At 33.0% G+C, this 72089-nt stretch overlaps 2 protein-coding genes across 2 annotated transcripts; both read left to right on the top strand.

Moving 5' to 3' along the window:
* The first annotated feature begins 19958 nt into the window (after nucleotides 1-19958).
* On the top strand, nucleotides 19959-27304 carry LOC137810834 (probable sulfate transporter 3.3). Its single transcript, XM_068612299.1, has 13 exons — nucleotides 19959-20798; nucleotides 21008-21056; nucleotides 21144-21351; nucleotides 21438-21609; nucleotides 21746-21811; nucleotides 24874-24987; nucleotides 25089-25205; nucleotides 25388-25514; nucleotides 25608-25894; nucleotides 26094-26284; nucleotides 26379-26458; nucleotides 26742-26818; nucleotides 26916-27304. Exons 1-13 carry the CDS (start codon nucleotides 20505-20507, stop codon nucleotides 27075-27077), a joined length of 1944 nt encoding a protein of 647 aa, XP_068468400.1. The 5' UTR covers nucleotides 19959-20504; the 3' UTR covers nucleotides 27078-27304.
* Nucleotides 27305-43946: 16642 nt separating this feature from the next.
* On the top strand, nucleotides 43947-71114 carry LOC137809638 (probable sulfate transporter 3.3). Its single transcript, XM_068610739.1, has 14 exons — nucleotides 43947-44229; nucleotides 64985-65374; nucleotides 65466-65514; nucleotides 65615-65822; nucleotides 65963-66134; nucleotides 66225-66290; nucleotides 67928-68041; nucleotides 68431-68547; nucleotides 68833-68959; nucleotides 69063-69349; nucleotides 69840-70030; nucleotides 70132-70208; nucleotides 70308-70384; nucleotides 70480-71114. The coding sequence occupies exons 2-14, from the start codon at nucleotides 65051-65053 to the stop codon at nucleotides 70669-70671; spliced, it is 2001 nt and encodes a 666-aa protein (XP_068466840.1). The 5' UTR covers nucleotides 43947-44229; nucleotides 64985-65050; the 3' UTR covers nucleotides 70672-71114.
* The last annotated feature ends 975 nt before the right edge of the window (nucleotides 71115-72089 follow it).

Here is a 72089-nt window from a genome sequence, read left to right as displayed (position 1 = left end):
TCCACTTAGTGAAGTATTCGATGGCGACGATCAAATACTTCATCTGCTTGATCGCCAGTGGGAAGGGGCCCAGGATGTCGATTCCCCATGTATGGAAAGGCCACGGGCTGTATATGGATCGCAATTCTTCTGGCGGCGCCTTGTGCCAGTCGGCGTGCTTTTGGCATTGCCTACACCGTTGGGCGTGCCGTGCGCAGTCCTCTTTCATTGTTGGCCAGAAGAAACCTGCACGTATTACCTTGGAGGCTAAGGATCTTCCCCCTACATGGCTCCCGCAGATGCCTTCGTGTAGCTCCGCCATTATCCTGGTGCACTCATCGCCACTGACGCATGTTAGGATAGGGTGAGTGAAACCGTGTCTGAACAGCACCCCATCCACCAAAGTATATCTTGCGGCATTTCTTTTAACTTTTTTACCCTCTTCAGGGTCCACTGGAAGAGCCCCATCCGCCAGCTATCGCTTATAGGGCGTCATCCAGGTGTCTCCCTTGGACAAAACGCATACCTGCATCTGCTCTTCCTCAGGCACGCCCGCGTACATGCTGATGCGGGGCGCCCTCTGCGTATCTTAGGTCAAAGAGCAATGACTCCTCGGCCTTCCCCTTGATGTATAAATCTGGAGGACATCCACCCTGTTGTCTTCCACGAATCTACGCGGAGCTTTGAGAGTCTCCTGGATCACTGTCCTCTGTCTAACTCCCTTGCCTGAGCTGGCCAGCTTTACAAGCAGGTCAGCTCTGGCATTCTGCTCCCTCGGGACATGTATCAGCTCAAAAGCGTTGAACGCCCCCTTCAACAACTGGACGTATTTCAAATACGCCGCCATCTGCGGGTCCTTCGCCTGGAACTCACCCGACACCTGCCCCGTGATCAGTTGGGAGTCGCTCTTCACCAGGAGGTTCTGCGCGCCCATCTCCTTGGCAGGAGCATTCATGCTATCAAGGCTTCATATTCTGCCTGATTGTTACTTGCCTTGAAGGCGAAGCGCAGGGCCTGCTCGATCAGTATGCCGTCGGGTCCCTCCAAGACTATTCCCGCACCGCTCCCTTGTTGGTTGGAAGAGCCATCAACCGAGAGCAGCCACTGCGAACTCACTTTCACCTCTTGCTCACCTCCGGGCGAAAGTTCCGCTATAAAATCTGCGTACACCTGCCCTTTGATGGACCCTCTGGGCTCATACTGGATGTCGAATTCTAACAGTTCCACCGCCCAGCGCACCATTCTTCTCGCCACATCAGGCTTCTGCAGCACCTTCTGTATAGGGAGGTTTGTCATCACCACCACTGTAAAGCTATGGAAATAATGACGGAGCCTCCTGGCGGAGAATACTACCGCTAGCGCCGCTTTCTCCAGCGCTTGATACCTCATCTCAGCCCCCTGTAGTGCTTTGCTTACAAAATAGATGGGCTTCTGACTCTGGTCCTGCTCCTGGACCAACACAGAACTAATGGCTCGCTCCGTCACAGTAAAATATAACCGGAGGGGCACGCCCGTTACCGGTTTGCAAAGGACTGGTGGCGTCGCCAGGTACTCCTTCAGCTTAATGAAAGCCGCTTCGCACTCATCAGTCCATGCAAAGCGACTGTTTCTCTTGAGGCACTGGAAATATGGATGCCCCTTCTCTCCCCCGGCGGAAACAAACCTTGAGAGCGCCGCCATCCGCCCTGTCAGCTGTTGCACCTCCTTCACCGACGTCGGGCTTCGCATGGCAATAATCGCCGCGCATTTGTCGGGGTTCGCCTCTATCCCCCTTTCTGTGAGCATAAAACCCAAGAACTTACCGGCCTCTACCCCGAAAACACACTTTTCAGGGTTTAACTTGAGGCGGTACTTGGATATTGTGACGAACAACTCCTCCAGATCCGTCACATGCTGCGCCCTATCCTGCGACGCCACCACCATGTCGTCGACATAGGCGTACACATTCCTCCCGAGCATGGGCGCCAGGACCTTGTCCATTAACCTCTGGTACGTGGCGCCCGCGTTTTTCAGCCCAAAGGACATCACCTTATAGCAGTAACTGCAAGTCTCAGTCATGAATGCAGTTTTGTTCTCATCTCTGGGGTGCATCTTGATCTGATTATACCCTAAGAAGGCGTCCAAGAAACTCAGCACCTTGCTGCCGGACGCACTGTCTACCAAGGCGTCGATGCTGGGCAGCGGGTACGAGTCCTTCGGGCATGCCTTATTCAGGTCCGTGAAGTCAACACACATCCTCCACTTTCCGTTTGCCTTTTTCACCAAAACGACGTTGGCAAGCCACTCAGGGTACTGAATCTCCCTGATGTGGCTAGCACTCAACAGCTTCTGCGTTTCGTCTTTCACCACCTGCTGCCGTTCCTCATTGAACTTTCTCCTTTTCTGACGCACGGGGCGGACCGTGGCGTCCATGCTGAGGTGGTGACACAGAAAATCGGGATCGATGCCGGGCATATCCGAGGCGGACCATGCGAAGGCATCCAGGTGGCGTGAAATCACTTCCGCCACCCCCTCCTGTTCTTCTGGGCTCAGCGAACTCCCTAGCTTGAATGTCTTGCCACCAATCTCCCTTTCTACGGCGTTAGCCGTTGGATGTTCCCTGCTATCATCCTCGACGGGCGCCGCGTCTTCAGGGCTTTCCTCCATTGGTGCATCAGCTTCGGGCGTCGCCTTCGCTAGTAGGGCCTCGTCAGGCGTCGACCCAGCGGGCGTCGCCTCAAGCATCGTCGTGTCCGTTCTGGGCGGACGTTCATATACCATGAACACGCCTCTCTTTGTTTTTAGGCTGTTCTCATAACACTTCCTTGCCTCCTCCTGGTCTGACCTGATGACTATCACCTGGCCGTTGAGGTCCGGCAGCTTCATCTTCATGTGACGGGTGGAGGACACCGCATTCAGAAGATTTAACGCCGGTCTACCCAACAAAATATTGTAGGGAGAGTTGGCGTTCACGACAAGGTACCGGAAGCTTTCGGTACGGGAGGCCTCTCCGTCTGTGAACGTAGTCCTCAACTCCAGGTAACCCCGGACTTCCACCTGATTGTCCCCGAACCCATACAGGCACCCCGTATAGGGACTCAACAGATCGGGGGACAACCGTAACTTATTGAAGGTCGACAGAAACATGACGTCTGCCGAACTTCCCTGGTCAACAGGCACTCTGTGCACCTTCCTTCCGGCTGTGACGACTGAGATGACAACGGGGTCGTTGTCGTGGGGAACCACATCTCGAAGGTCTCCTCTTGTGAACACGAGATCTGACTCCCACGGCTCCCTCGAGAGTCTCTCTTCGATTGAATTGACCCCCCTCGCGTATTTCTTCCGTTGGGAGGCGGTGGGTCCTCCGCCGGAAAAACCTCCAGCAATGGTGTGGACCTCGCCAAGCACAAGCATCTCGTGTGCTGGTTCTTCCGCCTGCGGCGGCGACAAGGTGGTGGTCATCGTGGGCTCCGCGACATAATCTTTCAAAAACCCAGTCCTCACCAGCTCATCTAGCTGGTAGCCCAACGACAAGCAGTTATCAATGTGGTGCCCAAAAGCCTCGTGGAATTCGCACCAAGAGTCTTTACGGGGCCCCAACACCTTGTCGGTCTTCGCCGGTCGCCTCAGCCTCTCAGCTATGTTGGGCACGACGATCAAGTCCTTCAACTCAACCACGAAGTTGTACCTCGCCGGCCTCGTTCTTTCTCTGGCCGGGCGATCACCTCCCGCTGGACCCCGGGGCTGGGGCTTTCTGGCCTCGTAGGGGCGTTTCGCCTCTGGCTTTTTCCTTCCCGTCGTGGTCTCATTGACCCTGACGGGTTGAGCTCGCGCCGGCCCCCTCGGGCGTGAGGGCACGACGCTGGTGCGCTTCACACACACCTCCCCTTCAGAAGCAATATGTTCTACCGCCCTACGCCGTAGTTTAGCGAAAGTTCTAGGGCGGTTGCGGATGATGGATTCTCCAAAAGGACCGGGGCATACGCCTTTCACAAATGCATACACGATCATAGGCTCCTCGGTCGTACCAACTTTCACGACCTGGGCCCCGAAGCGATTGATCTATTCCTTAAGGGTCTCCCCTTGATATTGCTTCACATCAAACAAGTCGTAGGAAATTGGTGGCGGGGCCTTGTTTGCTAAGTATTGTTCCCTGAACAATTGTGACAGTTGGCGGAAAGACGTGATATGACCATCTGGAAGGCTGATGAACCAATCCATGGCCATCCCGGTCAGGGTGCTCATAAAGAGCTTGCACTTGGCAGCGTCAGAACCACCTACCAAGACCATCTGCGTGTGAAATGCAGCAAGGTGCGTCTCTGGGTCCTCCATCCCGGTGAAGATCACCTTGGGCCCCGCGAACGTGTTCGGGATCACTGCGTCTAGGATCTCCTGCGAGAAAGGAGTGGAAAACTCCCTTGGTGGGGAATGGTTCTCCATCTCGTCATGTCCAGGCCGCCTCCGATCATTTCTCAGGCCCTGGCGCAACTCCTCATTTACACGGTGGAGCTCTTCATTCCGCTCATGCGAGGCGTCGAGATCTGCCTGCATGCGTTCCTGTTCCATTTTCGACTCCGCCATGTCCTGCTGCAGCCCCCTCATTATCTCCAGGACCTGTTGCATGGATAGTTCTGCTGGGGCTGCGCGTGCTGCGCTTCGTCTGGTGGGGGCCATTGTCACTCCAACCTCCTCCAACGTTACTGTGACTCAGTAGATTTTCTCGAACTTGTGATGGGACTGATGTTTTATATCGGCCTCACGGTGGGCGCCAAATGTTCCGTCCGGTTGACCTGGACGTCTTCGTGCGCGACCTCAACCGTCAGCTAGGGACTCCTTCCCACTGGTTACCTGTGGATTCCTGCAAAAGAAGAGGACAAAGAGGCGCCCTAGCGGCCGTTTGCACTCCGACGCTCAAGTCAGCCAGCAAGAAACACCAAAACTGTTCACCTACGTCTCTGAGCACCGCGTATGACACTCTGAAGGTGATAAAATGAACTGTGTATATGTGTGTGTTTTCTCCCTCAGGCAAAGATCTTTCCCCAGTCCCTTGTACGTAACCTCAAGCACGAGCAAGCAACTATAGAGTTCTCTGGTAAATTTGCCAAAAGTTCGAACCAACCCCGTTTCCAACATTCCCCGCGCTATTTAAACTACCCCAGCATTTAAAGCGTCTTAAAGCGCTTTTAATCACAAACGTAACGCACTCATTAAAGCGTTTAATTAGAAAACGTAGCGCATTTAAGACGTTGAAACGCTTGGGAGCCATCATAGTACCTGAACGCTCGAAACGGAAACTGTATTGAATGACTTTAATTACCTGGCACCTGACTAAAGGGTGTTTCTATTCTGGCATGGCTGTCGTACACGCGGAGGTCCTCACAACGCCGTGACCCCATCTGGGGGCGTTTCTGCCCAGTTGGGGACGTTTCTACGCGTGAGTCCTCCTGCTAGGGAGTGCTACTGCGCTAGGGGTGACTTTTTGGGTGCCAACTCATGCCCCCAATCATCTAGTCACTTACTTTGAGAGCGTATCTGCCTTCCTCTCGTACCCTGCACCCGGCTGCCCTGGGCGTGACCTTCCTCTTGAGTCGTATCTGTCCCCAAGGCGTCTCTGGGGCGGCAGGGGTACCTCACGAGTCAGGCTGCCCTCCACTGATGCTATCACTATGGCCTTGGAGCCACCTTTCCCTCCTCTGTATCACTGCCCCGGGCTATCGGGACCTGAGGCCTTCCCACGGCGTCGCTCCCTCCATGGTCTTTCCTTCCCATGGGTATCGGGGAACCACACCGTGATTGCCTTGCTTTAGCACTGTTTGATCTGGCGACGCCCTGGTTGGGCGACGTCATCGCCTAGGCGACGCCTTGTCCTGGCGACGCTTCCTCTCGGCGATGCTGGCACTTGGCGTCTCTCCACCTAGGCGACGCCTTGCGTTGACTTTGACTCTCCGGTCGTTGACTTTGACTCTCCGGTTGTTGACTTTGACCTTGACTTAGTTAACGTCCGGATACGGACGGTACAACAAGTGTATTAGTTCATTGCATATCACATTTGGAATTAAAAGACTATCTTTTGTGAAAGAAATAGTAAAAGTGTTCATTAAAGATGAAGAAGAAAATGAAAAAGTTTTTGCATAATTTTATATGCGGTCTTCCATGTTCAACCTCATCATTTTGCATTGATAGAGTTAGAACTGAATTAACCGGAACAAAATATATAAATATATGAATTCTTCCTTTAGTACTTCCTTCGACATTGGACTTGCATGAGAAGGTCAACTGCTCCAAAAAAAATCTGTGGCACTTCTGAGAGAGAACCAACCAATTAATGTCACTTCAATATTATATCACATGTTTTCTACCACTTATAATGTTGTTACATCCAACTGAGAAGTGGAGCTCTCTAAAGCTGCTCTTTTGTTCATGGGAATGGACCCGTTAAAACTCTTTTCCTGATCCCTCATACTCATAATTTCTTCTTTTGGAGCATCTTCGGATCCTTAGTTTTTTATAGGTCACGGCAAAGACAATTATTGGTGCTAATTGGCCATTTCTCAGTAATGTTACTAGCCCATTGCAAAGTAGTTTTATCCAAAAACACACGAGACATTTATCTATATAATGTGTCCCTACTATAACTCGTACACAGATATGCACCATGTTACTGTTTACTGACTTATAAAAGTTGATGTATATAGCATACCACATAAAGCTGGTGACAAGTTGACTTTATTTTCCCCAATTGGGTTCCATCTTCTGGATTCCTTTTACAGTATCATCATCCAAATATCTCCATTCACAACACCAAAACAATAATTCCCTGTTGTCTTCTCATACCAAATTAACCTAATAATATAATATAGTGTTAGAGCTTCAAGATGATGTTGATGATACAAAAGTATCAAACCTGTTTGAGAACCAACTAATACATCTTTGAAGGTTTAGTTTGTTTTGAAAGTTAGAAATCAAAAAAAAAATAAAAATTGTTTGTGTTCCTGAAAAGGGTCGATGACTCTCTTTAAGCTGATTGTACAAACTTTACGGACTGACCTCTCGGATTGGACTTTCAGGTTTGGACTCCAAGTTGCGCTCTCGGCTTCTCCTTTCAGGGTTATGCTTTATAGGTTGGACTTTCGGATTCTGCTCTCACGGTTGGGTGTGTGTACATTCAAGTCATTCCGATGTCAAAGTCAGAAACAATTTATATTATCATCAAATAAAATTCACTCTAGTTATATTTTAGATTGATTTCCTATTATAGTATTTTTCTATTGGACTTATAACTTATTTGGGTCTTTCTTTTTACACCAACTATTATTTTTAAGCACACTCATTAATGTGAACCTTATTAAGCTAGATCTTACTACAGAAAATAAATATATATATATATATATATATATATATTTCGATTATACATTCCAACACCTTCTTTCGGTCATATCTCTCAATCCTAGGAGTAACAGCTAAAAAAAAAGGAGAAAAAGGAATATGTGCATGTTGCACACCGTAAAGCCATACTTTTGACTCTATACAAATGGTGAAATTGTATATATTTTCTCATTATTTTTCATCATTTTGAAAAAAAATAAAATAAAAACAGATTTGAAGTTGATTATAAATTTTTGATTTATACATTTATGGATGTAATAGATTAAGGAATGTGAATCACAAGTACTGCAATTAACAAAATGCAGATAAGCCTGTGTAAGTCACAACCACATTTTTAAGGTTTGGCCAAAGGAACAATGGACGGTTACCCTTCAACAGAATCTGGGTGGCTGTGAGGAAAGAAAAGCATCATATGCCCCACAGTTTTAATCAATTCCTCTTTATCTCTTTATGTCTCACTCTTCAGTATTCACTATGATTGATCAAAATATATCTTATGTAACACTTTTCTATATTTTAATATAACTTTTTGCTTTTCATGCAAATGTTTTATTAAAAAATTATACATGCATATTCATCCATCCTTATCCAATTAAAGAACTGTTAAACTACTAAACATACCATGCCCACCATCAATTTTTTTTTATAAATTAACTCCTTCAATCTTCATCTACATGGTTTGAACTTTTCGGTGTCGTCACAATCACCCACAATAATATTAAACCAACAAAACCATAACATCAATTACTGGAACAATTATTTTTATTATATATATATATATAAAATGAAGAATTTAATCAAAGAAATCACTTAACAAACTTGTGTTAATATTATTACTTGATCAGTATTTTAAAGGAATTTGGGATTTTTAAGTTTTAATTCGACCCTATAATGGTTTACTCCGCAATTATTGATATTTTGATGTACTTTAAAGATTGTTCAAAATAAAAAATATATTTTCTAAAATTTTAATTATATTATTAATAAATTTAATTTTAATATAATGAATTGATAATAAAATGTAATAAGGTACATACTTTCATAAGATAATATTATTTTAAAATAAAAAATACATAATTATTCTCTTATAAAACTTGTTAATTCATAAGTCTATGAACAGATTTGTCTAAGTTCACTCACCTAGGAGGCAATTGAAAAAAATATCCAGTTCAGAATTCCTCTCTTGTGTTAATTCCAAATTATTTTATATCTTGTTTATACAAATTAAAATGTAACTAATTTGATCAGGAAATTGTAATTAGATAAATTTAATAGAACTTGATATAAATAATAATGATAATATAAAATTATAATTTAATGGTTAAATTGATAAAAATTTATTTTTATAAAAAATTATTTTTGAGTATAATATTTAATGAAAATTGTAATTTAATATCTCATAGAGTATTATGTGTAGTAAAATTTAATTACAACAACAAATTTCACTAAACTATATGTTTATGATTTTCATTTAGCTGAAAAGAATCTTTATTGTTGCATGTGACATTACAATTCAGGTACAAAACTTAGTTACGTATCATGATATTATACAACCAATCTTATTCATATTCCTGTTTTTAAAAAATATTCCTCTTCAGTTTTAGGGTATAGTTCAATTATGTTTTTCTTAAAGAGATATAATTAGTCAATCTTGAAATTTCAAAATATAAAGATGAAGTGTTTTGAAATAAAAGAAGATGAAGTTATAAAAAGTTAATAATGATTTATAAAGTTGTTGAACACACACTATAATATATATTAGTTTTTTAAAAAAAATTAATGTTTAATCATAATTTTAATTTAGAATTTTTTGCTTTAAATTTTCATTTTCTATGCCAATATTATTACAATTTGACTCAATTAAATTGTTTTAATTTCTTTTTCTCAAAAATTAACCAAATCATTAAAATTAATCTAAAATAAAGATGTCATCTCTCTCTTTTCAAATTCAGCATGCTTCAAATTTATCAAAATTTCACTAAATCTCTAATCTATAAACTTTAAAAATGATAACTTCTAAACTTTAAAAATGATTTCATGTTTCAGAAATTGTAAGGACTTGAGAATTGTAAAAACTGACAGCAACTACAAAACAATTGTGGTTAACATTTAAAAGTGTTTTTTTTTATCTTGAATAAAAAATAAAAAATCTAAAAATACAATTAAGCTTCAAATGTAACATATTAATTAATTAATGCAAGAATATGCAGTGGGATGGATGATAAAAGACACTACTCACTCACTTATTTTTCTTATCAATATGAAATGCATAATAGTTAGTTAGAAAATCAAAAATAGCTTTAATATAAATAGATTAATTAATTTTCTTATAGAGATAAAAGGTTGAAATAATGAATTAAAGATAAATAAAAATAAGAAATGAAAAGAAATGTATTAGTTGATTAATTGAAGAACTTGTGAGCATAGAAACATCTATAATGGTAAGAATCTCTGCACATTCCTTCAATCTGTTCAGTGTGGCTTGTGCTTGGACGAGAAGTGATTGGCCATCGGTCTCCAAAGACAACGACAATTCCACATTTTTTTAGAACATTTTAATAATGTGTTTAGTATTTGCACGACTCTCACGCTGTCAATTAAGAATAATATTTTTTAAAGTTATACAAAAAAAAAGTATAATGTAATAGACACGTAATCGGCACAAATATCTATACTTCAGTGGACGAATAAACGATATTCATTTTACTCTATTCAAATTTTTACATGTGTATGGATTCATTTCGCTCCAATATTTTAGTATGACAGAATAGGTTGCAGTAGACTTTTTCGGGCTGACCGGTAAAAGTTAACCAAGAAAAAAAAAACATATCAGAGACCGTGTCAGGGAAAATTCTTGAATACTTTTTTTTAATTACAATTTTTTTTTTCATTCTTCCTAATAAATTGGTTTATATTTAATTTAATATCATAAAACTAAATTTCACAATTTATTTGTATATTATAATTTAATTTTGATTTTTAACTAAGAATTAAATACTTATAAATAGTCCAACAGAATTTTTTAATAATTAATAAAGTAAAATTTTAATTTGTTTATGTTAAATTATTGTAAGGGTTGAGTTTCTTCTTTACACATTTTTTTTATGTATTTGAGATTTTGATCTTCAGTTTTCGATTTTTGTATCTTTGTTATTTAGTATTCAAGTTTTTAGTTGGATAGTTCTGATTATATTTCAATGTTTAATGTTTAAATTAGTTTTTTTATTTGAGTAGGGAGTATATAATAAAGTTAAAATTTTATTATATTTTTATCTTTGATATTCATTTATTAATAGTGATGATATTGGTTCTGGATAATTAAGTTAATAATTAGATCTAAGTAAAGTTAATCATGATTTATAGGTTGTTATCGTGTGATTCTTGTTAATTGAGTTGTTGTTAAGTTCCTAATTTTGATTAAGTGACATTTGTTGAGTGCGTTCTCGAGATGTCGAATTAAACCTCCACATCTCAAACACTCAGACACTATACTACATGATCTCGTCATTTTGAAATTCAGTAACACATTTCAAGACCTCGTCATCTCGATACTCGATAGTATAGTATGAGACCTTATTATTTGGATATTCGATACTACATGGCCAATAATTTTTTTATATGACTTTTTAATATCATCTTAGTTTACTCAAGTTTATAAAATTCGTTTGTAAAATAAATTTTGTATTATAAATTATATATATATATATTATAATTTAGTTTAATAAATTTATTTTATATATTATAATTTAGTTTAATAAATTTATTTTATATGTTATAATTTAGTTTAATATATAAGAAAGTGAGATTTTCAATAATTATATCATCCATATATATATGTAAAAGAGAATAAAAAGATAGTATTAGGATATTGGGAAAACTGTATGGCTTAAGTTGGAAAGTTACACTGTAGTGTGGGAAGTTGGTGGTTTTAGCCATAACTCTGTGATATGTAGTTAGGTCGTATTACCCTTTACCTTTCCATAAAGGTAGCCACCTTTTTTCACCACACACTTAACCCAACTTATTTTCCTTTTTTTTATTCTATCTAATTGTAGACTAGGATGTTCTTTTTTAAATATTCTACAAGGAATTTATTTTTCTAATTCATTTTTTTTATATTAGATGTAAGCCACACTGATTCTTATAAGACAATACATACATTAAAAAAAGTTAAATTTTACGCTAAAATTTTAAAGAAATAGGTACTTTTAATTATAATTATAATTATTTACTAATAGTAAAGAGTCATGGATATTTTTAGTGAGTGGTTTGTGGTATACTTGTGAAGTTAAAGAATAATAACAATTTGAAAAATAAAAAAATGGAAAAAAATATTGATAGTTTAATTTTTAAATTATAAATTTCTATAATGTCAATATTACCGAGTTGATAATTTTGATTATGTTATAATTTATAGTAGGTATAACAAAATAAAGTTAACCAGATTAAAAATAAAAATAAAAATATTTGAGAAAGATGAACTCAATTAAAAAATAAAATAAATCAAACATTACTAGAAAATGATTAAATAAAAATTAGATTTAGAGATAAAAATAATTAGTTATTATATTGACTAAATTATATACTATTTTAGAAACTAAAAAGTTTATTGAATTTTAAATTGGTATCTAATTACTTATTAAGGTTTTAAGGTTTTAGATATCCCTCGCTATATAGGCATAGGTCAAACACACACACAAAAAAAAAACACTCAAAAAGGAAGACACCCGAAAAGGACCACACACCAATAAAAGGTCATCATATAATAAAAATATTACATATAATATACAATACAATGTATAACATGCGTGCACATATGTATTTGTACTTTACCATAAATCTAACACATCCACACCTTATCCTTTGAACAACTCTTGTCACTTGAGAACCCATTGTTTGATCATCATTTTAATGTGTGATGCTACTTATTGTAGAATCCAACAAGTTCCATAATAAAAAACATACAATTGATCAACATATTGGTTCTTGAACATCAACACATAGTTGCATGTCTCACATATTTCAAAATTCATACATTGTTGTCATACATCAAAGCTTGAGTATCCGCTTATTGCTAAAGCATCCCCTTGTTGCTTGAGCATCATGCAGTCAAAGGGGGAGAGAATAACCTTGATATTTCTTGCTCAAGTCTCAAGTCATAACTTGTGTGATATACTCTATTGCTTAAGAATAAAAGTTGACACATGTGCAACAAGGAGTGGTGCATGACTCATATCTTGACCATCACTTAAGTGGTAGTCCACTACTTGAGGGATATCTGTCCAAAAACATAGATTTCACAAAAAAAAAAAACTTTGTATAACATGCCAATTCTAACACATATACTATATTTACAACTATTTCAAAAGTTTACTTTTGAATACCTAATATAATTATATTATCTTTTTATTTTCAAATCATAATTTTACTTTCATAAATTGTATACATGTGCATATAAGCACATTACATTTCACATCTCTATTCAACATGTCAATGCCAACACATATATTATATTTACAATCATTTCAAAATTTTACTTTTGAATACCTAATATAGTTATATTATCTTCTTACTTTTCAAATAATAATTTTACTTTCATAAATTGTATACATACACATATAACCACATTACATTTGACATCTCTATTCAATATCCAATTGAAATAGATACTAAAATTAACTCACACTTGGAGATAGTATTCCTACTAGTAAAAATGATATTATACACTTCTAAACCAAATTACGTTTCTGGTAAACCCAACGTATCAATCCTTACACCAACAATATTTCTTTTTTATCAAAGCATTAAAGAGAGAAGGAAAAGGAAATCAAATACCACTAGGAAACGAAAAACTTACCCTTATTAAGAATTTGATTGACTTATTTCACCTTAAACCCTAAATGAAAAACTTATCATAAACCTATTTATTGAATTTCTATCTTTTATTCATTTAAATTTTATCTCTACTAAAATTCCACGTCTTACATTCTCCTTAACAAAACAAAAAAAAATCTTCCTTGAAAATTCACTTATTAAACAAGAGATGATGATATGGCTATATCTCTGATCTTGTCTTCTAACTCCCAGGTCAAGTCACAAGATTTCAAATCTCATAATACTTTAATCAGATTGATGTCTCTACCTCTGAGTCATCTCATCTTATGATCTTTGAACCTCACTAGTCTAGCATCAGAAGACAGATATTCCCTCATTTGAGCCTCCTTAGGTTTTATAACATGATTTGAATACAATATATATTTCCTCAAATAAGATACATGAAAAACGTTATGAAAATTCGCAAGATGAAGTGGTAAAACAACTTCCTAAACTCATTATTAAGTTCTCAACAAGAAATATTACTAGTGATTTGAAGCTTTATTTTGGAGGTCATAAGCCTACTTTGATGGATTACCCATACTCATATACGGTTGGGACGTTGATTCTAGAATGTCCACTTATTTGATTGAGTTTGCAAGTTGTGACTTGACAATCAAGGTTGCAAATGTGCATAACATTGTCTACTATAGAGGAAAATTTCATTGTCATTACAAAATCATGCAAGGAGTTGCTATGGATGAAAAAAATTCTTGTAGGAACTTGGTTTTTTGCAGAATAACTATCTATTATTTGTGGATATTCAAAGTGTTGTCCATCTTGGTAAGAATCCAACTTTCCATTTTAGTTCCAAACATATAAATGTGAGGTATCATTGGATACATGATGATTTGGATGCTAAGTTGTTGGAGTTGGATCAAGTTCATATCAATAACAATGGTGTTGATATTAGGACTACGGTACTATCAAGATAAAAACTTGAATCTTGTTGTGAGGAATATATTTCGTGGTTTTAATCGTTAGGATTGTTATTGAAAATATGTGGTTGGAGAAATAAGTTTCACATTGTTGCTCTATTTTAGATTTATATTTTTTTGTTCTTCAAATTTGAAAGTGTTATTCCTTTGATGTATTGATTGGTTGTAAGCACCTGTTTGTGAATTTGATAATTATCTCTCATATTTATGTTTCATTTTAGTGGAGCTTGATTGACTGACTTGGTCCTGTGGGTTTATACTTGTGAAGATTTTCCCATGTTAAAAATATTGATGTTTTTTGTGATTATTGTTGTTATTTAATTTTTTTCCTCCTATTAATTTCTTGCATGTTTCAGGAACTATTTTCGTTGCATAATTTGATACATTTGGTGGTTGATAAAAGAATTGTTTTCCCCACCAAAATACACCCACGACATCATTACACATTTCCAATCTAGAGAACTAATATATCAACATTCATTCTCAATTTAAAATAACGCATAACAAAAACAAATTACATTTGACTCCTCATTTAAAATAACATGAATCGTTAATTCTATCTCCTATCATATCAAAAAATATTATTATTACATGAAGTCTTCCAAAAGACTTATATCAAGAATGTTTCACCAAAACCTAATATATATATATATATATATATATATATATATATATATATATATATATGGTCTATTAAAAAAATTCTTGATAAACCAATCTCAACTTCCTATTTTAGGGTGGTTCCTTATATATACTTTACAAAGGATGATAAAAGAACCTTTTCAAATTCTCATCACTTAATGTCTTAATATATATTATTTAGACTATAAAAGAAGTTAGGTCATCTCATTTCTTTAATGAGTTCCTATACTAATAATCATAAATTTGCCACAATATCATTCGATGTATCAAACTTTTCCCAAACCAAAACATCTCATCTATGGATGGGAAAGTAGGGGGCCGTGCAGGCTGGCTCGTGGCCTGCTGAGAAAAACTTGGGTCATTCTGCTTATTCTGACCCGTGCGGGTCAACTGCAGGGCGAGGCGGACTAACCCGCATAACTTAAAAATCTAAAAATTTATTTATGCACCCCCATATTTTCTTCATGCAACCATTCTGGAATTTTTACTCATATCTTATTATGCATGTGTCGTAAGAATCTAATGTATCTAAATAAAAAAAAAGAATTAAATTTATTCAAAATTTCTATTTAAAAAATTATTTTTTATTAATTTTTAAAAAGAGTATCTACGGATTAACACTTTTGTGAGACGAGCTAGTAAAATCAGTTCACATATTCTTTGTGAGGCGGCCCAACTCGCATTGCCATCCCTAATCTCATCTCATATATCCATTCATCATATCTCAATTCATACACATCAATTCAAAAATTCCATATACATACATAACAAATTATAATATAACACTCTTTGCCCTCTAAAACATGCACTTAATAATTTGTCTTTAGTAAATAGGGGAATACCCCTCATTCAAGTTGTGAATGCACCGTTTGAGCGAACTTGGGTCACTCAATCAATAACAACTTTATAGGAGAGAGAATCAACATTGATTATCGTTGCTCAAGTGTAATGCCATTGCTCAAGCGACGTGGCTTTGTACATTAAGTCACTGACTACTAAAATCCACCTCAAATCTTAGACTCTTTATCATTTGAGCAACCAATCATTGCTTGAACGATGAAAGTTTTAAAGGAGAGATAATTTTTTTGAAATCTCTCTCACTCAATATTAAAGTTATGACTTGAGTGAAGATTTCTATCATATGAACGATTAATGGGACATTTGAACAATAATGCTTAATGAAGTATCACCACTTGAATGTTACTATAACCGCTAATCAACATTTAGGCCATAATCATAGAAAACCATGTTTATTATAGTAGTACAAGAATGTTCCTAAAGTACAAAATTTAACTACAAGCATTCTACACAATTTCTAATATATTTTTATACTACTATACATAACATAATCAAAACAACCATTCATTCTCAATTTGGCTAATCAAAATTAAAAGTTACATTCGAGAACTTCAACTAATTGGAAACAATACCTACAACCCTTAAAAGAAACTGAATCATATTCTCATTTATCTATAATTTCCAATATTGTTAACTGATGGAAAAAACGCACGCGGAAGCAACACACATAATCACGAATCAACTGCAGAAAATAAACAACACAGGATTTAACGTGGTTCGGTCGCCAACTGCAACCTACATCCACATGGACAACTATTAGGTTTTCATTTTGTCCTGTTGCACACCAATTACAAGTACAATCATCTCTTTAAATAGAGAGTATAAAAGGGACACAATGATTAAGCCCACCCACTAAACAACCCAATTGGTCATGGCTTCATACCCAACAATCTCCCACTTGAAGCCACGGAACAATGTTCACTTGTGCTTCAACTGTGTACATGGTGTCTTGTCAACCCAACCCAATTGGTCTTGACTTCATACCCAACAATCTCCCACTTGAATTCACGGAACAATGTTCACCTGCGCTTCAACTGTGTACATGTACTTCTGTAATCTGTCGACGGAACTCAATGTTCCACCTCTAGTTTCCACCAACCTTCTTAATCATTTTGAAGACTTCGTTAAAACTACCCTGAGTTTCAACACGTCAGTCACTGACCCATTCTCTATTCCTACCGGGTCCCACTTACAAGAACTGCTGCATCCTAGAACAACCTGAAAACAAACACTCTCCATATTCAACAAGAAATTTTCTAGAGAAGTTTCACCCGCTGGAATACTGGTTCTCCTAACCCACTGTCGTCTAGGAACCTCTGCTGAAGCACGACCCGTGCTCCCACTACCATAAGTACCTCTGACTGGTCTACCCGAACCTTTCCATGCTCGTTCATCCTGAATCTGACCTGTGACTCTGGGTTTCTCTCTTGTAAAGATAACCCTCTTCTGCCCACGAGATTCTGTGAACCGGACTTTGTTTATCTTCTGAACTGGGATGGTCACTCTCTCAGACACGGTAATCCGACCATATACAACGAACCTCTCTTTCTTCTGCGGACCATGACAAGATTTCCCTTGACGACCTTCCACTGCTGCTTTCCGAACTTCACTTCATGTCCCTGTTCGTCCAACTGCCTAACAGAAATCAAACTTTTCGTCAAGCTTGGAACAACTCTGACATCCTTCAAAGTCCATAAACCAACTGGTGTCTTCAACACTATGTCACCCATGCCCATAACATCAAGAGAGTTGTTCGCTAATATTACCTTTCCAAAGTCCCCAATAACTAGATTATGCAATGCTTCAGAATCCATGATCCAGGAATCCACACTGCTATCCGCGCAACAGACTAAAAGGTCCTCGTCCACGAAGTCTTCTGCAATGTTGACTTATTTATCATTTGGGCATTGATTTCTGAAATGCCGCACCTCCTTGTAGTTCCAACATGTTACACTTGAGCAATCTCGAGTCTTTGACTGACTCCTTCTTTTGTTCTTGCTCCCACTATCTCTGATATTTTTCTTACCTCTGATGACATATAGCGATTCACTAGATAATTCCCTAGAACTCCTTCTTCTGATGTCCTCGCCAAGAACGAGATAACGAATCTTCTCAAAAGTAAATCCATCAGATCCCACTGAATTGGTAACTACTGTAACCGTTTCGGACCAACTGTCAAGCAAAGATAATAGCAGTAGTAAAGCTTGAACTTCATCATCGAACTTAATGCCCACTAACATAAGTCCAACTAAGATCGAATTCGTTTTATTGATGTGCTTAGTAACTGAACTAGCAAATCCTCAATTTGCATTTTCCACCAACTGAAATTTGTACCATTGAGTTTTCAATTCGGAACCTCCCGTCTTCTGCCATCTCAAATGACTAAACGAGATACTCGGTACAACTAATTTCAGATATTGGCAATCTTTTTTTTTTTTTTTTTGCACCACCCAAAATCACTCACCAACAGACCTGATCGCAGTCCCCACTGCACTGGTGCTCCGCACCACCACCGTCGTGAAACATATCTGGGAGCTACTCCTTGCACTACCGTGAAACCTTAAGCCTTTGGACGCTGTTTCAGCCCCTGTGAAACCCTAGCTTCGGGACGCTGTTGCCGCCTCTGCGAACCCTAGCTTTGGGATGTTGTTGGTGCCTCTGCGAAACCCTAACTTCGGGATGCTACTGCAGCCCCTGCGAAACCCTAGCGTTGGGACGCTGCTGCAGCTGCAATTTTCACGTCTCATTGATTAATTTCTGCTGATAGGATCTTTAGTGTGTAAACGAACAAAGCTATGATGCCACTTTATGGGAAAAAACGCACGTGGAAGAAACACACACAATCACGAATTAACTGCAGAAAAATAAATGACACAAGATTTAACGTGGTTCAGTCGCCAACTGCAAGCTACATCCACACAGACAACTATTAGGTTTTCATTTTGTCCTGTTGCACACCAATTACAAGTACAATGATCTCTTTAAATAGAGATTATAAAAGGGACACAATGATTAAGCTTACCCACTAAACATGGTGCCTAGTGAGCCCAACCCAATTGGTCATGGCGTCATACCCAACAATCTCCCACTTGAAGCCACGAAACAATGTTCACCTGCGCTTCAACTATATACATGGTGTCTTGTCAACCCAATCCAATTGGTCTTGACTTCATACCCAACATTAACAACCAAATACTTACATATATCTAGTTAGCTCCGTTATTTAGAAGTAACTTGCTTTGAGAAAAAAAAAAAAACTTCAACACCTTAAAGCTTCCAACTAAAAAGAAAAAAGAAAATATCCAAAGCTTCAATACTTAAAATTAACACCTTTATTTTTTCATATCATTAGAAATGTCTTATTGTTTAGCTGATAAGACATATCGAGGGAGAAACCTCTAAATGCGAAGGAAAAAAGAAATGATTTTTTTTTGTGCAAGATCATGATTATCTACATGTTGACATAGATGAATCATCAATCTTAAATCTTAAAGAAAATGTAAAAGATTTATAACTTTAGAGAAATGAAATTTTAGAATAAGAGAAAAAAAAATATTTTTTTAATTTATTAAAAAAAATATTTTTTTATTTGCTTTATAATTTAAAACTATATCTTTTAACCTAAATAAAGTGGTTCACTAAGCTCTCAATATCCTATTCATAGCCATATTTATCTTAATTTTAATGAAATAAAATTTTTACTAAAACTTTTGAAATTGTTTGTTACAAAGATTTTCATAATAGTTTTAGTAAATCACATCCACTTACTTTCATTCCACATATATAAATATACAGTTTATGTTTTATTTTACAATATAACTACATTCAAATAAACAATTAAAAATGGATTCAAATTAAATTACTAAATATGTATATTTCGGGTTATTATATACTTGAAAACTTACACGTGCACACCAAAATATTCGTGTACATAAATTTTGGTCATTAAAAAATAACTTATAAAGAATACTTTTTCTGTAATACATGCAAAAGTTTTGGTCATTAAAATAACTTATAAAAATATATTTTTTCTGTAATACATGCAAAGTGGTCCTGGTTGGATTTGTATTCGGTAGAGATACCTATCTACATACAGAAGAAAAAAAGAACTAAAAATTGAAAAGATATTTTTATTATTTATCTGATGGTTTATCTGAATAAAAGATATTTACACGGGATTGGTCTTAATACATACTTTGGAAAAGAAAAACAGAATTGATCAAAGTAATGAAAATTTTTGGCCAAACTGATAGCTCAATTTGTATTGGTAAATAAACAGGAAGTGAAAATTCCTTCTTAAATACGGCAATTGTTTGAACCAAATTTCAATCTAAAGAATGATTCCACGTAAAGTCATGAAAGTACAAGTACGTGATGATGGTATGAACTTGTGAGCCAAAATCATTTTGCTAATGATGTTGGTGATGTGAGTAACGTTGAAGGAGGGTTGAATGATGTGTTGTGATTGATGATTTGAGTCATCAACTTAAGCATAACATGAATTGAATTGAAGAGATACTATTGTGGGACCTGAATTTTGCGGTTGAAAAGAAGAAGTGTCCAAATTTGCAAGAAGAGTGTGTAGTATATTAGCTGAACCGTATATACAAGCACAGCTTCTCTATCCCTTCTCGCGTTTTGGTTTCTGAAATTACATCTCATATTTGTTGTTATCCTATTGTACTTTAGCTGACATAGGTGCCATCTTGTTTTATAGCGGTTTTTCAGACGTGTTCAATACTGGGGTAGGTCTGGGAGAGTCACATAAAAGCCATCATTGCTCATACCATACCACATAACATTCAATATACTTCTCTCTTCTTTTCTCTTCTCTTCTCTTCTCTTGCAATGGATCCTAATGCTACACAGCATTCTCATTGCCTAGAGATGGCCATGGAAGTGCACCAAGTTGTTCCACCACCCCACAAGACCACCCTGCACAAACTCAAGGCCAGGCTCAAAGAAACCTTTTTCCCTGATGACCCTCTTCGCCAATTCAAGGGACAACCACTCAAAACAAAACTCACTCTTGGAGCTCAATATTTCTTCCCTATTCTTCAATGGGGTCCTAAGTACAGCCTCAAACTCTTCAAGTCTGATCTTGTTTCTGGCCTCACTATTGCTAGCTTGGCCATCCCACAGGTTTCTCCACTTCTTCTCTCTCTCTGCATCTTTTAGTCTTTTAGTACAGATCATGGTTACTGTACTTGACCGAAGACATACCTATTTGAATTTGTTATCTCTATGCCTCTTTTAGTGGAGACCATGGTTATGCTACTCTGCATGATCATGAAAATATTCACTCATATTCTTAACTTTTCTCTTATTCAATCATGAGTGTTGTCATTCAGGGAATCAGTTATGCCAAGCTTGCAAATCTTCCTCCAATTGTGGGACTTTGTGAGTATATTGATTGGAGTCTATAGTTTGTGATGATTTATGATGTTTTATGTTAACGAGTTGTAACTGGTCTTGCATATAATTCAGATTCCAGTTTTGTTCCACCGCTTGTTTATGCTGTTCTTGGAAGCTCAAGGGACCTAGCTGTAGGACCTGTGTCTATTGCTTCTCTTGTGATGGGATCGATGCTGAGACAGGAAGTGTCTCCCACAGCAGACCCAGTTCTGTTTCTTCAACTAGCGTTTTCTTCAACTTTCTTTGCTGGTCTCTTTCAAGCTTCACTTGGAATCCTAAGGTAAGATGAAATCATGCACATTTATTTTATGTTTTGAAATATGAAAAAGTATGGGAATCATTCTGATATTGTTATTAATGTTGCAGGCTTGGTTTTATAATTGATTTTCTGTCTAAGGCCATTCTGATTGGGTTTATGGCTGGAGCAGCTATTATTGTCTCTCTGCAGCAGCTTAAGAGTCTGCTTGGAATCACAGATTTCACTAATCAGATGGGCCTGATTCCTGTGATGACTTCTGTTTTTCACAGTATTCATGAGGTCGGTTCCCCTTTAACTTTTGCTCATAAACACGCGCGCACACAGAATTTCAATTCTAATAACTGTTCTTGTCTTTAGGCTACAATGAATTTACCTCTATACTATCACAGATTTTGTTTTTGTGGTTTTTGTGCAGTGGTCATGGCAAACAATACTGACGGGGATTTGCTTTCTAGTGCTACTACTATTAGCAAGACACGTTGTATGTTATTCTCCTCAATCATTTCTTTCTCTTTCTCTGTTTTTAATTTCCACTTTTTTTGTCTTACTACATTTATCGCAATCACTTCGAGTCTAAAGAAGCCATTAACTTACAAGAAATAAGACAAAGTCCATTAACACAGTATAGTATATCATATATATAGAATATAGTTTCACATGCACCAATTGTCAAACACATGGTCTGGGCTCAGGTTTACACTTGACTCTCAGGAAGCACTGACACACTTCACTCACAGTCATAGGAGTGATCAACTCTTAAAGTTCATCCCACTGTCATTTTTTTATTAATTCTTTTTACAAACATAAATGTATTCAACTGTTTTAAAATTTTAAAAAAAATATTTAATATGATGTAACAAATTATATTAGAACCCCTCTCTTATACTTATTATGAGGTATACATATATGTTTAATGCATTTAATACTCAAAATATCTATATACTACATATTTTCATCCTAAAATTATTTATATATATAGTTCCTTCAAACCACATTGTAGGTGCATTATTTTTGAAATTTTCTTCAACAAGAATATTAAATGTGTATACTTTATGTAACAAATTTATGTTAACCGAAGCAATCCCCTAATAATACAATACGTTACTGGAACAATTCCCTAATAATATAAGGGGTATGAGTGTTGCAATATTATTTTAATGAAGAAAAACCTTTTTATTTTAATTTTAGAGTGAATTATGTTAAATCTATTTAACATAAATAAAATTAAATAAATATATGTAAATTATAAGTAATAAAAATAATTTAAATAAAATATATCATATACTTTTAAAACTAATAATTGAAATTTAAACGACTTAATAATTATTTTATACTTGTGTGCGTTTAGATTATTGGATTTGTTCCCAGAAAAAAATTATAAGATTTTTTTCTAAAATAACTAAATTATACTTTGACCGATAAAATATAATTATCACTTATCATATAATAACATAATTAATAATTAAATTATAAGTGTTTTATCATTTTATTTATATGTGTGTACATGGTGTAAGTCATATTTATCACATAAAATAAACATAACTATTAATTAAAAGATAAAATATCATTACAACTTATAATTCTAAAATTAATTGTTGTCATTTTTAGATGTTCATACTTTATATAAAGAATAGATATATGTGTATGCCATTATTGTGTAAATCAGCAATTAAATATCATCAATATAAATCTGAATTCTTACTTTTAAAAGTTAAATTTTTACTAAATGTAACAATGTCACTTCCATAAAATAAGATAAGATACTATACTACACATTATTATGCTTGCATGTTATAAAGATAATCCTTCTTTATATAACCCTTATTTTTATTAAACCAAATATAGTCATAATTACGTTGTTAAAATATTTTATGTCTATGTCTTTATATTATGATTGAACCCAATAAAAATAAAATATTAAGAATAGGCTTTTTTTATGTATTGTAAAATATTTAATATTTTCAAAACTAAATTTTCACTTTTTACTGCGAAACTAACCTTACATCTCCGAATTAATTATTGATATATGTAAGTTTTTAATTAAATTTGTTATTTTTTTATCAGTTTATAAAATAATAAAGTTATTTATTTATTTATTATTTTTCTTCTTCTTTCAGTGGGTTAATATGTCAAATTGTAGGACAAGTCATGAATTTTAATTTATTAGAAGGAGGCAAGTTAGTCTAACAATGTTTTAATTAATTGGTGGAGAAACTACACTAAAATTGACCAAATAACTTATTTTATCACCATCACTTCTAAAAACACAATTTATTATATGTTCTTTTAATAAACACTTTATTGTATAAATAAATTTTTATTAATTAAAAAATAAAAAATATATATTATCCACCAACCATATTTTTTTATTACCGAACTTGAAGAATATCTTGATAATAACACTATAAATTTGATGAGACAATAATAATAAGATTTTTTTCAATTTTATAATGACAAGATTTTTTTATCATTAATTTTAGAATGACAAAATTAATTAAGTTGGTAAGTTGTAATGACAAATTTTAGGAATTGAAGTGTAACATTAACTTTTTTATTTGAAATTAACATATTAAATGCATATTAATAAATAGCAACTTAATTAATAAAATACTTGTACTTTTATCAATATTTTTTCTGAAATGTTCAAAACCAAACTAATTTATTTTAAATTGTCAAATTGATCAAACCGAAACTTTGTATTTTTTTTTTCTTATGGTAAAAATTGAACCAACCTAAACCACACTAAATTCAACTTATACTTAATGAATGCTTAATATTATTATAGTCATAGCTTTTAATGTACACTTCGAAACGAGTTCATAAGATAGTTTTGCTCCTTTATTAGTAATAAGTATTGATTTTTTTCTTAGTTTTGAAATTAACATTCACAATTGAATTTTATGTAATAAAAAACAATAAAACTCCTGTGTGATGGTTTAAAAATAAATATATATAATAAAAGATATATTTATAATTAAATTATATAAAAAATATTAAAATAATAATATTGTTAGTTATAATAATATTAAAAGCAGTTGTTAATTTATCAAGTCCTATTTTGTTGATTTGAATTTGATGCTGCATCTAATTAAACCAATCTTAAATCAGTATTATTTTTTTTTCAACGACTTTTTCTCTAAAAGTTTAACCAAAACACATTGTAAATAAAAGTTTACAAATGAATATCCATATGATACCATATTCAATTTTTCAGTGAGAAATTTTTTCTAAGAATTATCATCCATGACTGTGTATAACAGTGCAAGATTACCAGTCAAACTATAGCAACAAATAAAAACAACAGAAACTAGAAATTTGGACGAGTTTATTTTTTACAAATTCTACAAATCCATGTAACTAGAATTCTGTTTTATTCATGTTAAAGACATTTATTTATGAACTATCCAATTGATCAAAATGATAATCACCCTGCACACTTTAACACTAAAAAGAATGTTATAAGCTTTTTCTTTAATACTTTTTACTATTTGTTAACTTATTATTATTATTATTATTATTATTGAGTAATAAAAATACATGCAGAGCATAAAAAGACCAAAGTTATTTTGGGTGTCAGCTGGGGCTCCCCTTTTTTGTGTCATCATTTCCACCCTTCTAGTTTTTGCAATTAAGGCTCAAAATCATGGCATCAGTGTGGTGAGTATTATTTCAATCCCAACTCTTACAATTTTCTTATGAAATCATCATTACTTTAACGTACAAAACTTTGTCAATTTTAATGTTGATGTTCTTACTAGATTGGCAAATTGCAACAAGGGATAAATCCTCCTTCATGGAATATGTTGTGTTTTCATGGAACTCACTTAGGCCTTGTTATGAAAACAGGGCTTATTACTGGCATTTTGTCTCTCACTGTAAGTTTAATATTTTCTTTTCCTTTTTTTTCAAATTTATTTCAGTCTTGGAGTAATATGTGAAACATCCAAACTAAAATGTTAACCAAAATCTCAGTAGCATACTTTCTGGCAACACCCGTTGTGAAATTTGTCTTTTATTTGATACAATGGATTAGTTTTGTTTTTTCTTTCTTTAACAGGAAGGTATTGCAGTAGGAAGAACATTTGCAGCTTTAAAAAACTACAAAGTGGATGGAAACAAGGAAATGATGGCAATTGGGTTTATGAATATGGTTGGTTCCTCCACTTCCTGTTATGTTACAACAGGTTTGTGTTTGCTACCTAGAAGCCATTTGAAAAATGTTGTCTTAGAAACTATAACGAAGGATAAAACTTGCCCTTTGAAATGATTGAATTCAGGTGCTTTCTCTCGGTCAGCTGTTAACAACAATGCAGGTGCAAAAACAGCTGTGTCAAATGTAGTGATGTCTGTGACAGTCATGGTGACACTCCTTTTTCTGATGCCATTGTTCCAATACACACCTAATGTTGTGTTAGGTGCAATCATAGTCACTGCAGTAATTGGCCTCATTGATCTCCCTGCTGCTTATAACATTTGGAAGATTGACAAATTCGATTTCCTTGTGATGTTGAGTGCTTTCATGGGTGTTCTTTTCATCTCTGTCCAAGGAGGCCTTGCTCTTGCTGTAAGTTCATTTATCTCTTTAGTTTTCCCAATGATGCTAACATTATCAATATCTATTCCCTACACACACTTGCAGCTACTCATAATCCTCTTGTGGTGCTTGCCCCATGAGACCAAACATTTTTCATATTCCTTCCTTCCATGCATGCACAATAAAATGTAGTTTCTTTATTCACAAAGGATGCATTGTTCTTGATCAGGTTGGGTTATCAACTTTCAAGATACTGATGCAAATTACAAGGCCGAAAACAGTAATGTTGGGGAAGATTCCAGGAACAGAGATATATAGAAATCTTCATCAGTATAAAGAAGCTGTGAGAGTACCTGGTTTTCTTATTTTGAGTATTGAGGCTCCAATCAATTTTGCTAACATCACATACCTCAATGAGAGGTTAGTTTGAGCTTGGTAAACTCTATACAAGTTTTATTTTGTTACACAAATACTGTTTTTGGTATTAGACTAAAATATTGGCATGTTATGTTAGAACATTACGATGGATAGAAGAAGAGGAAGACAACATAAAAGAACAATTTAGCCTTCGATTCTTAATACTGGAAATGTCAGGTAATGTCATTACTCTTTACACAACAAAGAAGGAATTACATAGTCTTTATTAATTTGGTTCATAATTGTTTGGGAATCACTTTTATAATTACACCAAATTTTACAGAAGTTATTTATTACTTATTAGATTGTTAAACAAAGAAAATGAAGACCTAACAAAGCAATCTAAACTAGCCAAAAGAGCTAATAAAGTGCACTAACTATGCAAGCTTATAAATGATCATACTTCATCTATCTATTTATCCCACAAGCCATGTTAAACTAATCACTTTCAAATGTCCAGCTGTGAGTGCCATTGATACAAGCGGAATCTCACTTTTCAAAGAGTTGAAAGCAACTTTGGAAAAGAAGAGTGTTGAGGCAAGAACATTAACTTTGACATAAACATAGTTTAGAAACCTTTGTGTATGTTTCAAATATCAATGGTAACTAATTCATGTGAGTTGCGTTGTGACAGCTTGTGTTGGTGAATCCTCTCGCCGAGGTCATTGAGAAGCTGAAAAAAGTTGATGAAGCTACTGATTTCATACAAGCAGATAGCCTTTTCTTGACAGTTGGGGAGGCTATAGCTTCACTTTCATCAACAATGAAGGCTCAATCGTCAACCTTTCATGGATAAACTGTGTAACTGGTAAATTAAGACGGCAGAATATATAAGCCAAAGTTAAGAAAAACAAAATACAAAAGATGTAGTAACAAGAAGATTTTCACAGAGTTTGCGTAAAACCAGTCATTATAAAATCGTAGTTTAAACAACAAATTAAGATGAATCGTTGTCATTTGTGCCTTTGTTTATTACTTGTTGCTTATTAATTCAATAGTTGAGGTTGATTTTCAAGCATTCAATACATTGACTCAAAAAAACTACTTGCGAAAATATCTTAAGATTCTAAACATTTCATCGCAATAATGATGTCGCCTCACAATAATTATTCAACTTTGTTAGTTTATACGCAATTGTTATTCGATAGTAAAACTAAAAGTATTTAAATATAATAAAAAATATTCCCAAAACGTCAAAGTAATATTTTATGATAAAATCCATAACGTTTATGTGAGGAATTGCAACATGATGTTAAAACAATAAATTTGCATAACTAACTTTCCTGTGCACACTTTCTTGTAGGCAATAAAATTTAGCATTTTGTTTCTAAGGTAGTAAATGTCAAGGAGAAATTATGAGTTGATGGATAAAATTAACAAAATCACTCTAATACTATTATTAAAACTAGCAGGAATACTACTACTCTTATTAAAACTAGTGGAAATACAGGTGCTTTTGCGTCTTTCTATTCGTATTTTTTATTTTTATTATTTATATATATTTATGTTTAATATTAAAATTCGAATAGATGACAATCTCATTCCTGAAATAATATTTGTCATATGAATAATACTAATTATCTTTTCTCTCCAAGTTTTTCTTCCTATAAATATTTCATTTGTCTTTTAAAATATTTTTTGAAAATTGACATCTTATGCCTAAAAGTGTACTAACCAAGTTCAATGACATGTGTGTTACTTGGTCCTGCTTAGATCCTTCAAATGTCAAGTTAAATGAATGAATGAATAAAACTATATAAAAATAAAATAAAAATAATATTTGTTGTGTTATATAACATTTTTCTTACCTGCATTATTTATTAATTGAGACAAATGTTGAATAAATGTCAATCTCCTTTCTCTATGACCCTATTTGGATTGGGGTGGGGATTTGTGGGGAGGAGAGGGAGTGGATTAGAGAGGATTAGAAGGGATGTGTGAGGTTGTTTGGATTGAGGGATGGTAGAGTGGATTTGTGAGGATTGTTTATTGAAATTTGTGAGTGATGTGATAGTTAGAAGATAATTTAGAAATTATTTTAAAAATATAAAATGTAAATTTACAAATTTATCGTTGTCAATAAAAAATATTTTAATAATGAGTTATGATATATTTTTTGTAAGTTTGAGTTAATTATTTTTTCCAATATATAATATTTATAATTACTCTTATTTTGTAAAAAATAATAATTTTGTATTAAATTCAAATAAATTTATAAATATTTAAAGTATAAATATAAATATAATAAAAGTATAAATATATTTATAAAAATTAAAAACAATAAATACATAAAAAAAAATAAACAACAGAGTACAAATATAACAAAACAAATGCAAATACAATTATTAAGATTAAAAAATTAAACATATAAAAAAAATTAAACAATATCTTCTAAATGAAAACGATATAAAAACAATAAAAACATAATATATATATATATATACACAAATTAAAAACAATAAAACATAGAATGAAAAACTAAACAACAAATACAAAATAATAAAAAATATAAAACAGTAAAAAAATATAATAAGAAAATATAAATAAATTTATAAAAATAATAACAATAAACACATCAACAAATGTAAATGTATTTATAAAAATTTAAAATAGTATTAATAAAATTTAAAATAATAAATACATTTAGAAAAATAAAAACTGTAAACAATAAACATATATAAAATAATATAATTACATTTATTAGAAATAAAAAACAGTAAACATAATAAAAAAAATAGTAACCGCACTTAATAAAAAAAATTCTAAATAGAAAAAAGTATTAAAAATTTACGTGAAGGATGAAGGCACTGGAGAAGAAGAATAAGAACAAACTGGACAAACTGAGAACAAAAAGAAGAAAGTTTGTGATGAACAAAACCAACCAAAGAACCACAATTACAAGATGCAATCTGAAAAAAAAAAAAAACAGAATCTATTCCAACATTTTTCTCATACAGAGAGAATTGATTCTCCTTCTACCTTTAAAAGGCATAGAATTGATTCTGGTTTTTTTAAAAACCACAAAATCGATTCTCCTCCTACAGTTAAAAATCACAAAATCGATTCTCTCCTACCTTTAAAAGCAACAGAATCAATTCTCTCCTACCTTTAAAAGCCACAAAATCGATTCTGCACTATTTGGAATAATCGAAAATCGATTCTGCGTCATTTTGGAAAAATCGAAAAATCGATTCTGCACCATTTCGAAAAATCGAAAATCGATTTTGCACCAATTTACAAGGATGGGAAAATCGATTCTGCACCAATTTACAAAGAGATGAAAATTGATTTTGCACTTCCAAAATTCGGGAAGAAGAAGGAAAGTGTTGCACCAGGCACTGTAATAAAGAACCCTAAAACTCATTGATGCCCACATTGTTTAATATTAGAATTGATGGAAGGGTAGCAACGTAAATCTTCTTAATTTTGCGAGAAGTGAAAAAGCTAGTGAACTCGCTCGCTCATCCGCACCTACGCCCTCACATACCCTGATCCAAACAAAAGTTCTTCCCGCTCGCCCCTTCCTCCTCCGTTGTCACACCTAGAAGCAAACAAAGTGTATAAGTTATGTTTCGTGTAGATAGTGCAATTGTTCTTTGTTCAATGGTCATTCGTTGTCTTTTATTTACAATATTTAGCTCCAACTTTGTCTTTGTAGTGTTGATCTTTTATATTTTTCATTTTGTTATATAATTTATTAAAGTGTTGAAAAATAATAACATTAGAAAAATTATTTAAAAAATTATAAAATATAAATATTTATAAACTTAGTTATTAATGAAAGAGATATCCATAACTATTGATGATATTTAAAGTAGCATTTCTGGATTTTTAATATAAATTATTATTTATTTAAGAAAAATAAATCCGTTATAAGATTGTTTTTATTAAAGTGAATTTAAAATTATTTTATTAAAAATAATTTAGAAGCTAGAACCACAGAAATTGTTCTTAATTAAGCTTTACTCTAGCCATTACAACCAATTGTTGCAGTTGAAAAAACCAATATGAGAAAAAAAAAAAACACGCTAAGACCTATAAGTGAAGGTAAAGAACCTCTTACTCCATATTAATAGTGTGACACTTAATTATAGTGAATAGAAGCTATTAAAACAACTGAAACCAATTAGTTAATTTTCCCGGATACATCACTAAAATAAATTAAGCACCTAAAAGGAACCTAATTATCTTAATTTTAAATATTATTATTTATTACCCTGTTATTTTTTATTTATTTTAATTTTAGGGTTTTAGGGCAAAAACCAAGTATAGTTAATGATAATAAATAAAAAATAGCACTTAAGAAAATGATAGGGATCTAAATATCACAAAACAAATTGTAAAAACAAATAGAATTCTATTTGCAGCAACATAAATCACAATTATGTCTATTTTTTTATTCAATAATGTTGACAATATTGGTTGTGTACTAATCCCTACTACTACCTAACATCATGTTGTCCTTATAGCAGAATTTTGTTGACAATGGAGACTCTGTAAATGAAATCAGGACTCAAACATTAGTAATTATATTAATCTTTATTATATTTATTAAGGAAATAATAATTATAAAATTATATGCAATTATTGTATGCAATATTTGACGATATTGTACCCAATTATATGCAATTAATTTAATAATTATAGAATCTCATGATTAGTATCCTACCTAATTAGATTGTAATTTGGGAGAGAAACTCCCTATATATTTCCTATACATGACTGATGTAATATACACATAAGAGAATAAGAAACATCTTTTCTTCTTACCATTTTTTATCATTTTCTTATATGGTATCAGAGCACCGATCTTGGTGCCCTGACAGCCTCTCCATTTTTATCCCCTAAATAAAAAATCATGTCTGGCAAAGAAGGCATCAGTAACGAGTCCGATAGAAACCTCGTACAACACTTCAGTGCCGAAAAAATTCAACAATTGGCAAGGGCTATTTACTCGCTCAACAATAACGGTAAAAGTGACACGTTTGTTAGCTCTGCAGGTCTGCTTGCCCATAACTCCTCTTCTAATTCTGCTTTTACGAAACCATGGATTTTGGATAGCGGAGCAACCCATCACATTGCATCTGATTCACAATTTTTCACACACACTTCATCATCATTTATTTCAAATGTTAATCTGCCCACAGGCTCAACTGCGCCCATCTCATCTACAGGCACAATTAAATTCAATGACAAAATCACTCTCAAAGATGTTCTTTGTGTTCCTTCTTTTAATTTAAATCTCATGTCCATTAGTAAGATAACCAGTTCACTAAATTGTTGTGTCGTTTTTACTCCACATGGTTGCGTTTTACAGGACTTGGCTACGGGGAGGATGATTGGCTCGGGTAAACAACACGCAGGCTTATACTACATGTCCCCTCTTCCAAACCAAGCCCACGCATCTCAAATATCGACCGATCCTGATTTATGGCATAAGCGCCTTGGACATCCTTCTCCAGCGTGTCTACAACTTGTATCTTCCCTACTACCTATCCCTATCAGTAAAAATCTCATTCCCATTCATAATCATTGTAGTATTTGTCCCAAAGCTAAACAGACAAGGCTACCCTTTCCTTTAAGCACAATAAAATCTCATTCTCCATTTAATCTATTGCATTGTGACATTTGGGGTCCTCATAAAACCCCAACTCATTTTGGAAAACGTTTTTTTCTCACTATAGTCGATGACTATACTAGATGTACTTGGCTATTTCTTATGAATCACAAATCTGAAACCCAACATCTCTTAGAGTCATTCATTACATTTGCACAAAATCAATTTCAGGCATCTATTAAAACCATCCGCGTTGACAACGGATTGGAATTTATTTCAATGTATGATTTTTTTCTCAAAAAAGGTATTGAATGTCAACGCACTTGCGTTTACACTCCTCAACAAAATGGGGTAGTAGAACGCAAACATAGACATGTTTTAAACACAGCACGAGCCCTCCTATTTCAGTCCAATTTACCATTAGAATTTTGGGGAGAATGCGTTTTACACCACATATATCATTAATCGCTTGCCATCACCTTTACTAAAAAATAAATCACCTTTTGAGCTACTATATAATCAACCACCTTCACTTTCTCACCTAAAAACTTTTGGTTGCCTTTGTTACGCAACTGTTGTTTCACCTAAGCAAAAATTTGATCCGCGTGCCCGACAATGCATCTTCATTGGTTATCCTCACAATCAAAAAGCATACAAATTATTTGATATAGATGCAGGCACTTTTTTTACAAGTCGGGATGTCATCTTCCATGAAAGTGTTTTCCCATTCTGCCAACAGTCACAGACACAATCCTCACCTCCATTACAAGGTATTTTGCCCACTATTGACATTGACTTACCCACTCCTGTCCAACATTCACTCGATCAACCTTCTTCTCTTACTCATCACAATGCACCTGAACCTCCATCAAACCAACCTTTTTCTCTTACTCGTCACAATACACCTGAACCTCCATCAAACCAACCCTCTTCTCCTACTCGTCACAATGCACCTGAACCTCCATCAAACCAACCTTCTTCTCCTACTCGTCATAATACACCTGAACCTCCAGTAGACCAACCTTCTTCTTCCATGCCAAGAAGTTTAGCACCCATTACCAAACCTTCTCCAACCGACCTTCCTGTTCGACGATCCAGTCGCACATCAACCCAACCTTCCTGGCTTCAAGACTACGTAACGGGATCCCAAGCCAATCATTCGACCACTGCCCAAGACCGACAGAATGGAACCAGGTATCCTATGCATAATTTTCTTTCTAATTCACGATTTTCTTCTACACATAGTGCATATCTTGCTAACATCACAGCCACCAAAGAACCTCACACTTACGCTCAAGCTATCCTTGATCCAAATTGGCAAAAAGCAATGGACGAAGAGCTTTCCGCCTTGCAGCTAAATCAAACGTGGACCTTGACATCGTTACCCGCTGGACAGAAACCCATCGGATGCAAATGGGTTTATAAAATAAAGTACAACTCAGATGGTAGCGTCGACAGATATAAGGCGCGCCTTGTCGCAAAGGGGTACACTCAGATTGAAGGTGTCGACTATTCTGAAACTTTTTCACCAACAGCAAAATTAACAACTTTGAGATGTCTCCTCACCATTGCAGCAGCCAGAAATTGGTTTACTCACCAGCTAGATGTGCAAAATGCCTTCTTACATGGCACATTGCATGAAATTATTTACATGGACTTGCCACCCAGACATCATCGACAGGAGGAGAACATTGTATGTCGACTCAACAAATCCCTTTATGGTCTCAAACAAGCATCTCGAACATGGTTTTCAACATTTTCTCATGTGATTAAATCTGTAGGATTTCAACAGTCCAAGACAGATTACTCTCTATTCACAAGACAGAATAACTCATCATTTACTGCCCTTTTGATTTATGTGGATGATATTCTTCTGACAGGAAATGATTTGACAGAAATTCAGCGTGTTAAAGATTGTTTATTACAACAATTTCGCATTAAAGATCTTGGAGATCTAAAATATTTTCTAGGGATTGAATTTTCCCGTTCCAAAGCTGGTATTTACATGTCCCAAAGAAAATATGCGCTTGATATTTTGCAGGATACGGGACTCACAGGTGCTCGTCCAGACAAATTTCCAATGGAACAATACCTAAAACTCACACCAGACGATGGAGAGTTATTAAAGGATCCAGTCAAATACAGGCGACTCGTGGGACGACTGATATACCTCACGGTTACTCGGCCTGACATAGCATTTTCGGTTCGGACCCTAAGTCAATATATACAGGATCCACGGAAACCTCATTGGGATGCTGCAATTCGAGTCCTAAAGTACATCAAAGGATCACCAGGACAAGGATTGTTATTGCCATCCGAAAACAATCTGACATTGACAGCTTATTGCGACTCAGACTGGGGAGGTTGTCAGACAACTCGGAGATCCGTATCTGGATATTGCATTTTTCTTGGTTCATCTATTATCTCATGGAAGTCAAAAAAACAGACAAACGTATCAAGATCATCAGCGGAAGCAGAATACCGCGCAATGGCCAATACTTGTTTGGAGATAGTTTGGTTGCGATATCTGTTGCAGGATTTAAAGGTGCCATGTAACTTGCCAGCTCAACTTTTCTGTGACAATCAAGCGGCATTACATATAGCAGCAAACCCAGTATTTCATGAACGCACAAAACACATTGAGATAGACTGCCACATTGTGCGAGAAAAATTACAAGAATAATCAGTCCTTCATATGTACCGACACAGTATCAGCTCGCAGATATTTTTACGAAGGCATTGGGCAAGGAACGATTTTTGACGCTACGACACAAGTTGGGGGTTCTTGATCTTCACCTACCAACTTGAGGGGGAGTATTAAGGAAATAATAATTATAAAATTATATGCAATTATTGTATGCAATATTTGACGATATTGTACCCAATTATATGCAATTAATTTAATAATTATAGAATCTCATGATTAGTATCCTACCTAATTAGATTGTAATTTGGGAGAGAAACTCCCTATATATTTCCTATACATGACTGATGTAATATACACATAAGAGAATAAGAAACATCTTTTCTTCTTACCATTTTTTATCATTTTCTTATAATATTAGTATATGTTAACCATTCCAAGTAAAATATAAATAGTTTGAAAAAGTAGAGTATTAAAAAGAAATTGTATGATGAATGTTTTGCATAATGCCAGTTTCATATCCAATTCAAAATATTTTATTTTAATTATTTACATAAAATTAATCAACAAAAATATTTTTGTTTTGTTTTTTTTTGCCTTAAAATAACTTCGTCTCACTGAGTAATTTTTTTTTAAAATTAGATGAAATAGACAAGATCTATAAGATGATTAGGATATCACACAAGTATTGATAAGGATTTCGAGACTTTAGTGTCAAACCATTTTTAAATACAAAATTTATTTTGACAAAATGCAACAAAAATAACTTATAATTTTGTTATGAAATTTTTTAATAAATTTTTTATCTTTTTTGTCTTTTTGTAATTCTATCTACATATAAAAACAAACTAACCATACAGTTTTAAAAAAAATAAACTTAAAAATTAAAAGAGAAAAATAAAGTTATCTTTGTCTTCTTTTAAAACATGAATAATTAATTTTCTTTTAAAATATCAATAATTAAAAAATATTAATCTTACATCAAACTAAACCCTTCTAAGATAATTTCATAAACTTTGAAAAGGACATTCAACACATAACATTATAATAGCTAATTTGTTATGGTTTGATGTACCCGGATGAGTAGTGATTTGGGATGAATGAGAGTAAAATTCTCCTTTCCAATTGGACCAACCATATAATTCATATATAATTATAATTAACTACATCAGAAATAAAATTAACAACAACACTATCAATCCTATAAAATTGGTTAGCATTAAAAGAGAAGACGAATGAGAAACATGGTCCTGAACACTATTATTTACCAAACTACTATAGAGATATTTTGCGATAATAAAGTACAACATTTTACATGAAAATGTGCTTCTCAGTGATGTGGAATAATCTATCTAATACCAAGAAGATGATACATATGAGGACGATATTCTAGATTAAAGTTTTCTTTCTCTATGCAAAACTTGGATTGATGCAGTTTGAATAATTTTGTTAATATCCCAAACAATATATCATTTTCGTACAACAATTTCATCTGGTGGTAGAAGTGATGGTGTTTCAATCCTTGGTTCCCATAAGATGACTGTGGTTTGTTTTGAGATTTCTTACTAGAGGTTTCTGGGGGGTTCGACCATCAGTAGAAAAAATAATGGCAGGAGCGGACTTGATTTCGTCGACAGTGCAACTTAGGTAGTTGAAACCGAACCGTGATTGGCGACGGTGGCGGAAACAAATGTTGTGATTGACGGTGGTGGCGAAAATCAATGCTGAGATTGGTGACGGTGGTGAAAAAAAATTCCGAGATAGACGACTGTGGTAGAAACAAACGCCGAGATAGACGATAGTGGCGGAAACACACACTTTGACGAAGGTGGCAGAAACAAACACTTTAACGAAGGTGGTTACGGGTTGGGACTCAGTTTGAATATTGAGCAAAAGTCATCTGAATATTGTTATTATATTCGAAAGGAAGACTATGTGTGCAAAATAAAGGGAGGACCCTACAAATATCTTTAATTTTTTATTTAATAGAGAAGAAGATCAGTTTAAAAGAGAAAAGTAGCGTACCGATTTCTCCACTCTCCTGCCAATGTAGTCCACATCTAGCAACAAATATTAAGAAATATTTTTACTTTTTTATTTAATAGAAAAGAAGATCAGTTTAAACAGAAAAGTAACGTATCAATCTCTCCACTATCCTACCAGTTAAATGAAAACAAATAAAATAAAATTTTAAATTTTAAAATTGTTTTATTAACTTCTAAAATTATAAAATGTCCAAATGTCCAAAATAAATTAATAATAAATTATTAAGTAAGGATAAAATATGAAAATAATTTAGAGACAATATTAATAAAAATCTTTAATTTTGTATTTAATAGAAAAGAATGTCAGTTTAAAACAGAAAAGTAATGTACCATCTCTTCACTCTCCTGCCAATTAAATGATAACAAAAAAAATAAAATTAAAAAATTGCTTTATTAACTTTTGAAATTATAAAATGTCCAAATAATCAAAATAAATTAATAAAATAAAATATTAAGTAAGGATAATAGGAAAAGAATTTAGAGTAGTTAAAATGGAAAATCCCCTGTATATATAGGTATAGATAAAACAAAATATATATATATATATATATATATATATATATATTTACTTCAAAAGATAAAAAAAATATTTATATGTCTAATTTGTATGCATATGAATTAGAAAACACATCATTTATAAATTTATTTATAACCATCTACATCGAGACATCTCCCTAATTGTCATTTTGAAGATTGTCATGAACCATCATCTTTAATTACATATTATATATATCACAGTTAAAAAATAACACAAATAGAAAATGTAAGTTAACTATTTAAATATTTTATATAAATTAATTAATTGTGATATTCAAATGCAGCTATTTCCTATCAAAAGACTCCATTGAGTTTGAACTTGTGGGATTAACACATATGATATATCTCTGAATATTTGATTCAGATTGTTCCTCGAATTCGATCTCATCTAGTAACTCACATATGATAGGATAATTCATTGCACACTCATGTACTTCTTAATGAACCTTCTGTTGAAGATAGAAGAAGTTTCTTCACAACATGTCCTAGTGTGTGTTTGATGTAGAAAATAGTTTTGAAGGTTTATAATATTGTAATTAGTGGTCATATAGGTTAGAGGTTGTTTAGGTAGGTTTTTGCATTATGATTTACTTCATATCCCTAACCAAGGTAGTGAGTTCAAGAACAAAAAGTTCATTTAAAGGTTTCTCAAAATCTACCTTAAGTTTTCTCAAAATCAGTTTTCTACACACAAAAAATCCGTTGTTTTATAAAACAATAAATTCTTTTTTGCACTGGTGCTCTTTTGTTAAAGTTTTTCAAAATTCTGTTAGGGCACCAAACAATTTGTTTCAGCTCTTTTATTACTGTTAAGCTGAGCTGGAAGTGGATTGGAAATCATCTTTTGTTTTTAAAAAAAATCCATTTATTTTAACTTCAACTTGTTCTTTTTTAACAACTTTTAACTGCTTTTTGAAAAACTGTTATAAACTTATTTCTATATAAAGAAAGACACATCTCACATGAAAGATACTAAACTATCACGTTTTTGAACACATATCAAAGAGTTTTCATTGAGAGATAAAAGTTTTGAATGTTTTCTTGAAAGGTTCTCTTAAGAATTTCAAATGTGCTTGTTCATTGTGTGCCTTGGTCAAGGTTTGAGGTTCTATCATTGTTGTGCTGCACAAAAGTGGTTATGTTTTAGGTTCTTGCATCTTATTTTCAGGTGCTTTATTTCCTTATTCTCTCTTGTGTAAAGGTGATTGTATTAACACTTCTTGATAGGGTTTCTTGAAGTGTTTGTTATGCTGAAATAGGGTTTTTCAGCATTGTGAGTCTTGTTCTTGAAGGCTTCAAGAACCACAAGTTTTTGTAAGTGTGTTATTTGTTGTTTTAGTGGAATCCACCTTGGTGTGAGGTGAGACTGGATGTATCTCTTGACGAGTGAACCAATATAAATTGTGTGTGCCTCATTCTTCTCAAACCCTGCACTCAATTCTACATATTTGATGATTTGCAATAAAATAAATCTGTTGATTTAAAATTGAATTTTTTCTTTCTAGGCTGTCATATACTGTTCTTCAAGATTTTGAAAAAGTTTTTTGTTTGCTTGTGAATACCAGAATTTGTGTGTTGGCTGTTTGACTAAAGTAATAAAATCTTTAAAGTATTTTTTTCAAGATTCATACTCTTTTCAAGATTGATTGTTAAATATTCAAAGTTAGATTTCATGTTGTAATATCTTTCTTAATCTTGCTGCTATTAAGGTGACTGCACTGCTTTGGAAAAACACTCATTGGATTCAAAACTAATCTGGTTAAGTCTCTAGTTTTGATAAAGTAATCAAAAAATCAATATGTTCTTTTTCTCAAGATTACTGGAAAAACAGTTTTGCTTGCGAAAATTTTATAAATTCAATTCACCCCCTCTTGAACTTAAACACTAATAGACCCAACAATTGGTATCAGGACCGAGCTAAGGTATGAGAATAAAGTGGTAACGATAAACTTTAAAGTATTTGATCTTGTCTTGTGAAAGGTGCAACCACATCGCATGGAGAATAAGTTGTCCCCCAAATTGGTTGGACCCTATAGGATTAAAGAAGTCCTTGGTATGATGCATACAAGTTGGAAACTCTATATGGAGGCTTGATTCATTGCACTTGGAACACAACAAGCCTCTATTTTTATTTTAGCTAAGTTTATAATGTATTTTGGCTAACCTTATAAAGGTTTTTAATGAGATTGAACGCTCTATAAAGAAATTTTTATTTTTCTTGATATCTTTTACAAGAACCATTTGACACGAATGGCCCCATCTCAGCTAGAGTCCGCCTTTAGATAGACTAAGGTTGATTCATTCAACGCAAACAACTCCAGTTATCCGACCTTAAATAGACTAAGGTAAACCATTCGACATAAACAGCTCCAGCTCTGTTGGAGTTCAGGCTTAGATAAACTAAAATTGACCATTTAATGACGATAGGATTAACTCCACGGATAAATGGTGCGCTAAAGTCAATAATTCAAGTAAGTAAATAAACAACTTATTCAAGTAAATAAACAAACTTATAATGATCAAAGACGGTCATATTGAATCATGCATGTTTAAAATGGCCATCTATGAACGAAAAGGTACGAATATAGGTAGCCTAATCAAGAATAATGAACAAAATAAAGGTGGAGAGATAGAGGAATGAAAGGAACATAACATAAAATATTTACCAAGATTTGGATTAATAACAAATAATATGTTGCAAAGTTGAAAATACACAATTCAAAACATGGAAAGATAAACTATCCTACTCCTCTACGAGATTTCCGTCCACAACCACTTTGCAAGGATCTATGGCTAAAAATTCTAGATCTGGATATAAAGTTTGGGCGATCTCATCTTTCAAAGCCTCTTTAGTAGACTTCCAACTCTTCTTCTTCTTCTTCTTCTTCCTTACCTTTTTCAGCTCATTGATTTTATCTTAAAGCTAAAGTGGCAAATCTCCTTGAACTAATGAGTCATTTCTTTATAGGATGTCCATTTGATTATTTGCAATGAATGGAAAAGTTAACATGTTAAGAATTTGGGATCAAACTAACTTTTTAGATTTATGCCTCAAGCTTTATAAAAATAGTTGTGTCAAATACGGATTCCAATTTCTCACAGCTTAACCAGTTCTAGATTCTCTATCCACCCAACACTTGACATGAGGGTTTTAGGTCTAGTAGAGAGGAAAGTCTTCTAGTAAGGTTGGGTTGTGAGTAAGGGCTCGAAATTTTAGGAAAATGACCCTTAAAGCGTTTGTAGGAAGACTAGAAAATGGTCAGTAGACATCAACCACTTACACTATTTAGAGATGTTCACAATTGGTGAGAAGAAGTTTTAATTCAAAAAAGTAGAAACCATGTTAGAGGTCAACACTATACTGAAGTAGGTGCATAATATGTGAAAGTCACGTAAGAAGGTGTAGCTATTAGGATGGAGTTAGGCAACAACAACATTCATGACAATCAATACCTCTTTCTCGAACAAATCAATGGGTAACTATGACAAGGATTAATTAAAACTTTTAGAGAAAAAAAACTACCCTCTTGGATATTGGCCTCAATTTTACAAATTGGCTCGTTCAATTCAAAGGTTTGAAGAGCTACATCCTTCTTTAAAATTTTATTAATAGCATGAAGATTACGAAAAGTCTTTAACTCTATTAGGCTAGTAGATCCAAAAGTCTATCTTATCAACTCCATCTTGGCCCAGGGGTAAGACACATCGTAAGTAGCTATTAATTTGATGAGCAAACCTCAAACCAAACCTAGAACAAGAGGAAGATAAACCCAGGAGAAAGCAAAACCCATAAGAAAAAAGACACTAGCTTAGAGACAAACGTGAAGGGAAATAGAATTCCAAAAAGACCTAAATATTTTTCAACCTAGCAACAAAACATCAAAAGAAGAAGCAAGAGAAAACACATGGATCATAAATAATAAGAAAGTTAGGGTGTACCTAAAGTGAATATGCATATCGTTGGGAGCTCTAAAGAGTTTTGAAAGAGTTTTGACTATGTTTCAGGTGAGCAAGGAAGAAAATGAAGAGTTTTAATTTTGTTTTCATTTTGAATTATCAAAATGTTACAAGAGGGAAGTGGGAATCACAATTGCTTGGGAGGTATAATCATTTTGGTGACGGGCCAACACGATCTAGCCATGTAGAAAGGGACATAATGGGATGTGACTTTTCGAGTGTAATCATTTGAAATGACGTGATCTTTGGAGAACCCAAGAAAAGCTTCTAAAATATCATTTAGCCTCTTTCCCCCTAATCAACTCAAGATTTGGGGATTGTGTACTATCACGACTAGGATTACTCTTAGGAATCGAAGTTGTAGTGAACTAGTTGGTGTGTCCAGTGTAATTGGTAAAATATCGAGCATAAGAATTGGGCATGAGCATGATCCAATCTTCCCTAGGCCAATTTGAGCAAGCCCAAGTAAACATTTAAATAGATTTGGTTAGAATTTTATGTTACCAAGATAAAACATAATGGTGGATCATCTTTTAGATCAGATTCCCGATCAATTTAGAAGTTGTTTTATAATAGTTAGGAACCTTTCCAAAAAGCTCTCCTACAAATCTTGACTTTTCTATAAGTATAAGACATTTTTTTACCTAAAAGAACACTTGAACACTATCTTGAGAGGACTGGTATCCTTACCCACACGTGGTAATAAAGAAGGTAATCAGAAGAGCATTAACACTTAATCAATCATAAATCTCAATTCCGACAAACAAATCAAACATCCAGAAACCAAATTTCAAGTCAAACATGACTGAAAAAATCTATTCCACCCAACCCCAAAATCTGATGACACTCTTAGAACACCATTTGCAACAACGTGAGTGAAACCTTCAACAACCAAACTCTTGAACAATACAAACAATTGCATACCTATAATCGCAGAAACTGACACAATTTAGTAGAAGAAAAATGCCTTTTGGAAGAATGGAGACTAAAGAATGAAGAAAAAGAAGAGCTTCAGCGGAAACCCTTGAAAAGTAAAAAAGAAGAACAAAAATTGGAGACTAAAGAATGAAGAAAAATAATAGCTTTAGTGGAAGCCTTTGAATAATAAAAAAAATGAAAAATTGTTTACCTATGACGGAACCTTGACAGACTTTTGTAGAATGAAGAAAGAAAAGCAGAATAGCGGAACCCTACAGTGGAATAGTGAAACCCTACGGTGGAATAACAAAACCCTTCAATAGAACAACGAAATCTTGAGCAGTAAAAAAGAAAGAAGGATGAAAAATTGAATAGCGAAACTGATGCACTTCAAGTTATTGTTTGGGTGGAGATGTGGAGAGGCAGCGAAAGACTTAGGTAATGGAGGAGAAACCGTGAAGTGTGAGCGAGGTTATGGTTTGGTGATGATGGATGCTTTGAAGAGGAAGTTGGTGAGGCTAACCTTCCAAGAACTCACTAGACCATCTAGGCTTTGAAGCAAAAGGAAACTTGAGAGAGAATGGACTATGAATTCAGAATTCTTCACTCACATTTATGTCAAATCTACATACAAAGGTTTTATGGAGAGTATTTATATATGAGAAAGATGAGGTAGCTTGCTCTTTAAGCAACCTTCACCCTAGTTAAGCAAGCTTAACTATGGTGAGTTTTGGGGGCTTGAGGAAAGGTGTATTTATCCTCTAAAGATGCTCTAGAGATCCTTGCTTGTGTGACAAGTGAGGATCTTCTAGAGTATCTTTGATTCTTCTACATCATACACTTTGAAAGTATTTAAAGTACAAACTCTATACAAGCGTATTCTACTAATTTATATAGATAGTTCTTTTGTCTTTATTATTTTGTATGGTAGCTTGGATGGTCCACCATCAGAAACCCTTACTTATTTGGTACCGTAGAATGAATAAAGAATTCATCCTTCCGCGGGAAGACGTTAGTGCCAAAGTTTTAGCCTAAAATTTTCTGAATATGTGTAAATTTTATCATTGGAAGCTCCCACAGTTTTTTAACTATAACATTGTGATCCACAATTTTTTTTAGTGTTGTCTTTGGTGCTTCACGATTTATTGTTCATTGCCTTAGCAGTCCACGCTTTAATATGTGTTGTCTTAGACAAATAGGGAACCATTTTTAGAAGATTGGAAAAAAAATTGTAACCTAGATAACGTTTAAAAAATTGTTGTATTTTCCATTTTAGCTCACGATTTTATATGTATTACAAATTTTGTGTTGACTAAAGTAAAAAATTATTGTAGTGGCACTTTCAAACTAGAAGAGTAGGAATCACTGTTTTAGTCTTAATTTATTAAAATCAAACGTTTTAGTTTATTTTACCCAAATTTAATTACTTCAATAACATTAAAGACCATGGTCTCCTTTTCTAACCAATCTTTACATCAACATACAATATCCCTTAAACACGAAACCTTCCTTTTTAAACTGAATTTTTTTATTCACAATTCATCAATAAAAAAATTTACCTTGTCACTTGAACCTTTAAAATTTTATCTCAATTGTTGAATTTTATAGTACTAAATTAAATTTGATTATACATATTATCAATCGTCAAAATTTTTACAATAGAAATAAAAACCCTTATAATTATCTACAATACCCATTCATTGAAGACATGTATTTCTTTTTTTATTAAAGAAAAAACTTGTTATTTCAACCGTGTAATTAAATTTAGTCTTAACCATCATATTGATTAGAAAAATTCAATTCAAAATTATATATAAGAAAAGAAAATAATAATTTAAACTCCCTTAAAATTCTCCCTCCCTTAGATTCCCCACCCTACCTCCTCCCCTCAACTTAAAATATCAAAATATTTAATGCAAAAAAAGAAAAGACTATGTGTGGTAAAAATTTGGTCAAAAGATGACTTCGTACCAGTCAATATAATTGTGAAGTGTAGAAAAAAATTGTGTGGTGCGATCTTGAAGAAAACATGTACGACATGTAATTACTCATAAGGAAATGTTACAGAAAATCTCCTTCTCTCTAACTCTCCAAATAACATCATCTTCACCTTCACCCTTTCTACCCTTCCCCTGCCAATAGCCAAATATTGAAAGTCTAACAAGGAGAACAATTTGAAACTTGTGACCATCAATGGTCTTTCTGGTGGTATAGCTAATTGGGTGATGAAGCAATGGTTCTATCTGATGATTTTAAAAGAAGACAATATTGTGGATATAAAATAAAACAGGTTAGTTCCAAACTCAAGCATGCTTGTATGGATGTATCCATGGTTATTGTAAACAATTTTAGTTTTGTTTACTTCAATGTGTATTTACATAGTTTAATTTATATAAATTATTAATATCTTCATGTTTTCTATCGTCATATAATGACATTTGAAGAGAATGTATGTTCATAATTTTCTTGACCAATTTTTAAATATTTTTTCACTTTTTATGTTGGAGTATCTTCACTTAAAATACTAATTTGTTGGGTATAGTTTAACACTAAAGACAATATTTTTCCCAATAACAATTTCTTCTCATAGCATGCCTAAGGATTTGTGTTTCTTCATTTTGACAATGTGTATATAATTACAATATTTAGTTTAAAGTTTATCATTTAACAAAACTATACTTTTAATTTATAAATTTTTTAATATTAGGTCAAAACATGGGGTGAGTTGATTACAAAGCCAACTTTCTTTTAAATATTAAACAAGAATGGGTTAATTTTTTAGTTACTAGTCTAAAATCCTAGGTTTAAGGTTGGAATATGTCATTCATGCTTGACTTGGAAAGGAAGTGAAAAATGAGATTGGGTTAAAAGTCCTTTAGTGAACAAGAATTCAATGTATGCATTAAAGGAGGAGGTAGCAACTTTATTAGCCATAACGTGGGATTTCATACACACATAAGCTCTCCAAAACTTCCATTAACTTTTTGATGAATGATGTTTCTTGTTATGGATGAAGAAATAGAATTCAAGTTTCGGTAATAGATTAAATTTTTTTCATCTTTACCAAACATCAAAACTATAATAAAATTATGATGGAAATTATTATCCATGTAAAACTTAAATTCTTTTTCACTTAGAGATCAAAGGTATTTTTTTTCATCAACCTTGCCTAAACGTTGTAGTTATTACCATTACCAAAAGGCTTATGGTGGTACAAACTTATATCTTATACAAGATGAATATAATAAAGGGCTTTTCCAAATTTATCAATTAAGAATAGTAGCCCAGTATTAGAATAAATGATTAAAACTAACACAAGAATTGTCTGAATATTTAAAAAATCTTGATATGCATTTAGAAAGTTTAAATCACAAACTTCAAGAGAAATAGTTAGTTATTCTTAATCTTAAAGATGAAGATGAGAACATGAATATGTGAAGCAATGGAATTTTGCTTATGTGGTTCAAAGTACACGATTGTATTTACAATCTGATTAAAGATAGAAGATGTCAAAACATAAAAAGATAAAAATTAGGGAGATGAAATTAAAACATCTGGATGAGTTTATTACATAACCATTTTTTTTTATCTTCATTGTCTTTTCCCAAATAGGAATTAGAAAAATAACTTATTAAGTTTATTTGTATTAAGTTTAATAACTATTTTTAAAATTCTCGATTTTCTTATATGTAATGAATGAATTAAATTAAAAGGAGCATTTCAGAGATGCTCCAACCCTTACACAAAGAGTCATGTACTCCTAACCAAATCCGCATCCCTAAATAAAATAAAACAAATCTGGATAGTAGAATGAATAGTTCATAGTTGACTACCAATAACAACTTCTAGACAAAACCAAAACTTAATACATCAAATTTGACCCTATAAAAACTATGTGACAAAGTATTGCTTGCAAAGTGCAGTAGAAAAATGTCATGCAACTTAACTCTCTATGGTTCTTGTTTGCTTTTCTGAGGCCACCTCTGAATTTTTTCTTGTTTCCACTGCCACTGATTCGCAACCTCCTTACATACTTAGACTTAAAAACTGCAGAAGGGAATCTAAAACTTAGCAAAACATTTCCTTGTTTTCGTAGTCCTTCAAGTTTTCTTGTGAAAATTTCTTAGCAGTTAACTCTTTTGAGTTGTTCTTTATTCTAAATGATGGAGAAAATATCCCATTCATGATTAGTGATTCATCCTCTAAAAGATGCACACATCCTTCATGTGACTTGCACAATTGACCAAATCTACAAATTGTCGCATCCACTGTATTCCCATGATTTCCCACTTCTAGCATCTCAGATGCAAAAGACAAATATTTGATTATGCTAAAGCTGGATTGATGTAATGAATTCCTTGTTGCATGCTATCTTCCTAACCGTTTCATAAAAACACAATTGAATTTTGTCCTTGTAGAATAGAGTATTAGCACAATACCTCCTTACATAGGCAAACAAAATAACAACTATACATTGCAAGAGGTTATTCAGAAAATCAACAAATATAATGAATTCAACATTTGAAACTAGAGTTTTGTGCAATTGTGTATCTTTGAGTTACCTCAATGATCTCAAGCAATGTATTGGACATGATACCCAATCAGTGTATGAGAATTTGACTGCTGATATTTTGCATTTCATGTAGTTTTAGGCCTTGAGATGAGCCATGTGAAAAATATCTTCTTCATCTACCCTCCCCTCCATAAATACTACTTTATTCTTGTACTCCTAAACACACCAGATAATAGAAATCCATAGTCCCTTCCAAATATCATTTTCCTTTGGAGTAATCTGGAATATATATAATTGTTTGAAATGACACTTAGGATCTATGTGTAAGGCTAACTGGATTCCCACTCATCTACTGCACATAGTCCATAATGAGTTTGTTCCTTACATTTAAAGAACAGGTGTTGGATTGTTTCCTCAACTTCATTACACAAAGGATAGATTATGGTTATTAGATTGAGCCCTCTTTTAGCTAAACACACCCTGGTTGAGATTTTGCCCAACATAACTCTCCATGCAAACATTTGTGTGTTAGGAGATGCTTTAACTGGCTATAAAGAGCCAAGAATGACATTGTTTACGTTGTTGCAGTTACTTTGTCATATTGCATATGTTGACTTAACTGGAAAAAAATTATCCTCTTTCCCAATTCAATTCCTTTTTTCTAGAGTATTTCTCTTTGGTTGCATTGTGTTTATTTCATTCATCAGTTGTTCTTGTTGTTCCATTTTCCACTCAAAACTTTCCCTTCTTCATTCTAGATTCCACTAACATCCTCTTTGTGTCCACCTTCCTATTTGTTCAATCAATTTGTCTTTATCTTTTGAAATAGAAAATAACCTATAGGAAACCTTTATCTAAGTGGGGCTTCCCCTATCCATTTATCATTCCATAATTTTACCTTATTCTCAACTCCTACTTTCCATACAAATTGCTTATCAAACTAGTTTTCACTTTCCCCTTCCCCACACACCTTACAAATGTCCATCCACTAGTATAATTGTGTTTTGACACTTTTTTTTTTATGATTATTACCTTTTGCATCACAATATTTTTCAATAGAATATCTCTCCAAATACCTGTGGTTTCGGTCCTAAGTCTCCACTTCCATTTTGTTAAGAGAGCGTAATTAAATTTATTAACTTCCTTTAATCCATCCCTCTCTCCTTCTTTGGTCTACACAAGTTTTTCGAATTAATCCATGCTATCTTTTTACTATCCGCTCCCCACCCCATAAAAAGTTCCTCTGAATCTTAGTGATATGTTGACATACATATGTAGGTGCTTTAAAGAAATAGATAATACACTGGAATTGATGTAAAAAGTAACTTTATCAAGCATACTCTTTACCAGCATATGTTAAAGATTTTCCCTTCCATTTTTGTAAGTTTCTTCTTAATCTTATGTATAATTTCATCCTAAAATTGTTTTTTCCTTGGATTCCCCTTACTTGCATTCCCAAATACTTAACTAGAATAGGCATTTGACAACAATTTCAAAGTCTTAGAAAAGTTGTCCAACATACCTCTATCCACACCTACAACTCCTATCTTTGTTTTGTGGAAGTTCACTCTTAAGCTAGAAGCTAACTCAAAACATCTTAGGATAAACTTAACAGTTAGGATATTTTGGTAGTTAGCTTTTCATACCAACAATGTATCATATGTGAATTGCAAAATATTCATCTCAACTTGATTTTTTTCCTAATTTCACCCCTTGTAGCAATTTATGCTTTGTTGCCTTTCTAACTAGTCGTGTTAAACCCTCTACAACTACTATAGGAAGAGAAAATGAGTCATTGGACCTTGTCTTAGTCCCTTAGTTGGTTTAAACTCCTATCTCGGTCTTCTATTTACCAAAATTGAAACAAAACAAAGAATGAATACATCCTCTTATCTAATTAATCCATTTCTCATTAAATCCTAATCTACTCATCATCATATAGTACATGAATTCCGACCTAACTAAATCATAGACTTTTTCGTAAACCACCTTAATTATTATCCCAAATTTCTTCTCCTTTTTATATTCTTTACCACTTCATTTGCCACCAAAATACTATTTAAGAGTTCCTTACCTTTTAGAAATGTTGTTTGAGAACTTCCTATAACAGTAGGCAATAATCTCTTGATTCTTTTAGCTAGCACTTCAAAAATGATTTTGTATATCACCCAAAAAAAATATATCTATATTTTTCTAGTTTAATGGTCACTTACTTTAGATACTAAAGTTATGAAGGATGTGTTGCAACCGTTTGGACTTCTCCCTGCCACAACTTGTATTATATAATTTTTTAAGGTTTCTCAACTTGTATTAAAATTAAAATTGAAATTATTTTTGTAGTCAACATTTGAGTGTCCTAGTCTCTCCATGTTCATATTTATCGGTTCCCTAGTTGCTGACCTTTCCCCCTTATAGCTATGATGTGAAGATTGGTTTCCTCCACCATCTTCCTTCATCGATGGCATCCCTGCACGGTGGTGAAACCCTGTGTTGCTACATTGTTGAAGTCCCTCATCTTCAGTTCTGAGAGTCTTTCTTATCCTTCTACTCAATCCATAAATTATGCACTCTCTGACGAAGGATAGTGGCAAACCAGTGCATCTAACTTAGATTTTCTTATTCACTGATAAATCCTTATAAGTCCATGGCACAATAGAGAAAAATAATCTAGTGTATTTACTTCCCCCTTTTATTTTAAAACGTAATAATTTAGTTTTGTTATAAAGTTGACGAATATTTAGTTAAAAAATTAATGACGTGACTGATGTGATGTGGTAATATGTCACCAAAATTTTTATAACAAGTTAACACATTAGCAACTTAAAAATAGTATGCATATTAAGTCAACATTTTATTAAATTACCTTAAGAATCTCTTATCTCTTTTACTTTTTGTAATTAATATTTTTGTTATTAAAGAAAATTATAAATGCAACCTAAGTGGTGTTAAATACACTTTGGGAGAACCTTAGAGATCAATCAAAATATTTATTACCTAAGTAATGTCAACGCTATAGGCTTAATTAATGAAGTTAGGTTTTGCAGGACATTATTTAAACTCTTTGGGTAGAAAAGGATACAACAAAAAAAGTATTCTTATTTTAAAAAAATGTTAGAAGTATGCCAAAAAATAAAATAAAATAAAAAAATAAAATATATATATATATATATATATATATATATATATATATATATATATATATTGATCTTGCCTGTTGACCGGAACGCTGGAAACTGCCTCGTCAAAGGATCGACGTGCGCACCGCTTCTCACCTCCGTTCCTCTTCGGATCTATCTCAAGAACCTGCAAAGAAACAGCGCGGCGCCGCTGCGGCCAATCGCACTCCAACGCTCAAGTCAGTGACGGTATCACCAAAAACTAAGAGAACTGGAACCGTGCAAATCCTCTCTCACAGTTAGCTCTATCACTCGCAAGCGTAAAGTGTATGAACTGAACGTGCGTACCTCAGAAAGTTTGTTAAGAACTCTTATATACCTGGTGGCTTTCTCTCTCCTGGTAGTTACAGACTTGGACACGTGGCTCGCATCCAACTGTACACGTGCCATCATCTGGAGGCTCCCTGACTTGGCGCTGCTTCTACTCTCATTTTGGCTAAGTTACTTATGCATGGTACTGCCCAGTGCATAGCTAACTTAGGAGTGCGATCTCTACTGGAACTGGCGAGTTAGGGGCCTTCATACACCTTCCCTGTGGTCTCGCCGGCCGCCTTCGTAACCTGCTTCTCCTTCATCTTCGGCGATGTGCTTGTTCTGGCGATCTCCGACTGCTTGGTCGCCTGGGTCTACATCTGGCGACTTCATCTTCAACCTGGCGATCGCCCATTCTGGTAAGCTGGAAGTCGGAACACGCCAGCTTAACAACTGGCGACTACACGTGCCCCCCGACTTCCTTCCTTTCTGCCAACCTGACGCCTTGTCAACACGCCTACACTGTAGCAGGATGCCGCGTCATCACACCCGACCATCAGGGCGGTATATATATATATATATATATATATATATATATATATATATATATATATATATATATATATAACATACTTTATAGGCGTAACTTTATTTTTAATATCAAAGAAGTTTTTTATGCTAGTGAAAATAACTTAGATGTTTTGAGTAAGATTTTAAATTTTATATATAAAAAAAATAATTTAAATTTTATTAGTAGAAATTTTACATTAATAATATACTTATTTAAATAAAATATCATACTTTATTATTTTTATGGTGTCTCTCAGATATTCTGTTTTGTTATGGTAATTGCCATGATATTTTTTACGTCAGGTATAGTAATTAGATAAAATACAGCTTTAATTATTTTTATAAACTTCTCAATTTACTTATATTTTCACTCACTAATTATTAGTGCTTGGTATAATAATTCTATTTTTATCCTGATTAAGAATTTTTTCTATTTGTTCTTAAATTAAAATTTTGAGCCTGGTTGTAACTTTGCAATTTCCCACATTTCAATGTTACACACATACATACATATATATATATATATATATATATATATATATTTACACTTTTGACATATTTTATTAATTACGTAAGTTGTCTTGGATATATATATATCTCTTGGATATTCTTCATACCCTTTCATAAATTTATTTTTTGTAAATTTGAATTTCATTAAAAATTAATAAAACTTGGCTAAAAAGAACCAACTTTATCCATGTGCCAAAAATAATTAAATAAATAATAAATGAATTCATTTAGAGAATAGAAAATTGATTATTATCTCTTGAACAAAAAATATTTATCAAAGTTTTAGATTCTAATGTGGTGTTGGGTTATACTCATGTCTCCCAGTAATACAAAATTGCAAGTAACCTTAGAGTTCAAATTCTTTTATGTAGAAATCACACACTGTGAATAACAAAATTTCTTTGGTCATTATTGGTCACTTTTGCTCCTATTCCATTTGGTTTCATGGTACTATCATTCATATTGAAAGTAACCTTGTTTCCAAGATCAAGAATTAGAAAGAATGATTATTTCTAATAATTTTCAACGAACTATTAAAAAATTCGAATGAAAAAAAATAATCATAATCATGAATGATTGTTAGGTGAAGATTTGTCACTTCAAAATATAGTAAGTTAAAAGATAAGAAACAAAAGTTTTCGACAAAAATTTAAAACAGAGTTTCTTTTTAGACAGGAAGTTTCTATTTCAAAATTAGTTTAAACTTTCAATAAGACATCAATAGGTTTTTTATTTTATGAATATAAGACTACTACATTTATACACTAATTAGACCATTTCAATAAAAAATTTAAATAATCTAATAGCAATTAATGTCTAAATAAAGTTTCTAATTACAAAAATATAGAAACAAATACAAAATACACAATTTCTATTATAGTCTTAAGTTACTTTCTAGGTCCTCATCAAGTCTCTTTCTTGGTCTCATCGTCGGTCTCATATGCTTATTTACTTCGAGAGAATTTTACATAGTTGGATTTTTATTATCTACACACAAACATAAGTGTAGAAATAAACTCAAATTTAAAGTAATTAAAAAAAATAAGAAAAATATGTCAAACATATCAAAATTGCTTTCATGGGTTGGGCCAAAATAAATTGAATTTGGACTTGGACTGTTTATTCATGCACCTTCATATATTCTTTTCACACCTCCATAAATTTTGGTATTTTCAAAAATCTCTTCTATAATATTCTGGATTATGTAATCCGGAAGTCTTTTTTCAAATTCGTAATTAGCTTTCAATTACATAATCCATAAGCCTTTTTTCAAATGCATGATTAGTTTCTGAATTACATAATCTAGAAGTCTTTTCTAATATGAGATTAACTTCCAAATTATGTTATCTGGAAGCCTTTTTCAAATGTGCGTCTGGATTACATAATCCGGAAGCTACTCTCAAATCCAGACTTCCAAATTATATAATCTGAAATACCATTTTTTAAAAATATATTCCAAATTACATAATTCGTAAGCTATTTCGGAATCCGAAATTAACTTCCGGATTATGTAATCCAAAATATGGGGGTAGCACAAGAAGGATAAAAAGGTATTTTCATGTGTTGTATGCGGGTGGCAAAAGAACACATGCAGGTGCAGAAAGAAACAGTCTGGACTTGAATTGCTCGAGCTAGCTTTTGCTTTCAACTTCTTAGGACCAACTTGCACATTTTAGAATTAAGAGAAATTTCATGATTAGATTTGCACACTGAATTCATTTTATGCTTTTTCTAAGGTTTCATAAATGTTGTGAAGGTTTCTAGAAATTTCTTGACAACAAATAGCCTATTTCTTTGCAAAGTTGTTCAACTTCATATGTAGCAATTCTCTCAAGATCTCGTCGTTAGTTGGGAGAATAGTCCACACAAATTAAATTTTTTTAGGAACATGTCAAGATAAATTGGATTTGGTTAGACAATGTATGGTTGGGAAATAAGGTTCAATTTTTTTAGTGAGGTATGAAATGTACTATCAAATCTTCAATATGATTCTACGTGATCTAGATTCACTCAAACAACGAATTCTATTTAATTAAAAATATCTTTTAATCAATTCAAGGATTATTTTGATTCGTTAGAAATGAAGATTAAAAAATATCACACATTAAGAAATTAAAGAGAGATTCAACAACTAAAAGAAAGATTAATTCTTTGTTGGGATCCTTCCTTTTTACAAATATTTAAAAGAAAGAAAGATTTATCATGTTCCAATCCATGCACTTGTTAGATACTCATGTTGTACGAGTTGCACATCCTCATAAGTTATTTTTGATTCATCACTACCTTCCTAATGTATAAGAACTCTTAGTATTTGTTGTCAAACTAGAAGAATAATCATTTATCTCAAGACAAAGGACACGACATTGGCCCTATAACATAGTGGCAGTTGGCAGCAATGATGATAACCCTGATTATAGGTTCACTTACAATGCTTTAATTGGGATACATAAAAGACTAGTTGAATCTTAACAATAAAAACAATAGGCCAAAAACAAGTAAGAAATGTTTTCAAGTTTTTGAATAATTGGAAATAGGCCAAAATATGTTTAACAACTTTTTTTCTTGTAGAGAGTAATCAAATATTGTCTATAATGTTGAATCTTCACCAAAAGCAAGTCTCCTAAGTAGACCTCCATGTGTTGACATTTAATATTTACTTGTTTCTTGATATTCTCTTGAGCTTTGAGTAAATTTAGCTTCGATTGAGCCAAAATTGAATCATGTTATTGAAGTAGCTCTTGCAATGAAGAAGGATCATTGTTATGTTATTCATATTTGGATAATGTTGGAGGGTTCCAACCATAAACAACCTTGAAGGGGTCATATTTATACTAGTCTAAAAATATGTCTTATGCCAATACTCATAAATGGAAAGAACATAGTCCATTCACTAATGCAGTAAAGGTCTTCGATAACAATTTTTTTTAGCAATTAGACAGCGATTTTGCAACCGCAATCTTTAAGCATATAGTCTATACCTTTGGGGTATAGACAACAATTCCAAAACCGTCGTTTATAAGTCACATCTAGATGATGATTCTTTTCACAACTACAATGTATAACGAAAATCAAATATGAGTTTACACAGTCCCATAAAAGGGTATAAATGACGATTATTGTACAAAATTGTCGTCTATACCCCTTTCTTGAGAGGTATAAACGGAAATTATGGGCATAAATGTTGTCTATAATGGTCTTTTTTTTAGTTCATTCTATTTTATGCATTTTTTTATGTGAGTTGATTTTAGATTGACACATTTTATCGGTTGCACTTTGTTTATGATTTTTTATTTTTAGTAATGTATGGTGAGAACCCAAAGAAGATCCCCACTGGACACGAACTTAACCAAGTGGTTAAGTAAGTGTGAAGGTTCACTTCTATAGGACAAAAGGAAAACGATTATATGGTGATTATGGTTAATAGAGCGAAAATTAAAGAACAAATGAAGCAAAGAATGAAAGAAGATTACCGAATTGGAAAAGACATAAACAATAACATAAAGAAGGAATGTAAGTAAATGAAAGGAAGGAAAGGAAAAAAGGTGAAGGAAGCTTATGGAGAATGGAGAGAATGGTCACACTACTTGGAGGGTGGGAAACCCAATATAAGTGAGGAAGATCTGCCACTTAAAGTGCTCACACAACTCAAGATAAGACCCAAAATACTAGGAGACTAAGCTCAGTAATCACTTTTGCAGAGTTTCCTTTCTATTTCAAAATTCAATGTCGCAATACATGAGGCAAGGCACCCTATTTATAGTGAGGGGTGCCTTGGCGAGCAAGATGGGTGAAGGGTAAGAATCGAAAGGGAAAGGGGCGGCCTAGGGTGTTGACTAGGGTCAAAGTCACCCCTTAGGCACAACTTCTAGAAGGTAGGTTAACCTTCCTAAACCTAGGTGCCTTGTCTTGAAAAGTGGGCTTGGCACAAACCCATTTCGCTAAGTACACTCCCATTATGCTATGTGAACATACTATAACCTATTCTTCTATTTGGACCCCCAAAGAGAGTCCAATTTATTTACAAATATTTTTTTGTCTTATAAAAAGAACAGAAGAAAGAACATTTGATGTTTTGTTCTATGCCCGATTCTTCTTCTGCTGAGGTCCTTCTGATATTTGGTGGAGTCTTGTCTTGAATGTTGAGATGACTAATCCTAGTGTGAATTGTCTCTTGTATCCTTGGTCATCTGCTTGGCTAATTGGGTTGTATCAGTTTTCCCTTCTTAACTAACTTGTTCATTTAAAAACCCAACTAGATGAATAAATTCAGACACATTCATGCAAAGAAGCAAAATATATATAGTGATAAAATGTATTACAAACACTAATACATATTCCTAGCTTTCTAATTCATATACTATTCATTAGCTATCCTAGAGTTATAGTAATTAACGAAATATATGGCTCAAGCATTTCTCACATAATCTAAGGCTTCCAAAGGCAGTGGTTACTCATCTGTAAAGAACTGCATTACAAAATAAGGTTCAAATTAGTGTTAAGATAAATATACTTTTATTATAAAGAATAATTTAAATATTATTACATACTTTCAATCTTTTCGAAGGCCTAGTCTTACAATGGTAACCATCCATTGCATAATGTAGTAGCCACACTCATAGCCTCCGGTTGTTTATTACACTACAATTTAATATAAATTAAAATTTAATATTGATATTTTGATAAACAATGGAAAGAAGAAGACAAAAATTACAAACCTTTAGGTTCAACCATGTTAGGTTTTGATAATTTGCATTGGGTCGACTTCTGAGTATGTTATATCTACACCATGCCTTGATTAATAGAAAAAACCTTGTTAGTAGATGTTTAAGTATTATAAGCAGGTAAGTTTATAATGTAATTACACATAAACTATTTGCTTTAGATGTGTGGATGGCTTCTTGTGCAGTGAACAAGACCACACAACAATGTTATCAACTACGAATAAAACAAGTAACTACTAGTGGCCGTTACATCATCCATGAAAATAGTTAGTAAATATTTAAAACATGAAATACTAATAATTGACGACTTATAATTGAACTTACTCCTTAATATAAGGGCAAAGATATATTTGTTTTCCCACTTCAATCAGAGTGTTGGTGATGTATGACCGAGTTTCATCTTTCTTTGCTTCAATTGGATTAATGAAATAGGGATCAAGGAATCCATAGACATCTTGATTCCCGTCATTAATAGAAACTCTAGACAAATACCTGCAAGTTATTAGTTAAAGCATAATCAATAATAATTTAACATAAAGTAAATTGAAATATAGGTGAAAGATACTTACATCATAAAAATTGAATGATGGTTATATTGAGCTGCAAATTATAATACATCTGACATTTATATATACAGAGGGATGTTAGTGTTTCTTCCAAAAAAAGGTATCATCCCATGGAACCTCGAGTGGGTTTGTACCAATAGCCTTAGCAGTGATAATACAGAAGCTATAGGATCATCAATGGTAACCAGAAGCTTCTTTTGTGGACTTGGTTTTCGATGAGGTTTCTACAAAATAAAGAACATTTATATTAAATTAAATATAATACATAAATATAAATTAATATTGGAGTCATGTCTCCTCATCAATATTGGAGTACTTTGAACAAAGATTTAGGCCTTTATAAGGTCCAAAAACATATTTCGTCGTCAGCTATGCTTTCAAGTGATAAAATTTAATGGCGACCGAAGATAGAGCATTTGATCTCAAACTCTCCAATTAGGGATATCAAAATGTGTATGCAAAAAAATATACCATGAAATTAAAATTGATAAATTAATATTAAAAAACAATATATGGTAACAATAATAATGTATACATTACCAGGATATCCTCCCATAGCATGTTCTGGTCGACCTCTGTCATATGATCCCATGAAGGTGTCAATATGGAGATCCTCTCACGAGTAACAACTCCAAGATAGTTGCTGAAAGTATATATCAACATTACGACTAGAAGCCACTTCGGTGCTGACGTCAATGGTGACTGGTGTCATGTCATTACTAGCACGTCTCAATGAGACGCCTGAGTCTAGTAGGTCCTCTGGTGGATATTCCAGAAGGGTGGGTAGAAGAAATCGGAGTCTTATCGTCAACCATATTTCTGTTAAAAAATTAGGTAACAAACATTAGTTAAATTGCATCGAAATAAATTCATATAAAACAAATACATAAAATATTAACTCAAATATTTCTAAATTCATACATAGTGGGTTGAATGTTCATATGTAAATTCCATCACTAAGGTATTTACAGATTGCATGTACCACATCAACTACATTGTCATCTTTATTCATTATCATTGGTGTGAATGAACAGGGGTCACCTTGTTCACTATTAGACAAGTCATCATTAATAGCCTCCCCTTGTTTTTTCCCGCGTAAAACAAAATACCAATGTTCTAACGTAGGATCTTTGACGTAGAAAACCTAAGATGTTTGTTGAACCATTATAAATTGCTCATACCGATAACCTATCTTTCAAAAGTCCACTAATGTGAATCCTGATTCATACTTTTTTACCCCACTCTTATTTTCAACCCATTTACACTTGAAAACTGGAATAGAAAACTTAGTATAGTCAACCTCTCATATTTGTTCTATAATACCATAGTATGTCATTGATCCAACTATAGGATTTGCATCTTTTGAAGTGCAAAACTGCATTGACTCAGCTTCAAGAGTAACACCACAATTTTGTATTTTACTCTTTTCATCCATAAACTTCGTGTAAAATATACAATTGTTCACTTCGTAACCTGTACAAGAAATTACATCAAACATCAATCCAGAAGCCAACCAGGTCATGGTCTCCAATGTTGTTGAATCCTTTAACCCCTTGTATTTAAACCAAGGCATAAAAGTTCTATTATGTTCCATCAAGACCCATTTCTCTGGTTGCCTTGGGTTATTCACCTTCACAATGGATTTATGAGCATATATATATAAGGTATAACCTCATCATTGTTATTCAATATATACAAATATGCTTACAAGACTTCTGATCAAGATTTATTTATCACATGTACACCACATAAACATTTACTTATAGAATGTTTGTGGTACCATGAGGTGGCTGGAAGACCTATTGGATTTTATTTTGACATGTACTTTGAACAAAGTTCAATACTTTCTTTAGCTATGTACCTTTCAGTCATTGAAGCTTCTAAACGATAATGATTTTTGACATACCTTTTCAAAATTTTCATATACCGTTCAATAGGATGCATCCATCTCAAGAACACTGGTCCACACAATCTAACCTCTCTTACCAGATGCACAACTAACCATGATGTCAAGAAAGGATGGAGGAAAAAACATCTCCAATTCACACAAGATAACAACAATTTGATCTTCAAGTTCATCTAACTTTACTAGATCAATGACTTGAAAGAGAAAAATAAGCACAAATGAGTTATGGTATGTCTAACATTTTTTTGGTAAGATACCTTGAATAGCTACTGACAACAACTGTTGCATCAGAATATGACAATCACGAGACTCAACCCAATTAGCTTCAAATCTTGCATTGATACTAGGCTATTCGCATTTGAGGAATGTCCTTGAGGCACTTTCACACCCTTTAGATTGACAACAACTTATTTTTTTTTCATCTTTTGACAAAAATAGGCTAGGGGAAAATATGTATGCTTAACCACTTGTATTGGTGCCAACTCTCCTCGTATGTTCATCTCAATCAAATCTAAACGAGCATTTAGACCATTCTTCGTCTTCATGTTTAGGGTTTAGGGTTAAACTATCTCACACATTCTTCACAACATGCATTACATTTATACAATGTCTGACTTCTAACTTTGACCAATACAAAAGATCAAAGAAGATTGATTTTTTCTTCCATATTTTTTTTTCACAGATGACTTCTTTTTAGACTTACCGAATGTGTGGTCTATGTTATTTACCTTTTCATAAACCTCAACGCCAATTAATGGAGTTGGTGGACTGTCAGTCTCTTGATGTCCATTAAAGGCTTTTTTCAACATTCGGTAAGGATGATGACTTCTAAGAAACCTTTGATGCCAAAGATATATTGTCTTCCTTCCATGTTTCAATTATTGAGAAGCAGTGTCTTCTTTGTATATTGGACATGCTTTATGACCCTTAACACTATACCCTGATAAGTTACCATATATTGGAAAGTCATTGATGGTGCAAAATAACATCGCATGCATCTTGAAAGTTTCATTACCAAATTTGTCAAATACTTCAACACCATGATACCACATTAACTTTAAATCTTCAATTAGGGGACTTAGATAAACATCTATGTCATTTCCTAGCTGTCTTGGATTGAATATCATCATAGACAACATCATGTATTTTTGCTTCATGCACAATCCAGGAGGTAAGTTTTAAATAACTAGTAAAACAAGCCATGAACCGTGATTCATACTCATATTACCAAACAAATTCATTTCGTTTATAGCTAAACCAAGTCGCATATTTCTAGACTCTTTACCAAACTCGAGAAACTTGTCATTAAATTTCTTCAATTGAATAGAATCAGTTGGATGGTGGTACATGCCATAACATTTCCTCTCACCTGCATGCCATCTAAGATTCTTAGCATCATTTGGGTTTGCAAACAAATGCTTCATCCTTGGAATGATGGGAAGATACCACGTAACCTTCATTAGGGGTCCATGCTTTTCCATCTCTTCAATAGTATCATTGTATTTTTGTTTCAACTTATAATGTGATAACCCACACCTCAGACAATTTTCAACAATTCAAAACCCTTCCTGTATAATATACAATCATTAGGACATGCATATATCTTTTTATATTCCATACCCATCGAACAAATAATCTTTTTAGTCTCATAATTACGATTAGATAGAGTATTTCCCTCTAGAAGCATCTCCTTCAACAACTAAAGCAAATCCGTGAAGCTTTTATTTCCATCCATTTATTGCCTTCAAATTCATCAATCTTAACACCACTAACAACCGTGTGAAGTTAGTTGATCCAGGATATAATGGAGTTTCTGCATCGCTTGACATACTTCCATATCCATGCGCTTCTACAAAAGACTCATCTCCAACATCACGGATTATGTCTTCTAATCGAACATCATGTATTTCATCATGTACTACATCATCCATGGTGGAATAAACATATTATGGGGATACGAAAACACTTGGTAAATTTAATAGTTAACCATGTTCTGTCCAGGTTGTATAAGATCGTAGAAACCCATCACATAATCACATAGAAGGTGCTCCCTGATTTTGTTAACATCCAATCTCCTCTTGTTCAAACAATTCACTGGTGCAAAAAGACAAAACGAGTGCGACTATTTTAAATTTATAAGGACGGTTGTATAGCCGCATTTGATCAGCATGCACTTGTATATCAAAGAGATAAGAGTGCGGCTATATAGCCGCACTTGTAAATACCATTTATAAGTGCGGCTATTTCTTATAGTCGCACTTGTATATGGCAAAACATTAAAAAAAATTCAAAAAATTTAAAACATCGCCAATCTTGTGTGAAGGCAACGTTGATGAAGAGTGACACGGGAGCGCCAGCAACGACGACGGCAGGGGAAGCGGTGGCGGACAGGGAAGCAGCGACGGAGCAAACCAAAAAAGCTACAAGAACCCACGAAGGCAATGAAAGAGTACTGAGCAATGCAAGAAACCAAACAGTGTAAGAAAAACGAAAAAGATTTATACATGAAGAGTGCCACGGGAGTGCCAGCAGCGACGGCGGATAGGGAAGCAACGAATGACAGCCAATGAAATAGTGCTTCGAGACCACCAATGCAAGGAAAAAAACATATATAAGAAAAACGAAAACATCTATGCATATATTTGTGAAGATGAAGAGGAAGAAAGAGAGCTCTAGAAATTTACATTGGCATAAATGGAATGCAGATGCAGTAGAAGGAGATGAACTTAGAGCGCAAACGCGAAACGAAAGCAAAGACGAGAAAGAAAGTATGAAATTGTGTGTGGCGCGCTTCAAAATTTAGGGTAAAAAAGGATTTATGAATGCGGCTAAAGGTAAAACCGCATTCGTAAATCAAAACACTTTGATTTACAAGTGTGGCTATACAAATAGTCGCATTCGTAAATCAAAATAATTTAAAAAATGCCACCGCGTTTTTTACAAAAGCGGGTAGCGCAAAAGCCGCACTAAATAAAGAGTACCCTTTTCTTCTTTTTGCACTAGTGATTAATGCATGGACACCTAAACTTTACTCCATCATGACCACTATCATTGGCATTACGTTGCGCAAGTTGTATAAATTATTTTACTCCTCTTTCATACTCATCACTTATGCGAACAAAGTTAATCCAATCTCGATCCATTATTTTATATAATGGTCATTGAGGTGTTCACTAAAGCCTATGAAACCTCACGTTTTTATTATAGGTATGAACCTGTCCCATTCGAGAAGATTCACTTTTATTATAATTTAATAGTACATAACTTTAATCAATATTCCTTATATTTAACGAAATTTCGGAAGCATTTCGCATTGGTCTTCAAGTGGCACAAAATGAAAGTGGTGACACTAAATCTCCAGAATCAAATATGCACTCAAAGAATAACATGAAATGTTATGAACCAAAATTACGTAAAATATATGACATGTCAATTACAAGTTACAAACTAGAACTAATAAAATGTGATTGTTCTTCTCAAACTTTCCACCTGAACAATTCAAGACTCAATACAATTACTGTCACTACAACCTCCTCTTTTTTTCTAAAAGATGTTTTTCAAAAATTACTATTGTAGGTTATTGTAGGAGTAATAGGCAAATACATGTATTAAATCTCAAACGAAAAACTAAGGGTCTGTAATACGGGAAACAATTGTCGAGGGTCAAAAACCTCTAGACTCAATAACAACATGTATTGAAGAATTATAAATATACATGCAATATAAAATTAACAAATTTAATCATACATACAATTGAAGAAAGAATATTAATTAAAAATCAATAAATTATTTACAATAAACGAAAGCGTAAGTTGCGTGCTTCGAATTAGGGTAAATAATGGATGTATAGACAACAATTCTTAGGTAAAACCCCGACTTATACCTAAGTGTATTGAAATATACAAAAACTTTAGTAAAACCATTGAATAATTAGCACTAATAGACGACGGTTTCACCCCACAACCATCGTTTATTCCCTTTGTAATTTGGATATACATCGATTGTATGAGAAACCGTCGTCTATTTACCTTTTTTAATTTAAAAAATGTCATCGCGTTTTGATGGACAACGTTTGGCAGTGAAATCGATGTATATTAGATGTTGTAAATGAGCTTTTATGCACTGGTGATTCTTTTGGAGTATCAAAGGTAAAGTATCTCATATACATATCTGACATTTGTTGATAGCTTCAAATTATTCATCTGATTGTGGATGATAAGAAGAGATCATTGGCAATGTAATACCTTTAAGGTTTAATAAATGCTGCACAAAATTGACTAGTATAAACCTTGTCAGATCTAACATAAATGATTTAGAAAATTCATGCAACTTCAACTTAGTATCTTATTTACTCAAATAATCGATCTTTAAAGGATGAAAATGGTTGTATTTCAAAAGTTTATATACAACAACCATGATGATTGTCAACCCATGAGAAAAAAGGCAAGGATATGATGAAATCCACTGATACATCTTCCCATATCTAAATTGTGATAAGTAAGGGTTGAAGAAATCTAGATGGAAAAGTAGTTTTAGTCTTTAATTGTTGACACAAATAGTTGTGATCATACGTTATGATATATTTTTGCATAGGCAACCAACAAATTGGGCAACAATGCAAGATGATGTTTAGGCCTCATAAAATGACTAGCAATAAGAGAGTTATGTTATTAATTCAAAATATGAAGAATTAGAAAATAGTTCTAAAGAATGATCAAACAATCCTTTCAATACAACAACTCATCTTGGATCGAATAGTGTGAAACCAAAGGTGAACACAAGCATACATTAATGAAAAAATTTAGAAAGCTGTGAATTAGAGTAACTACCTCATTTTTTTAGCTTAAAAATGATTTCACTAGTTGGTTGTAAAGAAGGCATCAACAACAAGATTTTTCTTGTTAGGCTTATATTCAATTGTAAAGACATAGCCAATAGCCAACAAACTTATGTAAACAAACTTGTTTAACCAAACTTGTTGCTTTGATGTTTCTAATGATTGATCAAATACATTCTTAAGAATATGTTGATTCATTCGAATTAGAAACTTGTGACCTAAAAGATAATGCCTAAACTTAACAATAACTTCAATTATACCATAAAATTCTTGCATATATGTTAAATGTTTACTTTCCAAGCAAACAAATATGTCAAATGTTTACTTTCCAAGCAAACAAACACTTGCTATGATTATGGTTGGGTGAAAACAATGTTTAACATTCCAACTAGTGTAAGATAAATTTAAATAATTAGTAAGATAAATTTAAATAATTAGAAGAGACTTGAAAAAATGGAAGTAGAGAAATGACATAATAAGAACTTGGTTGAAAGAGAAAAGAAAATCATGGATGAGAGAGAACAAAAGAGGAATAAATAGGATTTTATCATTATTTTTTAATTATTAGAAAAATTAATTATCTTAATTTTAATTCTTTTCTACATTTATGAAACTAAATTATTTTTTTATTCATAGCTTATCGAAAGTTTTAAAATATAAAATCATTTTTTTGAATTTTTATTTGATTTTCGATAGTTAAAAATCTGGGTTGAAAAGTTAGTGTGTGAGTGTTAAAATCAATTCAAGGTTTGGAGAGAATTAATTGATATTAGTTATATTTGAAAATTTTATTCTTAATTTATAGGTTTTGAAATAACACTTATCATTAAAATGAGTGTCCTGTAACAAATATAAAATCATTTAAAATAAATTACTTTTTTAATTCATATAATATTTACATTTTTACTAATAATAGTTGTTTAGTGAGATGTTGAAAGTGTTGGACTATAAATCTTAATAAAACAATTTCAATTCAAAAGATTGAAAAATAAAATAAAATTGATGAGTTGCATTTAACAAGACTTGTGTTTAGAATTTTGCCAGAACATCAAAGTTTGTAGAACAGTCGTGTGAAAAAGCATAAAACATCTTTTTCTCAAATTATTCTTAACTAAAAATTTTAAAACATAAAATAAGATTTGTCATAATATAAAAATTGTGTTTTACAGTCTTTTTTTTATGAACGAAAGTCAAAACTTATAAAAGAAAGTCAAAATTTATAAAAGAAAAACTGTATATACATAATCAAAATAATTTTGTTTGGATAAACTTCTTTCTAAGTCCTTTTCAAAGTCCTTTTAAAAGAACATACTAAGAAAATATGAAATAACTTTTTATAATTTAAAATAATTCAACCACAATTAATAGAATTTATGTGAAATAAATTTTATAAATTAATTTATGCATAAATTTATTTTCTTTTTTCTATTCTTAGAATTGTTTACAAAAGAAAATTGTAATTATAATTTCTAGCGAACTACTTCATTTATGTCCAATTACCTACGCATTTTCAAAATTGTAATCAATATTTACTTGAAAGAAAATTCTCATATTCATGATTCCAAATTTAAATTGTTGAATATTTGGTTTATTACAAATATTAATCCTCTAATTTCGAGAGGTTGACTCAGTAACTAAGTACTCTGTACTCACACATGATAAAAGTGATCTATTTATCAACAAAAAATAGCATGGGTACATTAAAAGTGTAAACTTTATAGGGTGGGGGAGTGAAAAGTCTCTCATTTTTCAAACTCAAAATAAGTCAAATTTAAAATCTTAATTAACAAATTGTCAAAGTATCATTAAATATTAAAAGGGGTCCTTAAAAAATAAACACTTGACTGAATCAAGTAGAAAGCCTTTAAGTCTGTGTTTTGATATTGAATTAAAGTTGTGATATGTAAGTAGAAATCTGATTTTATAAACTGGTTTTTTATATTGAATCAGACATAAAATTTGTTAGGTTAACAGATTTTGGTATATGATGTTAGGGTGTGTTAAGATTGGTGACATCACAAGATAAAGAAAAGCTTTGAGGAGTTTAGTTTGGTTTAGATATGGAACGTAGAAATAGCCGCATGCAGATGGAATTCGTGGAGGTATCGATGGAGGAAGGAACCTCATCGGATTCCACGAACTTACACCAAGTTGTTCCACCACCCTACAAGAGCAGTCTTGAGAAGTTCATCACCAAGATCAAAGAAATCCTTTTCCCTGATGATCCTCTTCGCCAATTTAAGGGTCAACCACTTCACAGAAAACTAATCCTTGGAGCTCAATATGTCTTCCCTTTGCTTCAATGGGCTCCTACTTACAGCTTCAAACTCTTTAAATCTGACCTTATTTCTGGTCTCACCATTGCAAGTTTGGCCATCCCTCAGGTTACCCATCCCCATGATTTGTTTTCATCAACTTGCATCAAGTTCAGTTTTTTTCATACCCAAGATAAATTATTAATGCATTGTCATCCAGGGAATCAGTTATGCTAAGCTTGCAAATCTTCCTGCAATTCTGGGACTCTGTGAGTGTGTTGATTTTGCCTGCACTGTGGCCTATGCTTATTTATTTCAGTTCACAAATCAGAAACCCTTGCTCATTAGTGCTTTTGGTGCATATTTCAGACTCTAGTTTTGTTCCCCCCCTTGTGTATGTTGTTCTTGGAAGCTCAATGGATCTTGCAGTAGGACCCGTTTCTATTGCTTCCCTAGTGCTGGGATCCATGATCACAGAGGAAGTTTCTCCCACTGCACAACCTGATCTCTTTCTTCAATTAGCCTTAACTTCAACATTTTTTGCTGGGATCTTTCAAGCAGCCCTTGGAGTTCTAAGGTCATCATTTCCTTCTCTGCACTTTCTTTTTCACCTTTATAAGAACTCAAACTCAAAACATTGAGATGAATTATTAAAATTAAAGAAATAGATTGGTCTGAAAAAATGACAGCTAGAGGAAAGGTGTGAAATGATTGCAGGCTTGGATTTATCATTGATTTTCTATCAAAGGCGATTCTTCTTGGGTTCATGGCTGGATCAGCTGTAATTGTAGCTCTGCAACAGCTGAAAGGTCTTCTCGGAATCACACACTTCACCAAAAAGATGGCCCTCATTCCTGTTTTGAGTTCTGTTTTTCATAATACAGATGAGGTTCATCCTAAATTTTTTGCTCCCTTCCTTCTTCATCTCACTATACTTTATTACTCTGAATTTAAATTTTATGTTACTTTTTTTTTGCAGTGGTCGTGGCAAACCATAGTTATGGGGATTTGCTTCTTGGTATTACTGCTGGGTGCAAGACAAGTGGTATGTTTTCTTACTCTTTTAACTATATAACTAAAAGCTCATACCAATTTAACTTTAATAATTTATCACTACACAAAAATTATTCAATAATATTTCTTAGATTACATGAGAAATTTAATATACAACATAATTAAAATATTAAATGAGATGCGAACCAAGTCTAAATATTAAACATTCTTTTGTATTCACATTTTTAGTTTCTTTATTTTCTCAATCAAGTTATATTTCAAATTAAAAAATATAATTCAACTATCAAATAAAATTTGGATTGGACTAAGAATAAATGTTAGTATAGAACAATTAAATTGGATTTGGAGTAAGACGGAACATTAAAATTCACATGAACAACACATTTAAATTTAACATTTTTTTATTTTCATTTTCTATCATTTCTTTATTTTCTCAGTCGAAATCATTATAAATTACAAAATGCACATACTTACTATATATATAAGTAAATATTAAAATAAAAAAAGATAATTTAAATGACTATATTTTTTATATTGTGTTGTTTAAATGATATAAATATATATAATAAGATTGTAATTCAAATATTGATTATATTAAGTAATCTAATATTTAAAAGTAGCAAATTTCTATATTCATCTCATTATAAGTATTAATTAATTAAGGGTTAGAAAATATTTAAAATGTTATGTTTGTTTTTATATTATATTATATATATTAAAAAAATTAAGAAATAATACACCAGTTATCACAGTGGTCCATTAGTTGTCCCTACTTGTTTGTATTTTTATTATCTACATTTTTTTTTTATAAAAAAACGAATCTCGTAAAAAAGTGAAATTCTCTCTTGACTTAAATATTCTTTATTTTCTTTAAAGAAGAGTGGCTAAGACCGTAGTCAAAGTGATTCAACTATTTTAATTTCCTAATGGTCACATAGTGTACAAGTATAATTATAATATCAAATACATTACTTGCTAGAAATTTCTAGGACTGACTCTAATAAATTTAAATAACAATCAATACTATATATTAAAATTTAAAATAACGACAAATATGTATTATTTTTTAACATTTAATTAATATTTATTAGTATTATTCTTTAAATTTATCTTTTTCTATCAGATTATATTGCTTATATTTTTTATTTGTTTTCCTCTTCACATGTTATTTATCATTTTGGTGTCTATCTATTATTTTTCTAAAATTTATGTGACTTGTCCTGAAATAAAATAAAAAAAATTGATACGTATATAGAGTATTTTAAAGTATTAAAATATTTTAAATTTATATTTAAATTTGATATTCATGTAATTATAATTTATTTAGTATTATTATTATTTGGTATTAAAATAAATTATATACTTTCAACATTAATGTTATGTTTGATTTGTTTTAATGCTATTTTGAAGTTGACAAGACACAAATTTCATATGCATAGAAATACTTTTAGATAAAAGAAACAAAAAGTAAATAATTTTTTTATATAAATTGAAATTTGATTAATTTGTGAAAGGATCATTTCTTATTAATTATTTTATTTAAAATTTAATTTTACCTTTTGAAAAAATGATTTTATTTTTGTTTCAGAATTTGTTTTCTTTTATGAAAAGGTTTTTCCAAATAGGTTAAGGGTACTGAGTAAGTTGTACCGAACTAAACTTGTGTAGAGCATAAAGAAACCACAGTTATTCTGGGTCTCAGCTGGTGCTCCTCTTTTGTCTGTCATCATTTCTACTGCCCTGGCTTTTGCAATAAAGGCTCAACGTCATGGCATCAGTGTGGTAAGTCTCTCCATCCCAAGGCTTCTATAATCAATGTCACTCAATTTTAAGAGCTTCTTATAGTTTAAGATAGACATAAAAATAAAAATATAGTAGATAAGTGAATGTAAATTTTGATGAAAAAAATGCACGCCAAGCAACGTTTTTGTTTGTTATAATTTTATTACAAACACAAAGATCTCTTAAATAGAGATTATAGGGGAGACACAATAATTAAGCTTATTTACTAAAATAGGTGTCTAGTAAGACCAACCCAATTGGTCCTGACTTCACACTTAACAAATTTACGATTTTGTAAATTTGAATTAGATTTAAAATTTCCTTATTCTTAATACTTGTTAATGTCACTCTAAACCAAATGTACTGGTACTTGTTGGTGTGGTTGCTAGATTGGAAAATTGCCCAGAGGAATAAATCCTCCTTCAGCAGATAAGCTACTCTTTCACGGAGATCATCTGGTTCTAGCCATCAAAACTGGCCTTATTACTGGCATTTTATCCCTCACAGTAAGTTTCATCCTTCTCACAAACATTTATTATTTCACATGTGCTATTCATACAAAACATTTCTCACTAACAGTATAAAACATCGTTTATGTATTTATCTCTTTCTATAATATCATTTTTCACATCTCATTTCTTTCTTAGTTGTCAAAATTCACTGTACAAGTTACTGTGTGTATACCATTCTCCTATTTATAGAACTAAACTGAGCATAGATCACGTTTTTTCTTCTACTTGGAACTTGGTTGGTAGTATCAACAGTAGTTGAGCCTTGGTATTTTGAAACAGGAAGGAATTGCAGTGGGAAGAACATTTGCTACCATAAGAAACTACAAAGTGGATGGAAATAAGGAAATGATGGCAATCGGATTCATGAACGTGGTTGGCTCCACAACATCCTGCTATGTTACAACAGGTTGGAAGTCCGTGGCCTAAAAAGCCTTGTAAATTAGTGAAGCTCATGTATGAAGGTGTCAAAATCAAAGATATTATTAACCCGTTTAAACTATGAACTTCAGGATCATTCTCTCGCTCAGCTATCAATCACAACGCAGGTGCTAGAACAGCAATGTCGAACGTAGTAATGTCTGTGACAGTCTTGGTGACACTACTGTTTCTCATGCCATTGTTTCAATACACACCAAATGTTATATTGGGTGCAATCATAATAGCAGCAGTAATTGGCCTCATTGATATTCCTTCTGCTTATCTCATTTGGAAGATAGACAAATTCGATTTCGTTGTCATGTTGACTGCATTCTTTGGTGTCATTTTTATCTCAGTCCAGCTCGGCCTAGCTCTTGCAGTAAGATCATTGTTTCTGCAATTTTTCTTGCAAAGCTTACTTATCAATCATATTAGTTTTGGAATTGCCATTATGTTGAATGTTCTTAATTTTTAATTTTCTTGACACTTGTCTATGCTAAAAATGCTAACGATGTCAAATATATTTGTTATTCACTAAAATTTATTCAGATTCGCAACTCAAGTGAGTCTCACTCCCTGTTGTTTTTCTAATTTCATGATACTCAATGAATTTCAATCAACAGTGAAGAGTGTATAATGGCTACTAAGACCCGTTTTAGTTTTGCATGAATCACATTTCTGCATTTTAGAATTTAAACAATGCGATGAGAAACTCCAGATCAATCATTATGTGATCTGTGGAAACTTTTGGGACCCTTCTTTGCAAGTTGGGGAAAAATATTACGAGCTCTTATTTCTTGATTTAACATTCTAACAGCTCTTTGATTAATCATGGTGATTGACAACAGAAATACGATCTTGTTGATCAGGTCGCGTTATCAGTTTTAAGGGTACTGCTGCAAATTACAAGGCCTAAAACAGTAATGTTGGGGAACATACCAGCAACAAACATATACAGAAATATTCATCATTATAAGGAAGCTATAAGAGTACCTGGTTTTCTTATTTTAAGTATAGAGGCTCCCATCAACTTTGCAAACATCACATATCTCAACGAGAGGTTGACTTCATATTTACAGATTTTATAGGCTTTTTGAAACTTTTCTATTTGCATTGGTTATTTATCTCACTGTTATTTAACCATTTACATTTATTCTTCAGAATATATCGGTGGGTAGAAGAAGAAGCTACGATAAAGGAAAACGTCTGCCTTCAATTTCTGGTTCTTGACATGTCAGGTAACTAAATGAGTTAATTATGATTCTTTATATGCAAAATGGGATACACATTCAGTAATAAATGATTTACATCAATGATATGATCTTTGGGATTTGCAGCTGTGAGTACCATAGACACAAGTGGAGTCTCACTTTTCAAGGACTTGAAAAACTTATTGACAATAAAGGGTGTGGCGGTAAGTATGCTAAACTCTGACAAACTTGATCATTACACAACTTGACAACTAAGAATTAAATCTCAACTGTCACTAAATTGAATGAATTGTGACAGATTGTGTTGGTGAATCCTCTAGCTGAGGTCATAGATAAGCTGAAAAAATCAGATGATGGTCATGATTTCATTGGAGCAGAATACCTTTTCTTAACAGTTGGAGAGGCTGTAGCTTCCCTTTCATCAGCAATGAAGACCAAAACACCAACCATGGAAGAAGAGGAGGCACAGGCAATTGTGACTGAGTACTGATTTGTAATAAAGATAGCAGAAAAAAAGTTTAAAAAAGAAGCAGCAGTAGGGCAGTGGCAGAGTGAATAGAGTTGGTATGGACTAACTAATGCAACTAGTTTAGAAAAGTTGGTTCCACTGAAATTGAAACCGTGTCTCCTAGATTTTCTTCAAATTCACAAGCAATCCTTGAAGGGGTGACTTGAAGTGGTGACAAACTGTTGGCTGTGAACTTAGACATAAGAAATATTAGCAACACACATTTTTGTGATGCTAGCACTCAGTAATTTAGACATTCAAGTAGATTTCCATGCTCTGACTCAACAAAAACATGTTGTGAATATCTGATGTATATAAAAGAACCCTCAAAAGAATTGACTACTCAAAGTAACAGTGCTACTCAATCAATGTACATAACTGTTAAAATTTAATTTTGTTGTTGTATTTCTAATTCTATTAGTGTTTCTCTGTTTTCTGTTTTGGGCTTTTTTTTTTGTTTTGGGTTTTTACTATTGCATAGAAATTTTTGCTCTTTGTAAATGTTTACTAGTGTACCTTCATTTTCTGATTAATAAAATTCTTTTTACTCATCTTTTCTCTCTTTGGAAGTTTCTTCTTCCCGTCTTCCAAAACCTCTTTGTACTCACGGTGGCTTGATTTCAAACACTCAATATTAGGATTCTTGGTTTAGCACACTCTTCCTTATTAAGTAATTACTTTTATGGTGGTATCAGAGCTCTTCCTTTGAAGAACTTTGTTGCGCTTCTTTTCTGATCTCTTCTTGATTCTGTTTCGCCGTTCAGTTGAAGAGAGGGGGGGGGGGGGGGAGTGGGTGGGTTAATTGACCTTTTAAAACTTTTGTGCAGATTCAAGTTTTATCACAGTACACAGAAAATAAATTGATTTATTTAGTAATGAACATATTTAATTTTTACACTGTTTATGTATTAAAGCGTTTATACCAGTCAAGTAATTCTTGAAATTATGCAGATTGATTTGCAAGCTATACACACACTGATTTTAAGAGGATATTATGTAAAACAGAATCAGTGACCTCCAATTTTTTAAGCAAGTGATAAAGGTTCAATTATTAGCTTGACAATCAATTGGGTAACCTATCACAATCAAAAAATTCCAGTTGTAATTAACAGTTCATATATCTTCTTAACAAAATCAAACTTTTGATTTGTAAAATCTTTCAAGAACACATGCTAATTCTCTGTAAATCCTTAATTCTCTGTTGTAAAACTTGTTTTCTTGTATGATCCATCTTTAAACACAGGAACAAGCTTTCTTTTTATAGAAAAACAACTTATAACAGATTTTCAAAAAACAGTTAAAGTTGTTATAAAAAAGAATAGATTGAAAATAAAATGAACAAATTTATTTTCAAAAGTAGTTAGAGAATTTGTTATGCGAAGGAGACTTAGTCAAACACC

This window comes from Phaseolus vulgaris, chromosome 2 (genome assembly GCF_000499845.2).
Source record: "Phaseolus vulgaris cultivar G19833 chromosome 2, P. vulgaris v2.0, whole genome shotgun sequence".
Classification (NCBI taxonomy): domain Eukaryota; kingdom Viridiplantae; phylum Streptophyta; class Magnoliopsida; order Fabales; family Fabaceae; genus Phaseolus; species Phaseolus vulgaris.
The sequence above is the reverse complement of the archived record's forward strand: the minus strand, read 5'-3'. Positions and strand labels throughout refer to the sequence as shown.

Bases quoted from the DNA above. Each gene is read 5' to 3' on its own strand.
- LOC137809638 (XM_068610739.1), top strand. From the start codon at position 65,051: ATGGAACGTAGAAATAGCCGCATGCAGATGGAATTCGTGGAGGTATCG. The intron at 68,042-68,430 runs GTAAGTCTCTCC...TGTGGTTGCTAG, and splicing joins AACGTCATGGCATCAGTGTG to ATTGGAAAATTGCCCAGAGG. The intron at 70,031-70,131 runs GTTGACTTCATA...TTTATTCTTCAG, and splicing joins ATCACATATCTCAACGAGAG to AATATATCGGTGGGTAGAAG.
- LOC137810834 (XM_068612299.1), top strand. From the start codon at position 20,505: ATGGATCCTAATGCTACACAGCATTCTCATTGCCTAGAGATGGCCATG. The intron at 24,988-25,088 runs GTGAGTATTATT...TGTTCTTACTAG, and splicing joins AAAATCATGGCATCAGTGTG to ATTGGCAAATTGCAACAAGG. The intron at 25,515-25,607 runs GTTTGTGTTTGC...GATTGAATTCAG, and splicing joins TTCCTGTTATGTTACAACAG to GTGCTTTCTCTCGGTCAGCT.